At 41.5% G+C, this 59,806-nt stretch overlaps 1 protein-coding gene across 7 annotated transcripts; it reads left to right on the top strand.

Moving 5' to 3' along the window:
- The first annotated feature begins 10,965 nt into the window (after window positions 1-10,965).
- Window positions 10,966-53,250, top strand: LOC111247720 (uncharacterized). Of its 7 annotated transcripts, none has more exons than XR_015323698.1 (10): window positions 10,974-13,145; window positions 41,150-41,703; window positions 42,076-42,227; window positions 42,692-42,929; window positions 43,254-43,584; window positions 44,912-45,070; window positions 45,543-45,792; window positions 48,098-48,130; window positions 48,814-49,034; window positions 49,422-53,250. XR_015323698.1 is itself a non-coding variant. In XM_086983556.1 (9 exons), exons 2-9 carry the CDS (start codon window positions 41,542-41,544, stop codon window positions 49,513-49,515), a joined length of 1,419 nt encoding a protein of 472 aa, XP_086839682.1. In that variant the 5' UTR covers window positions 10,974-11,827; window positions 41,150-41,541; the 3' UTR covers window positions 49,516-53,250. The 7 variants fall into 7 exon arrangements, 5 of the variants coding, with proteins under 5 accessions (XP_086839684.1, XP_086839682.1, XP_086839681.1 ...); XR_015323699.1 differs by having other exon boundaries at window positions 10,975-13,145; window positions 48,672-49,034; XM_086983556.1 differs by lacking the exon at window positions 48,814-49,034 and having other exon boundaries at window positions 10,974-11,827.
- Window positions 53,251-59,806: the final 6,556 nt, after the last annotated feature.

Raw genomic sequence — 59,806 nt, 5'->3', positions numbered from 1 at the left:
GCTTCGTCTATTCTGTATTCGCATCTGCCTCACGACCACAGTATACACAAACAGCGCTCTCGTGTGCATCACTTCGCCGGCGCGTGTTTGGGTGCGCCGACTGTCTTCCTTTAACCACTCCCGTCGACTCTCGCACTGCCGCTACCGGTCGCCTCTGCTCGTGGCTCTTTTTTCGTTGCTCGTTTTCTACCCGAGCAGCTGCGTGCCTTCTTCGTTACCGTCGCCACCACGACCCCACCACTGGCAGCAGCAGCTGCTGCACCCTAGATCTTTCATTCAGCCTTTTTACCTAACGTTTACCCCGTACCCCATATTCCCGTTCACTTCGTTCGCTCGTAAAGTGTCGAAAACGTAGGTTTGGAGGTCTGCTGATGCCCGTGCATGCGACTGCTGTCCCTGCATCAGCCGCCCTCGAAACGCGCTTTTTTCTGGAAAGCAGTCGTTCAACCAAGCGAGCAAGCAGTGATGTTCCGTTTCGTAGCGCATCGTCTGACGGTACTCACATACGTTCTCTTCCAGCACAGGTTTTTTTCTGCTTTGTTCTGTCTGTCTCTTGGACGTTAGTTGACACCTCAGCGATCGCAATGCGACGCCGACTGCAGCCGCTACTGCCGTTATTGCTCCTGCACGGCTTCTTGTCCTAACGAGTGTTCTCCTAACATTTCTCCTTGCTCTTTCCTTGTCTGTACCTTTGCCTTTTTCTAATTTTAACAAATGAAACAGCGTACTATGCTATGTCTTCACTGGCGCCAATAGAGAGTATACATATCTATCTATTCAACAGCAAAAATGAAGGTATTAGGAGTCACGTCAAGCGACACAAGCAAGCGTTCCTAGCTACCCATGGTAGTCAGTGAACCCGTCTAGCGGTCCTTTTGACCGTATCATTGCGCCTTCGTTGTTCTTTTTCGTTCTTTTCCTTTTTGGAACAACTAAGCCAAAAGAAACTAAGAAGGCTGTCTCGGCAGCTTACTCGAGCAGAAGCCTACCAGAATCCTGTACTGGTAGACGAGGTCGTAGCATGTCTGGCATTGCAAGAACTGAAAGAAACTCCTTTGGCCTGTATCCTTTCTACGCGCCGTAAACGCGTATTGGCCCCAAAAACCCTTCTCCGGATAGTTCCTGGAAAAAATCTTTGTCACCATGCTCGCATGCTTTTGATCTGAGTCTGCTTGTTCCAAATCCCACACGCTTTAATCTCCCTTTTTCCGATTCCTCTTCGGCATTGGCTGCCTATATACTTCTGCCAGCTTGTAAGAGGACCCGGACCGGCCGTATTTCGCCTTCTGCTGAAGGTAAAGACAATGAACAAGGACGACTCATTCAACTTCGGCTACGGCCCCTTCTCTCACTGGATTGCCCTTAAGGGCATGAAAGAAAGCGTTGCTCATTACGCGTGTCGACCTGCTTGTGCCTTTTGCAGAAAACTGGGCAGGCGCACCAGCCTCAGTGCCACCCCTTCGAGGTAGCGGCAGCGATCCACACCACCTGAAAAGAGAAAGGAAGCGGCGTCGACCAACAGAAGAGAGTGCAACGGCAGTAGCGCAGCTCTGCTGCTTAGTGCATCGCACATCCTTCTCCTTACTTACTCAGTCCTCTGTTTCCGTTTTCCGTAGTCGCATTGAACAGCCCATCCTAATCTCGAGCTCTAAAGGGGTCTGTTCTACTAATGCGCTCTCTTACTTGCCAGTGTGCCTACGAAAGGGATGAAGAAGGGGCAGCAGCAAGACAGAGCATTGCTCCAGTCCTGATTCGCCGCCTACCACTCTCACATTGCCACTGCCGCTTCGTTTCATAGATTTCTCCATCTTTTGCTCGGCCTCTTTGCTCGCTTCTGCATGTTTTTTTCTGTGCGAGCACCATTCAAAGAGGAATACTACGGCGACGAAAAGAATGAGACCGATGGTGAAGACGATAGGGTTGACAGGCCTGCTGTGGAGTGCAGTAGCTTCAAATGGTTCTCGTGCCCGGCTGGAACGGACCTTCAATTTCGTTCCGCTACTTAAGACAATGAGGCCGCTGGCAGCTTCTACGTCCAATCCAACCCGGTTTTTCTATTCTTGATCATCGGATTTTTCTCCTTTGGCGGGACATAGGAAAGCAGGTTCGAGAAGGACTGCTGGGAAAGCAGTGATGTCTACGCGTACGATAAATTCGTATATTTCTACTGCGTTTGCTGCTGTTGCACATTGACTATCGTCCGTTCTTTTCTTGATTCTTTTCCTGCCATTAGCTATATCTTTAACTCCTTACACGCGCACATTCGCAGCCAGTCTCGATTCGATGTCTGCGGCTTTCTTTCTGACTGCGCATGGATAGATGCATACATACTGGTTTCTGTTTTGTATTTTGACGAACATTGATAATGACGATTTCGAGCAGTCTGAAGAGTAATTTCGGGTGCTGCATTTACTAGGACAGATAAAATAGTGAGACTCAAATAAGCTTCACGTGCGCCTGTAACGCTGGTAGCCACGATGCGTCTCTCGACAGAGTTAATGACCTGATGTTTCATTAGAATAACTGGGCAGCTACGAACACGGGGCTGCAGAGAACCCACGGGCTTGCTCTCAACTTTAGGTCTAACATATATTGAAAAGTAGGATACTCGAGACTTACAGACTATTGAACTATACCTTAACCCTTTTGCCATAGGTACCTGCAAGTGCCTGTGTATTCTTCCTCCTTAACTTCCAGTTTCATCTCAACCTAGGTCACTTGTGATGCTCGCCACAATAGCTTCTTCCATATTGTTTGGCCAGTCCTGCTGCCCACAGCACTTGTGTCAGCTTAACATTGGCATCGGTTCGATAATGCCAACGATCCAGTACTCAACGGTTCGCCTCACCTCGGCCTGGGAGGAGCGAACATTTCCAAATAACTGTTGGTTCATGCTCGCGTTGCCTGCCAGGACGTGGATCTAAAGTACGTGACGGGGCTCGGGCATCCAGTCATCTAAGAAGAAGATCTGGCGGCTAAGTGCAACGCCAGTGATTTTCTAAATTTCGAGGGAGATTCAGCTTAGTTCAGCTCGCCGATTAGTTAAATAAGCTTGCTTTCTCCTCAGATTTAGCAAACTCCACGCTGAACTTGTCGGCAACAAAGGAACCGACGGATAGCGGCAAGGTTAACGCTGGTTGGTTTCCAACCGTCTTCTTGGAAGCTGTCAAGAAAATCCAAGTTAGCAAACGTCTGGTGTAGTTATAGCGAAAGTTTGATTGGAACTTCGCATAGAATAGGCTCGCTTCAATGATGAATCTGACGCCAGCGGCCACTCGTTGGTTCTGCCGCGCCACCAGCGGTCCGCAACAGGTAGCTGTGTGAGGTAACGGCCTGCAGCCCTTGGTTTGGTACAGTGGGCACAAGAGCCGGTCACTTCGCTTTTTCCTATCTCTTCAGGAGTACTTCTCTCCCTTAATCCTCGCTCTCACGGCGACCCCATCTCGGTGACTGCCATTTCCAACCAGCTTAGCTGGCGGCCAACAAGAACGTACCTACGGCGCTAGAAAGGCAGTAGGAGAGGTTACGAATGCCAGCAACATGTCATGCTTACACAAAAAAAAGTAGACTGTTAAAAAAACGGGCTTCCGCGGAAGAGGTAGGAATCTGTTTGTGCTTATCCGCCATCTGGACTCCGCCTTTTAGCACAATATTTCTGGCCTGATAACACCCTTATTTGCCAGTCGAGTCTATGACGCGTCAATGGTAGCGAAAGCAGTAACGACAACAACACCAAAACCATTAGCGGCTATAGCGAAAATTCCATAGAAGCAACAGCGGTGAGAGCAGCGTCTCCACGAGGAACACGGATACGAGTGAGTATTGAGGAGAACTGAAGGCGCCACAACAAACGAATATAAACGACCTGAGGGTTACTATCACCACAGAGCCAATCGAAAGGGACTCTGAACCCAGAAAAATAACCAGTTGATTTTTTCCGACTGGTGAGCAAGCCATATCAAGGCATATTTATATGTATTTCTAAAAAAAAAAACACATCCAAATACTGAGATAGTATGGATGTATCAACAATAATAATAATCAACTATTCTTTATAAGATAGATTCACCTTAATGACGATGTTAGACATACGATGGTACCACATTAATTAGAAATGTATGTTATTACTATGGGATAGAAAAGTGGGTCATCGGCAATCTAGCTACTGAACTATCTGCGCTGTCGTAGTAGCCTGATGATCAAAGTCCTCGTTTTGCCAATCCGCGCCGGATACTGGCTCGGTTTCCTGCGAAGATTCGAAGATGGAATGTTACGTCAGATTAACTGCCACTGATTTTATATGCATGCCCAGGTCGTACGCGATTGCTGGCAACATATTATCACGATGCAGCGGTTGAATTACCTTTTGAGATGTTAGACGACAGCGAGCCAAAATGAAATAACTTTATGTGTAAAAAAAAAAAAAGAAGAAAAAATAGGACATATGCACTGCATGGGGAAATATGTAAATTTTATTTAGAATATTGTTGTCACAGATGGTGGACGTAAAAACAAAACAAAGCGGGAAGTGATGCTGCGGCCACAATGGAATATTCAGCGCCGTTGCCAGCAGTCATTTTGCTTCGTCCTGTTCCACCATTAGATGCGCTATTTCAGCGAAAGCCAGGAAATAGGAGGTTATTTCCGCCCACACTGTGCTCATAATGTTAATGTAAATAATAACAAGGTCTGCATGGCTATACGTGCAAATGTGCCATGTATATGTCTGTGGTAGTGTATATCTGTGCGTGTGTCAGCGTCGTTTATGAGCGTGCCGTCCTCACTGCCCCGCCTATTTTTCACTGTCTACATTCCGTGGGAGATTTCAAAAATTTGATCGTACGTACTTGGCATCATGAGATAAATTGAATAGTAGCCAGTCTATCCGCGTGTGTATAGTAAGTCTTGCCAACAACAATAAAAAAAAAACTTTGTTTCATATTAGCAAGCTCGTCCTCTGATCTGTGCTGTATCAGTCTGCGTTTCGTGCATTGTTTTATCCACAATCGCTTTACAGAGCTAGAAGAATGAAACGATGTTTTTGAACCCTCGAGAATATCTAAGACTGCTTTCTTCGCTGATTTTGTACGGCAAGACTGCGACGGAAACTTCAACGATTTTATGCTAGATGGAACGAGAATCCGCACTATCATACTGAATATGTTAAAACTGGTTTAGACGCCTTAAAAAAGACATTTCAGTTTGAACGACAGGAACGCTCGGGGTGTCCGCAACAAACAGACGATGACGAATTGCATTTTCCCTTGAAAAAAATACGGCCCATTCAGCTCGAAAGATTACCGCATAGATGAGAATGAGCCGCTCAGCTATTATGGATCGCGTGCAGACATTAAAAAATGACCAGAGAGAACGGAAGTTGGTTTCATCGTAAGTCGGTGAGGTTGCGAGTGACAGTCACCTCACTGTCTGTCCTTCACTACTTAATCGGCAAAAAAAAAAAAAGATATTTCTGAACAAACCTGTCACTGGGGGCGAAAAATTGATACTCTATTATAAACTTGAATACAGCTTGAGTGGTTAAGTTGTGGAAAAGCATCGAGTTCGTCACCAAAAGTGAACATTCATAAACGAAGTACTCTACATTGAGTTACTCGTATCCGGCAAACTTTCAACGCAATATTACTAACTTCCGCTCACCAGCTTAAGTCTACAAATTGACAAAGAAGCAACGTTGATTTTGTAAAAAAGGCGTAAATGCCAAGCACCGTATGTTTAAAGATTAATTGTAACGGGACAGTCAGCCTTGGCAGGAGGTCTTACCACATCCGGTTTGCAGGCATTGTACTCTCGAACGGCTCACTGTTCAGTTCTATGTGGCGTAGCCTGGTATGGACGCGATGGAGCGCGAACGGAGCCTGAAGTCCGAGGATGGCTTGTCGACTGCATCGTCTCGAAAAAGTGAAAATTTGTTTCACGCGAAGGTTATATAGGACGAAAGCTACTATTTCCATTAAAATGCGTTTCCTAAGAAGGATCTAAAAGTTACAGCATTTTATTACAGTTGAGACTGCGAGAAAATGCAAGGGAACAACGTTAACTACAAGCTGGCTCAAGAATGTAACGCTTCGGGAACGAAGTCAACTCGTAGATCGAAACCGGCGGAAAGCAGTTAAACGCCAAAGGTGGCATTATTTTATATCAAAAAGTTGTCCTCATACAGGCTCGACCAACGCTGACTCGCGTTTTATTGTAACTTTAGAGGTGAAGCGTTCGGCTGTATTTACAACAAATGGTCGAGCTGAGCAAATGGAACCACATCGTTGTCGTACACCCCCCCTAGTGAATATTATTAAATTTGAGTTTGTGATCATGATTAAATTATCAAATATGCTAGTCATTTTGTTGCTTCAGAAGTTGTTTTACTTCCTTGAGCCTCGCGCGAAGTTTTTTGAATCTCGCCGCTTCATATATATAAAATATGCTTATTTATTAATTCCTATATATTGTTATTTATCTGTGGCCAGGCAATTGATAACAATTCGTACTGACAGCTGGCATATAAAGCACAGTGTAAAAATACATATCAGATCTTTAGAGGCAAGCACCACGGGAAAACTTCGAGGCTTAGAAGAACGACTGAAACCTCGAAGTATAACAATTATTGCTAAAGCAGCGCCTATTATGCTGAGTTGTTGAGACAAAGCTCTATTGAACTTCTAATAGATCAATGGTCGTTTTTATACTTTCATTATATGTACACCACTGCTCGGCCTGCTAAGTTGCACCCGCTAATCTTTTATAGCTTCAATTGTCTGTATCAGCTACAGCAGCGCTGCTAGACGAACTTCGGTATTGTTTTTCTCACCTACGCCGTTCGGTTACGTTAAGCCGTTTTTACTTTATAACTCGTTGTAATGTTTGAATCTAGTGTTTCTTCCCCTTTTTAGCTACTGTCCTATTGGCTTGGAGTGCTTTAACTTTTTTCAACACTACGGAGGCAGTAAGGGATACGTGCTCGATTTTGTAGCTACATAACTTTAGTTGCGCGACGGCACAAGTTTCAATCAGAAAGTTGCAATAATCAAGTGTAGCTCTTCCTGCGGAAAATTAAAAGCGTGTACTTTACGATTGACTTTATCTCATGAGCTTCAATGATCAACCTTTGAGCATATTTCTTAACTAGCTTTACGTATAATTTATAGAAAATTACTCACGTACAAATAGCTAAGTTTTCCATTTTAAGTTTAAGGAGGATTGATAAACTTTCCAGTGGTCCATGTGTTTACTGTACAATTTACGCACAGTGTGATGGTTTCCGTTAATCTTCTTCTATAATCTATCCTATACAGAAGTACTGAGTAAACATACTCCATTCATTCCACCTGCCACGTACTTATTTCATACAGCGAAAGTAGAAAATTTTGACTTCATGTTAGAATTAGACTAATTTTTCCTATGAAAAAATCATTAGTCTAGGCAAACAATATCTAAGGACTATGCAGGATAACTTCTCCAGTTTTGCATCTTTGCCACCGAATAAGAACGTATGCCAGATCTAGCGCTAAGATCGGCGCAGTTTGAGATGAATCAGCCTTTACTGCAGATTTCAACAGCTCCTTGTTTAGCCTCGTTCTCCGGCGCGTTTTCGGTTTGCAAACAACGGCTCACGGTGTTTTTAATAACAAAGCGTTTATCGAATCTATGGGTTCACCCAAAGTAAGCTGCCTCCGCCGGTAAAACTTAAACGCGTAAACTTTTTGAAACTTTTAGATTTTTCCATGGCTTACTGCAGCTTATTTGGCAGGGGCCCGAGTGATGATATTCGAATAGATGGTCTCAAATTTCAAACGGTATAGAAACATCTAGAACATAAAATAAAGGTGTTCCAAAATGTCGTGCCGTTTTAAAGTGGCGTCGTCTTGCAAAATGAGATGAGTGCTTGTCACGTTTCAGATTGAACAACCTAATACGGGAATACATATACATGGATGTTTCAGGATAGACAAATGTTCGCGCAGATTATTTCAATCAATTACACCCAAAATGCCTTTTACATTCATACTAATGTCGACATTTCTTCAAGAAAGGTTTCGACTGCTATATATGCTTACTGGCGGCAACGGCGGCGACCCACCCGACAAGCAAATCGAGCCAAAGCATTCGGGCGACCCCACGTATATGGGCACGGCCTGAAAGGGCAGCAATAGCAGGGCTACAATGAAGGCAGCAAGTGAATCGACGGCTTCCCAGGGGGCCCGTCAGTGCCTGGCCGAGTCAACCGACCTTCGTTTCGCCTCTCCCTTTTACATCGTCCTAACGAAACGCCCATTCCCTCCGCTTATGGCTGCTTGCAGCCTCTCTGTATAGCTCGTTCAGGCCATCTTCGCTGCTTCCCCCATACCGCTCCCGTCGGCCTTTCAAGGCCTCGTCAACTACTGGGCTTTATCGCCAGGCAGCTAGACCAGTAGCAAGAAGGAGACTTGTCTCTCCGAATTTCCTGGCATAGAAGGCCCCATAATAAGAATGAAGGACTCAGACGTAAACAGCAACGGCAGCTGTAGCAGGGTGTCTGTATAAGGGGTAGCCAGTGTTCTCGTTCGGCAGCAATAGGACCATTGTGGTTTAAGAACCGTAGAATGTAGGCGGTCGGCAGCTTGTAGATGTACATATTTATAGTGTAAGCTGACGGTGATGGTGGTGCGAAGTCCTCCTCGAGCGCTGGAATATCGTCGCTGATGGCGATAGCAGTAGAAACTCTAGGGTTTGTTGAATCGGGCTCAGTTTGGTTGGCCTGCATCACAATGAATAAGCAAGTAAAGTGACACTGTTTCGGGGGTCAAAGATAGGAAGAAGCGGTAACGAAGAAGGGCCGGAGCCATTGCCCGAACGTCCATTACACCCTGGCGCATTATCTGGCTGCATGCTACCGTTGCTTCCGCTGCGGTTCTTTATGTTGCTTGCTTGCTTGCTTCGACTGTATCGAGAGGGTCAGCGTAGGCTGTATTGAGGCCCGTGTGTCCTTCTAGGCGCAAGATTAATTCGTACGCTATACAAATCATAGTACAATTTGGGAGGCCTATTATTGCCACAAGTCTGACGTGCACATGTTAACCTGCTTGTGGGCCATTTTCCGTGTTTGTCTGGCGGACATCCCCCCTGATTATAGCTACCTCTTACCTTGTTATTGGAACGACGTACCGTAATTAAAACTCGATAGGTCTTCTATAGAAACGACAACATGAATTTCCCTCTTAACTGTATACCTCAGAGGATCTTTGTCACATTACTTTTCCTTTTTCGAGATTCTAGATTATAGACCTTCGTCTATTCCTTAGTTTCTTTATGCCTATTCGATAAGCGGCGCTCATCAATGAGGACTGTTTCGGGTAGCACCGAAATTGACTCTTTCGACATAACCCCCTTCACCATTCATCCTAGCTGGTGAGGCCAAGTGTTCAATTTTTTTCGACTATAAGGTCTTTTCACCCAGCAACTTAAATTGAACGGATTGTTGATAGCGAATAATGGGAGAAATCCATGTATGATAGACTGCTAAGCCAGAGCAGCACAGATTTTTGTTTGCTCAGTACGAACTGTTTTTCTCCATTCATAACACGAACTGCGAGCAAATGCAAATCCTTCGTGCGAGTGAATTCGTTAAGTGATTTCGGTAACGAAAGCGAGCTTATGGGTAAACGCGCGCGTTTGAAGTGAATAAAACGCAGATGAATGTGAGCCTCTGCAAGAACTACGACACCCGTTGATCCCGATCCGTTGATTATATGATGCGTACTGGCGAAGCGTGTAACTCGTGCGGCCGCTCGTGAGCACCATTGAATGGATATAGAATAGATATTCTACATACTAGGATTTAAACGGATTAAGAGACCACATTCCGACACCTCTTCCTTATTATTTTGCTCATGCTCAATCGATAAGGGTATGCTAGGAGCGTCGGATGGTGAGTGCTACGCTATCCGGTCTACAATCTTGAAGATGTCTTCCATTGTCACAGTTGCCCGTATGTGTATGTCCCGCCTCGAATTTACATACAGGTATACAAATACATACTGTACAAGGTAATCCTAAATACATGTATGGACACGTTTTAATGAATAGGTGCACATCCATATTACCGCATAAATGACTGTCAAAAAGCAAGTGTAATAAAAAGACAAGGGGGGAAACAGCATTCGGAACGAGTATACGTAAATGATTACAGTATTAACTTAAATTAGCTTTGCACAATGGCCGTTCTTAGTGGCCACAGGCATGGGTGAATTATACGACCTCTGCGAACAAAGTACGCACTGCCACCGTTTATCTGTATATTGAATTTTCTACACGTCTTCATGCTTGTTTGTGTCTATGTGTGTAGCTGTGTGAGCAAGCTTCACTGCCGTACCTTCAGTCAGCTTCCTGTGGTGATCTGCACTGGTCTTCCTTTTCGCCTTTCTTTTATCGCATTGCCTATCCCACAGTCCATTCCATTGTATAACATCACCGCTACTGGCCTAAACTCTGGTTGAGTAGCATCGCTGCCTTATCATTTCTCTTGTCCATCGTTATTTTCTTCTTCGTTCGTCGGCCCGTCCGTCCATCCGCTCGATTGCGCTGTTATTCCTCCTTTCCTTATATTTCCTTGTTTTTCCTTTTTCTCCTCTCTCTCTAGACTAATATCGTTGTTGTTCAAGCAGATCTATCGTGATCGGCAAGCTTATTTGTTCGTTAAGAATCGTTCTGTACCTCAGCTAGCTCCCCCGACCTTCCTATTGGTCTCGTTTCTCCGGCATCGAAGTCGCCGCCATCACCACTACAGCCAACGTGGATCAGACCGTTGTCCCGACCGAACGTCTCCGGACTATCTCTCCTCCAAAACGGACCCTCGAGACGGCAACTGTAGACTCACCTTGTGGCCGTATGCCCTCTCTCTCGGATCGACCCTCATCCCTCGCCTCGCCACCAGCGACCCCGCGTTCATCCGCATCCTCTCCAGGCCCGCGACTGTTAAGGCCTTCCTGTGGGTCTCTAGTGCTTCGAGGTTTGTACTCCGAGAGCACGTTGTGTACCGATCAGCTCATAACAACGTTTGTTTCATCGGCAAAGCGAGCCAGAGCCAGTAAGCCAGTCTAATAATGTCTGCAGTCAGTTGGTGACTGACGACTTGGGTGAAGTGGGTGATAACGGCAGTGTTCGATAACGAAAGGCCGAAGTTCCTCGAAGACCAAACAAACTCTCTGGTCCAGGAGGGCCGGAGATGCGAAGAGGGCACGTGGGTGCGACGGTCATGGTGATAACGACGAGCCAACAAACAAGAAGTAGTAATAGTGATTGTAATGTGCTTTCATTAATGCTGTTGCTAATCGCTCGGCCAAATCAATAATAGGCGCATCCGCAACAGAAAGCATCTTGAGATACCGGCACTTAGTGGAAGGCCGGGGTGGTGGTAATTAAGGAAAAGTGGTCACTGATCTAGTCCTGTCATACGCTGTTCATCACACTCAACCAGTTTCGATACTCAGCATTAATAGTATTCACTTCTCAGTTAGGATATATTTGCGGTGCTTATTCGAGCTAGATAATGTGTAAAGTAACGCAATCGTGTGCTGTTAGTGACGACTAGCCCGGAATCATCTATCATTATTCTTTATAGTTATCGCTACTCTTCGTTTGTATTGTATTAATCGACTCTTACCTCTTAAACTCGAGAGTCAGCTATTCTAACAAGACTGATCGCATCGAGAGTAACAAATTGTGTTCGCCGCGTCGGATTCAGTGTTTATGTACGTGTATGGTGTTTGTTTGTATCTTTCTGTTCGGGTACGACCCGGCAATCGTTGCTTCGTGGTCTGAACTCCGTACTATGGTAAGTCGTTGACTATGCGATTGTGTTCAGGGGTGCGTGTTTTCGGACAGCTTACACAGCCCGCTCATGAATAGGCTGGTGATCGACCTTTACAACGCGGACTATTCGTTAGGTTAGTACTAGATTTAAAAGCTTCCGTGGGAGCTTGAAAAAAGGCCTGGTCACCGTCTAGTTGGCAGGCATCGAACACAAGACAATAACAACGGATTATGCACAACTCAGCTGAACCTAGATACTAAAAGCGGTCGCTGCAGCCATCTCTGAAGCTCATTGCACACGGATGGCAACGGGGACTTATGGTACACGGAGATAGGACCGGTATCGTCGTTTTTGCCGTTGCTACAGTTGCTGCTGCTGTTCTGCTGTCGCAACGCCGCTTGTGGTGATATGGTGCGAGTGTATTAAATTACTATGGCCTACCGCCTTGGCCACTACTCTGAAGCCTTAGTTGCTTTGCCGGAAGTCGTTGGGTCAGTAAGTAGCAGCAGCAGCGGCGGCGGCGGCGGCGGCGGCGGCGGCGGCGACGACGACAGCAATGACAGGAGCATGAGCGGTGGAACGCTGTGAGCGACGAGCCGTAACGATAGTTTTCTACAAGTGGGCCCAACCAACTAGCCTGATGCGGCTTGGGCTTCTTCGGCCTGCCTAGAGTCGGCCTTGCCTCCTTCGGTTAAACAGCACTGAACCTCGTCGGCTGGCTATCGAATACTAGTGGAAGCAGTAGTAGCATTGGCTACCAGTGGCCACCGGCGCGGCTGGATGGGACCAGGAGGGGACCGGAAACGAAAAGAGGATCGTTAAGTCAAGAGCCCTCTAAAGGCGAACGTGACATGGCATGCATTTATTTGCCCCCTAGGGGGCTGACTGTTATTGGTGCTGTCAAAGCAAGGGACAAAGCTAAGTTCGAGCTCAAGTAAAAAAAGAAAAAAGTGCGAAAGTGAAGGCAAGAAGGCAGAAAAAGAGAAACTTGCCATGGAACTGTATAGTTCCGTCCACTTTCTAGTTGATACTATTCCAGTGCCAATCAACGTACGGTAGAATCCATATCGAACCAACAGCAGGGGCTGCTGGAGGGAGAATATCCAATCTCAGATTTAACGATCCATGATTCCTTTACTGTATTAGATCAAAGGCGTGCTGCCAAATAAAACCACAGATGCAATAAACGACAGAAAAAAAGGAAACGACAGAGATTCGGAAAAAAAGAAAAGCCTAATTTACCATCACTGACCAGCTGAACAGTAACATGCAGTGCATCGTAGTGGGCATACTTTCATAACATAATACGTATACGTATATACGTATATATATATACAAGGTATGTCATCTAAACTGGTACTTCTTCTTATGTTTTGTTTATAAGATTGATTTTTTGTATTTGCTAAAGTTGCTATTCCTGACAATTATGGTTATTCAACACTCATCGCAACTGCAGCCTTAATTTGTGACCTAAATCGTTTACTGGTCGTTTTCGAAATGTTCCTTCTTTAATCTACGAATAACTTCAATAGCTATATATTTCTAAATATTTCTTTGTCAAATTATATTAGTAAGTGTACTCTGGGCAAAACTTCGCTCAGATACGCCACATATAAAAAATTCCAAAAGCCTTACATTTTGGGCTGATAGGAACCTAAGACTTTTAAAAATACAGCAGATTCAACGGCCAAAAAGTCTCGAGAAAATATAACTGTTAAAGCTTATTTTGATGGCCCAAGCAATAATTTATATTCTTCTCTCTAAATGGCCGCAAATTTCTGTGTAAAAAATGCAAATGTATCAAAAATGTTTTTAAGCTCTTCTAACAAATGCTTAAGCCTGATCCCTAAGAAGGACCTTCCAGTTCGACACTTAGAAATCCTCCGCAGATATTTGATCATCAAAACTAGAAACAACGAAGGCCATTAATTTGATTTCTTAATTGCTTAGCGCGAAGAGATTGGTTTATGGCTAACCTTTTTTTAGCTACCGTAAATTTGCTGCTCAGTTCCAGAACCGACCGCCTTCTTGTTGGCACCGGAAGCGGCGTATGAATATATGCCCGCTAGGACAAATAGCCCGTCAGAGCCGTACTTTGTATATAATATACAATGGCTTGCCGAAAAGAAAGTATTGTCGCAGTAGCTTTTCTGAGTAAATGACTTCGAAGTCACATATCTAAGGCAATATGAATGGCGTCTGGTTGGCCTTAATATCATTTGAAAGCCAGTAATAGTCATGCTAAGATTACCTTGCAAAGTGAAGAACCTAAAGGTAAATTAAATTTTTGAAAAAATCGTTATCTGTAAAATTTTATTACGTGTGAAGTCTGTATGGTCAAAATGCGTTATTGGAACAAACGTTTTAGAGACGATTTTATCACCTTCGTTTTGGGAATTCGATGTGAAAATTATACCTCGTGTTGATCGACTAACTGTGAAAATATTAATGAAGTTATTGCTAAACTTGAGTAGGACGAGTACGTGATAATATAGCTAAGGAACTGGAACAAAAGGTCGATGGTTGGATGCCACGTTGATTAACGTAATAAAATTTATTTGATCGTAATTCAGTCTGTGAATTCTACAGAAGCGGAATTAAATTATTGTTACAGCGGTTAAGGAAAAATTAATTACATACAGTAACAATATGGACATAGGAAGATCTGCCCTGCAAAGCTGAGGCTTACGGTGAAGATAGTCTTTGCCACAGTGGCGCTGGAAAGCGGTCATGCGTTTCGAATAGCCAACCAATAAAATGACAACGCACCGTTGACAAAAATCGGCCGGTTCTTGATTGCGGCATGATGACCAGCATGATTCTTCATTATGACAAAAATAACAGATCTTTAGCTCCTTGAGAAAAATGGAAAGGATTATAGACGGAAAACCTTAGTGCATCTGAATTTTACATCATCAGATTATCATCTTTTTCGTGTTCTGCAAAGCTTCTTTAACCGTGCTATTTTCAATAGAAAGATTCAATAATCCGCTTAGAAACCGCGGTTGTACTACAGAATTGGGATTATTATGTTACCAGAAAATGGCAGAAGATCATCGATCACAGTGGCATAGATATAGTTTAGAAATATTATTTGAGAGTATATACAATATTTACCTTGTCTTTGGCCTAAGAACGGTCAATAGCTTCTCGAAAAGCTAATACGTATATTTTGCGATGTGATATAAGCGAAACATAAACGATACTTGTAAATTGGGTGGGAAGGGGGTATAAGCGAGAAATTGGTCCAACCAGTTGGAAGCACCATCTTCCATCAGTCAACATGTGCGGTTAATCCGGACAGCGTGTGTATATATGAGAGTTACGTTTGGTGAATGGCCGTGATGATCTGAATGCTACTTAAACTTCTTTCTCTGCGTGTTTTTTTTTTCTCACACGTATCAACCCATACAGCTGTTACTCAGCCGCTTCCAACGAAGTGTCGTATCTGCGACTGCCTGCTATATGCTGAATTAGCATAATATTCCTCCGACGAGGGGCATATGAGCGGTCACTTGCTAAGACCATTCTACTGCAGAAACTTAGCGATAAGGGCTGACAAAGGGAAGTTGGCGCCGTCTCCGCTTTGGGTCGACCAGGGTCACGAATGCTTACCCGCTGGCCCGAACAGCGGCAAGAAATTCGCCATCAACTCTGGTTAACTGGGGCCATGCCAAGATGCTGGCGAGTTTGGGGAACTTATGACCTAAAACGGTTCAATGGGTAGAGTGGCGTTTTAAGTCAAGTCTGTGCTGCCTGAATCCTAATGAGATAGCGAGAGGCTTTAGGACATGTAAGTTGCTACCAGCTAGATAGCCGCCCGGGCAGGCGAGCAGGTATTGACGTGCAAAGCCCTGCATCGACCTAAACGGGACTAGGTCAGACAGAATTTTCCGTAGTTCAAGTGCCCGGCCTCTTACGTTTAGGAGACTCAATGAGCCATGAGCGTTTTCTGACCGTTCTTTCGCGATGAAGCGATCCATGTGCTTATTATTAATCGTCAAAAAGTGCACATCATAGATACTCTACTTGATCATTTTGATCTATATTGAGGAAAGCCTCTGACAATATACAGATCTGGCTTTTAATCTCAAACTTTGTATATGTGTATCTATTTTGTGGTAGACCGGATGTCGGATAGGTGAAAGGGTGCTCCGAATTTTGTCGAGTCTGTGTTCAATGATCAATGGTCGAAACGATGAGACGTACTAATTAACTCACGCTCATAGAGCTGAAGACTGTTCAAGCTAGTGCCAACTGAACATGTGTATCTTAGGGTTGCTATGTGAAAGGCAATTTCTGTAAAAATCATACAGAATGACGTATGTACATGTACGCATGTTCGTACGGTCGTATAAACACCATGTTATCGGGCCGGCTTTATTCTGCACTTCGAAAAGTACGTCTTACCACCCAACAGCCACCGGTCGTCCTAATTTCCAATGCGACACTCGTGTTTTGCCTGAGCGATATTTGGGTCGATATTATGCAGTACACGGTAACTCGCAGAGACCTATGTGTAAGCAAGATCAGATAGAATGTACCGTGAAAATCTGTCAACAAAAATGTATATTAGAATCAATTTTGTATTGAACATACCAATAGATAACAGGTTGAGTTTAAGCACAAGCTGAGTTTTTCCAAAATATCTTAATAAATTACAGACTATAGGAACACGGCAATCCATGACCTGACCAGCGAACGTGCTTGCCAACATGACTGGTTGTATTTCTGTGAGCGTACTCGTTCACATCTAAAATATGCGCTATTGTTAAATTTAATCATATGATGACGTGGATAGAGTTGATGCAGGGTCTTTCTGCATCACGAAAGTATAGACAAGACGCCATATTTTATCGCGTAAAGGCCGAGCCGTTATCCGTCCTATGATGTCCTAGACGTCGGCCGCTCCTCTCCTATTGACAGACCAAGTAAGCGTCAAACGTATTGCTGTCTTATTAAATAGTTCCTTACTCCTGTTTGAATGCTAACTTCCGATCGGATACATGGATGGTAGTTATTCAAGGAGTTCCATGTCTGCTTTTAGTCAGGCTCGTGGCAGTGTAGTTCTATTGAATCAGACGTTAACGCAGATATCAACTAACGTATCTTATTCAGAGAAAATTTGTTTATCTAATTAATTATAACCGCTTTACTCCGACTAAAGTCGGACGCATTTTTGGGGGGCTATAAAAAACGAAAGGCGGACTCAGTATGGCGGACATCACATTGTCATGTTCCGCTCATTCCGCTGGCGACAGACCAAATGAATCTTTTACGATTGGTCATACGGTGAGAATTAGCAAGTAAAAGCAGATACTACGACAAAAGGATCGATCTAAGTAAACCTAAAAGCGTGACCCTAGTAGTTTTCTAACTAATGCATTTATGTATTAGAGTATAATTTTGAACAGAAGCAGAAGACAATTATTGTTGATATGAATTGGCTTGAAGATTAACTGGAATACTCGCTGAAAGTTATTTGCTACTTACTAAAGGATTTTGACTTCGTAACTTTGTGAGCATTAAAATCGTGTAGAATATTAAAGGAAAATGTCAAATTTTCTGGAACTATTTGGCGGGTTTGCATCTTATGGACTGGTACCAATTCTTCTCTGAAGCTTAATCACAAATAATAGTTTTTTTGTTCTGTAAACTCATTATAATAACGTTCGCTGTATGGTGCTACCACTACCAGCTCCATGAAGTACTGATCGTGAAGGCATAGGTTCAGCGATACGTTGAGACTATTTCCGTACGAAGGCGATTAATCAGCGGACGTCTCTGTTCATAAAGTCGATGAGAACAGTTAAGGCATTGCAGAGTCATGAGTGGAACGCCTCCGCAGCCCCACTTTGCGCTTCTATAGAGAAGATAAATGAGAACATCTAACTTAGCTTACCCCTAGATCGCTAAGCAACGAAACATATTTATCAAATTTTTTTTGAACATATACAGGCAACTTTCAGCAGAAAAAAAAAAAGGCTGGAGTTTTTTAATACATGTCTCGAACTCGATATTTATTAAATAGATCTGTAGAAAAAAAAAATTTAATTCATCATTTCAAACTTTGATCGAAACAGTCTTTTGGAAAAAGCCCTTTTGTGCATCTACCGTCGACCTAGCTGTCTTATTTTTATTACCTTATTTGTTGTACGATTCCGTGACGCTCGTGTTATCGGCAAGATCATGTCGTAGCTTTAGCGAAGGCACCAACCAACGTAAGCTGAAATTATCAATGACTCTTTAAAATGACACGTAATCCAACGCTACTTTTCAGCTAGGTAATATTAATCGTTTCCAATAGGTATCTAGAAACTGTCCCGTTCGTTGCTGGGGTCAACTAGATAAAAAACAAAACAAAATCATACTATTGAAGCAGAGACAGATTTAATTGTTGCGAAAAGGCTAGAATCGTAAGGCCCGCTGAGTAGGTCAGCTGCAGATGAAGCTCTAAATTTTGGTTGTCATGTTCTTAGATGTACGAAGCTTACTAAGCTTAGTAAGCTTAAATGAATCGGTCAACGAGTAATGCGCTCATCGTCATAAAGCAGCTGGTTCCCGGGTGACAGGTTGGTCAAGATCCGTACAGCATCATTTTCTCTGTAATCATTTTAAGCCATTTTCATTCCAATATGTCAAGCTGTTTGCTCTGGGACGCACCTAATACTCAGTAGCGGCTGTTGGGCAGAAGAGGTCGTTCATTCAATGAGTATTAGTGAATACATCGAAGTCGAAGTGAAGGTGCCACAAAAGCAAGAACGAACCTGTGTATCTGTTTTTTAATACTGATGCACTATTTTAGTACGGGTGCATACTATGCGAAGGTAAGCTGCCGCACCATTCATTCAAAGAAGAAAATAAATATCTTGGGGGTACATTAATACAGCGGATGAACTCATTTATTTTGGGACGGGAACACTTATTCATTTTTCTGTTTTAGAGTTTTATTAAGGTCACCTATGAATCCAAAAGGTGTTTTGTAGAAGTATTTTTTAATGATATTATCCTACTTTGTTACGGTAATGATACTATCCCACGGTTACTCTTTATATGTTTCTCGATGGATGGCGTTTTAATGTCATAAATGTTAACCATTAATGGCGGACAATAGTTATATATATATATATATATATATATATATATGTATGATATTTACCCATATATTACAGGGGTATTCTGTTGCTAGCCGCTAGTTTAAGTAAACAAACCAGAGCAACGTCATTATCAATATAATTGATTATGCAAGCCTCACTGTTTAGGCTGGGCTGAGTTGCGAAAGTTGCCGAAAGCTATACCAGCTGAGAACCCAAAGCGATAAATTAGCTCACACGCTGCTTACGACCGGCCATAGTAAACATAAACAGCAGGCCACAACTTTCGATGGGAGTGCCATAGACTGAACCAGCAGAGAGTGGCTTCCAAAAGTTCATGGCTCCGCTTTACCTACGCATACAATCTCCTCCCGAGAGCAGAGGCACCTCAACGCAATTTCTTGCATATCCATTCTCATGTTCCGAAAGCTTTCGGAACATCAGTGCGAATTAACGTCGTTTTTGGCTACATACAAGCTATATCCTTCACTGAATGTACATGCCGTCCGGCAAATCTCCATTATGTTGCTTGAGTTGGGTAATTGAACTTCAACAAAACGACAGTGAAACGTGCGTATTGTGTAGCAACAGGAAACGTCGCACCGCTTTCCAGTTAATTCAGTATGTACGTTTAAACGAATTGGTTTAGAACGATACAAACACTGAGTTCGCGTCTCAATTGCCTACCACGTAAAAGTGCATAACCCGTGCCGATTCTTCGTGTCACGGTGAAAGATAAGTGAAATAAAGCCATAGCCATAAAATCTAAGTGACTCACTGTTTTAGTTTTTATGGTTTTTCTAGTCAAAATATTGTCATGGCCAATCGATATCCATTCATATTACGACGAGTTACCCGATTTGTGACTCTATATAAACAATTTCAAGAACTTTAGAAGAATTAATTAGCTATCGCTGTAAAGTATATTGTCAATTCACATCAAAAACGTTTCTCTTCAAAAACTCACACGTGTGACTTATCTATTCCGCGTTTTACGCATTCTTCCGAGGTATTCCAGTTTTCCACCACCATCACCTTATTCCGATAGCCTGTCCTCATTATAAAATAGCCTGCAGGTACAAAATGTTATCGGCATAATTGAAACATAGCTCGATACGGGATTTAAACATTTGCTACATTGGATGTATCACCTACAAGCTTTCAATTTGTTCTACCTCGATTTTCCAGTGGCCGATCGCCGTGATAGCGACGCGCCTATTCTCCTTCGTATCTACTTGTTGGTCTTTTCAGGTCCTATTCCGCTAGCGCCGTTCAGTCTCCTGTTCTGTGTCTCTTTTTCGTCCATTTCTTCCTATTAAATCCTTCGTGGAATCCGCTTTTATCCATGTTTGTTGTGAATAGTCATGGTTTCGAGTCTAACCAACATATTGAGTATCACTTTCTGCTGTCGCATTTTTACGCTTCTCTCTTATTTTGTCCCGCTGCGTCCTAAATCTCTTTCTATTTTCCCGTTTTTGGATTCCTTTTGCGGATTTCCGCAATGGACCGACCGACCGACCGACCGACCAACCAAGCATAAATGGGCGGGCTGCAGAGCCCAGTTTTTTTCTACCAGCAGTAATATTAACACCATCTCATCGCTGAGGAGCCCACTGGCAATGACGATAATTTCCGTGATTTCTGTTTCCCTGCGTTCCCTTTGGTCTGTGTCGCTCTGCTTGATCGGCTGCCAGCACCGATCGTGCCGTCAGACGACCGTTCACGGGCCTTCGCCATCGCTGGCTGCGCTGCCGTATCTCTCTGCTGCGTTTTCGACTTGTTTCAGGCCCTTCGGAATCTAACCATGAGGTCGTTTTCTCTATGCGGGGATCATCGCCAATTGAGTTTCCATCACTCCTATTTTTCTCGTTGTCGTATCTCGTTCGCACTTTCTTCGCTTCGCCGTTTTCATGGGACCACTGACTTCGGCGGGTGGGAATTACCCTAAAAGTCTGGTATACGTTTCCTACTCCTTACTTCTTTGCCTGCTCTTCATCCGCTTGTTTCTTCTCTTTGGTGCTCCTCGGCTGCCGACGGACATAGCCAACTAGGAAAACAAGGTGGAAGCCTACCAGTCTTAATAAGATTCTGAAGAAGGATCAAATGCGGGGCATCACACTCAAAGCCGCTTCCTTGAGGATAGCAATGGGAACGGGAATAGCAACTGCGTCGAAACGGACCCGACTAACATATTCCTTCAGGCGTCGATAGATAACTCTGCCACACAAAAGAACGGAAGTAGCCAGCGTTGTGCCACTTACAATTCACTCGTGTCGTACTTGTCTGTGGCTTTATGTATCTGGTCTCACGCCATAAACTACCTTATATCTAGATCCTTGGCAGGAATCAGGGCTCAATTGTGCGTCAACTGGAAGTTATATGTACGAAAGCTATACAGAAATAAGGAGTATTTCAAACAGATTGTAAGGATATGAACTTGCGAAGACAAAATGCACTGCGTACATCTTATTTTTATTCAAGTGGTAGTATAAAAATTCGCAATCAAATGTTAAGGATACTAGGCCTAATACTCTTTTTAAGCCCTTTGCAATTACTTCTAGCATCCCGTACTGAAAGGGAATAATTGTGGCTAAATTTTTGAAGTTTTTTGTGGGAAAAAGTTTCGGTTTGGCGCAACAAGGAAGTTACATTTTCGGTTGACTTTAGGGTCTTTAATGGCGGTTATCTTTGAGGGCAAGAGTAACAACCTTTATGTGTCTGCTACGAACTTATTGAATAGGAACTTCACTTCTTTAATACGTACCGTTCAATGAAGTCAAATGTGCCGCTCAAAATTGACACATTATGAGTCGTCGATTGCATGATCATATATTTTACCGCAACTACAGCGCTACAGTAGAACATTGACTGTTACGGGCTTCAATAGTTTTCTTTCATTATGCATCAGTAGCCAGGTTTTATTCTTCGGCCACAGTGTCACCTCAGTCTGATTGATTGACATAAACTAATAAACTCAAGAGTTGATCAGTAAACCTTGCGAACAGCAAGCGCCTCAAGGCAACGGGTCGGATCGTCTCACCGAATTAACCAGGGAAATATTTATCTTAAGCAAGTAGAAGATGGTTTTCTTACTACGATGAAGTACAATCATAGCTAACATGTAGCGTTGAACGTAGAATAACGAGGTACCATCATACGTCACCTTTCTTTCTGGAAAAAAAACCCTATATCGGCAAGTGATATAACGATGAAGATGACAAATCTGTAAATAAGTAATAACTAACAATAATCAATAAATAGGAAATATAAACTAAACAAACCTGTTAGCATTGAACGTCTTTCGATGAAAAGGATAGTCAATCTAGCAAGGAAAAACAAACGAATTTTGATGGGCATAGTTGGCTGAACTCTTCTAAAAGGACCTATCCTATCATACAATGATATAGAACGGCCACACTATCTATGCATTCTACGCATGACTGGCATGATCAATGTTTCTTCATTCGAAGTATATTGTTGTGTCTACGATGACGCATGCTTACGTAGTCTATAGTCGTTTTCTGTAGGTTTGCTTTCTCGTAGCAACAGCGGCAAAACGTAGCGAAAATGAACTTCCCTTTATTAAGTAGGAGCGCCTTTGTACTGAAGTGCCTAGTAGATTCGCACTTATATACCGGCTGATCGCAGAGGAGGTAGTCAACAACAGATATACGAGAGATGAACAAGGCACGCCATACCAGGCTCGTCTGCCTATATTCGTGCATATAGCTGCGCAGCCTTTTATGAAGACATAAGAGGTTCGCCTGTCGCCTAAACTGTTTATGTTCGTCGCCTAACTTCGATTCCAGTTCGTTACTTCCGTGTAAGTGGGTAACGACCTACGCCGGTTACCTTAACGGATGATCTCTACATATCCTAGCTATTGCATTGCTTAAAGTAAATCGAAGTTGACCACATACAAGATCCAGCATATTCGAGCATCGCTCAAAATATATGGAAAAAGCGGTTGTTTGGCAAAAATGTTTAGCGTCTTTGCGTGCCTTTATTATCCGCATTAACCTTATGGTCGTAGCCGCCTTGTTATATTCCATTTCATAATGCGCACGAGGTTTGTATCAGATCAGAAGTTTGGTAATAACTTTCAACAAAAACAACGATGGTACTTAGTTGTCGTCATCAGTATTATAGAATCACATGGTAAATGAAAGTACTTGGAGTGAGAAATTTACGTTTGAAATCACGATAATAACCATTAAACAGATAACTTATTATAATGATATGCAAGGCGGGGCGATATACCCCTTATATACTCCAGAATGCTTGCAACTCCAAAATAGACCTTTCCTAATTAACAATAGAATTCTGCTGTAATTTGCATCCAGCGCTTCATTTCGAATTTGCACGTGCGTTCAAGGTTGTCTGGCCAACTTTTGTACACGTTGTTAGTATAAAATTGACCTAGCTAAGGCTTAGCCTGAAAACAACTTGCTCCGTAGAGTGAAGTGGCACTGGTAAGCATACCTCTTTTGGTTAACGAAGGTGAAGCTCTACACTGCTTCTTATCAACAGGCGGCCTCTTCGCTATTTTCAGCGAATGTATGGAGTTCTTCAGCCTTGTACGGGCAAACAGAGACATCGATGTTTCACTGCACACGAGGTGCTGTGCAGCCGAGGTCGACACGCACCTAAGACAGCTTGACAGAAGCTGTCCTCGACATCACCTATTCGAAGGGGGAAATGTTTCGGCAAAATACGACGAGTAAGATCACTTGAGCTTAATATGACAGCGATCTCGATTAGGCTTAGAACGCCATGATTGAGCCCGTTTCGTTGCTGTCAACCCCAAGAGTAGGTCTACACTAGGTCGATATGCGAAATACCTATAGCAGAAACTCGTAACATCCAGTGGAGTAAGCGGCTTCTGAAAACGCGCACTCAAAGATCATAACGATTGGATCTTGAAAGCTGTATGATGGTGTATTGCTGGTATCACCTACTGATTATGGAGATCGCTAGTTATGTGCGGAACACCTACTATAATAATCGTGTTCCTTAGGTAATCACCCGGTGGACCATATTCATCATAACGCTGAAGACGCACGATGATAGCTGTTCCAACACATTTCCGCTAAAACACTCCACGATGTTGCAACTCACAATTGTCTTGGCAGGCTTCTCACTCACAAACCACTGTGGTCATGAAAAGCAGCTGTGAGCGCTTTGTCGCAAGGTCACAAGCTTTGCTCAGGAAAACAATACTAAGATCTTCACTGTCGGCAGATTCAACTTACAACAACAACAACAACAACGACGAGCCACAACTTGCACTTTACCATTTCCCCTAGGTAACCGAATGTCAAAGAAACAAAAGACTGCTCGAATAATTGAACTCTCTTATTCTGTAGAACTATGGAATTGCCTGTACTATCCCTAACTCATTTAATAATTAAATAGATATGGGAGGTAGCTTCATATAGATGACGTTAATATTGTGTAGCAGGTTCCTCTACCTACATAAACGCGTTGTAATTCTTTTGGCAAGGCAAAATAAGGTAAACGTAACAGACGTTTATTAATATCGAATTCGGCGTCATTTGCAAAAGCTTCTGTCAGATCTTATTACAAGTTTTGCATGCTCCGTTTTTCTAATGAATCGTATTCTCATTGTAACAGGCCTGGCACGGATAACTGATTGTATATAGAAGGTCAACAATCACTGAAATAATGCTGGTAGGTAATAGGTTAAAGTAAAAAACGGACCGCTTTACTAGAAGAGAACGAAGAATAAGCTATAAAACGTCATAAATTTGATCATAAGCCCGTTCAGAGTGGGAGTCGCTTTGAAGGTCGCTTGTCAGAACCGTGCCTTCGTAACCCCCTAACGTGGGAAGTAGCGGACTCAAATAGAGGAAAAACTGAGGCATGTAGTGATGTGCCACTTGTGGCATGCATATTTATCTGCATTTACTTAACTGTGACGGCAGACCTTTTTTTCTACAGCAACAGAGATGCAATAATGCAAAGTCGTACGAAGGCATGCCTGGGGAAGTAATGGTCGGAGAATTTAACCTAGTGATTTCACTTTTGGAAGTTATTTAAACTTATGCTCGTTTATTTCTATGCACTTCGGATGTGGCGTCAGCATTCCGCTCAGTAGTGTAACTTCGAAAGGGCTCTCGTGAAGTGGTTTACCTAGGACCAAGAACTGGCAATGGTTCCCGCAGTAGATGAACTCGTCTGTCCACAACATACCGTTACTGTAGCTTCGAAACCTTTTTTGACCAACTTTCTCGTAGGACGGAGAAAATTTATATCCTCCACGTGTGTGTAAGCGCGATAAAAACCATGATTCATATCGTGAAAACAAAAAAAACGAGGGTGAAAAGAGGCATTTCTTAACTGTGTATTTATTCAACTGCAGTTAAATCAGGCATAAAGTACATTTTCCACTTAGTATGCAGGCCATCTGTTAATTAACATCTGCATGATTAATTACTCGAGGACGAAGTACTGAATACTGACGCTATCCCCATACACGGACTAAAATGGTTCGTGGTCAATTACAGTCCCACTAACAAAGTCCATTACGACGAAACCACTGATTCGAGCTGCCATCAAATTTAGAATGATAAAGCGAAATGCTATTATCAGTATGGTTAAGTTCTATCACCTGAAAAACTTACAATACGAGAATTTATCAGAGGATGGGCAATAAGTATTGAACCTTTCCTAGGAACATGGTTACGGGGCAAAGAGAAAAAAAAGCAGTTTGAACAGACTTTCGAAAAAGTACGTCTACAACTTAACAGTAGAAGAAGCAGCAGCTTGGTTCAATCATCTAGCCGTAGTAATGTCAATGCGTGGCTTCCATCATAAGCTATCTGCTACGAAATTTTTGAAAGCCAAATAAAACGTGTATCTCTAACTGACGTGAAAAACGATGTGATGGACAGCACGCTTCTTGACGTCGCCACGTAATCTCACTAAAGGACCTAGCATCTCAACGATGCGAAAAGCATACAATTGCTACATTGTACAGAATATTGTATGTAACGGCCTCTGTGATCTACCTGATAAAAATAAATGGATTCCACTGAACTGAATAATGCATAAATATATATATACTGCGGCTAATCAGCAAGTGGCGCGAGAATTTTTTCGGGCATTTACTTATTAAATATGCCATGTCTTCATATGAGTTGTTTCGTCGAACACAGTCCATATTTTTTTCGTGTCGCCATGTTTAAAGACAGAACGAAGTCATAAATACAAGCCACAGATGATATCGGTATATTCTTGGTAGATAAGAACCTGCTGTGATAGTTATGGCACGTTGCCTCAGTCGGATTCGCGAGTATTATGTAAAGAAATACGTAAACAAACCATCAAGAACCATACCTAATATGTCGACGGTTTTGATCATGCAAAATCTGTGAATAATCGACTTCACAATGCTGCCAGCATTGAAGATTATTAAATCCATTCTTTTTACAAACGCTTGTTAATCTACCCATCTCGACGATACAACTTCAACTATATGTCTGTTTCACCTCAACAGCTGTAAGCGTATTCTTCCGAAATAGTAGGCCTATTTTTACCCTATGTTCCCCTCTTGTTTTGGATATACAATTTTCTAGATTATGGACCGTAAAAAAATTAGAAATGATTCAGAGTGCTCAAACTGCAGGTAGTTTTAGCTGTACGATTTTATTTATAAAATAAGACAAGTATACAGTTTATTATGACACCTTGCTACATTTGGTGAACAAGCTTACATAGTAATAGGAAACATAGTAATTATTACCGGAGCGACGGAATGGGTAGGTATCAGTGATCTACATTTAACATGTGGTTATCTGTGAACCTTTGAGCAGCGTGCGTACTTTTACTCTTCTCACTTATTATTCATTCAAAACTAGATTTTATGGTACCGCGAGCACTGTTTATAATTGAAGGGGCACTGTTGCGATAAAGGGTCTTAACCCTTACAAAAAAACAGACTTTTGTATTCAAGATCAAGCTCTCTATTGAAACAAATTTCATGTTAGAATTGAAATATATATAAGAGAAACATCCACTGCACTGACGTTGTCTACCTCAAGGACACGGCCAGATCGATCAAATCTACTCTCTCTATAGAGACAAAACAGCAAAGAGACACGTGTCGTTGACACTATTGAGGAAGCTGATATTGTCGCGATTTGATCCTTCATGGGGAACCGGAGAAAATTTTTTTGAGCAAACGACATAAGCCTATTTACTTGTAACGCAATCATCGTCAAGGCCTATTGGAGTTGTATATTTGAGTGATACGCAAAGGAACACCTCGGTGTGACTAATGTAAGTAAGCAAAAGCAGTGTGTCAACCACGACATCTGTCGACCGTGACGAATAGTCCACAAAAAGGACACGGTTAACTTAATCAACAGACCGTTTACACCTTCATAGCTAGCATTCACCTGATTGATAAGTAAATCGCATTATATTAAAACAAGTAGGAGCTCGCATGAAGCTTTAAAGGCATGAAGGCCATGTTGAAAATCTAACCTACTATTTGGGGGGTAAAAATTTTCAGCAAGATGAATGTACATGCATTGCGATTATCTTATCTGGACTTGAAGTTAACGAATCAAAATCCTTGAACAACTCTAAATTTGCACTAAGCACAAATATATACTTGATATGAGCGATTACTGAAATGGACGTTATACGAACGCATACTTTTATTTGTTCTGCCATTATAACAGTGACCCATTTCTGCATCGAATCGTAACTGGGGTCAGATATAGGTCCTCTGCCATAATCGCAGGTACCTTCATCACTGTCTGGACAATATATATATATATAGATAAACAATTTGACATCAAGGGTTTCAGGCTCTGCTCTTTCATTAGCCTCGTACACATCCATTCGCCCGGACCCAAACACGTCTCATATGAATCAGTAAGTTATAAACGCATTGTGATATCACACAACTAATTATCGGTGGACGCTATATCTAACTTTCACTCGTTCCATTCCAATACCGCGTGTTGTTTGTCTAATAGCTGATAATCTTCGAAAAGTTAAACAGATGGGAAGGTACGAAAAAAACGCAAGATGTCTTAAGAGATCCCTTCACAAAGGCGGGTCGCAATAATATGGTATAGCTTTTGCAATTGCTCTCAGCTTCTGTGAAATCATACAGCGCGTGCCAGTGAAGGATCGTAACAGCCTCTCTTTTCATCTGGGAATTGTCATTTTTGAGCGATCCATGTTTGTGGTCGGATGTTACACGCCCGCAGGGATTTTCCCTCCGAGGCTTCGTCTCGCACGTCTGCTGCTGGGTTCCTGGTGCCTAACAGTATTTTAGCCAACGCTGCTTCATTCAACGTGTATGCAATATTCCAGGAGAATGGTGACTGTCTTCTTTTTTAGCTTTTTGATGACACACGACAGCTCAGAACCGTTTCTTTCACCGGCAATGCCTTCCTGACCCGCCTGGTTCCCGTCTGACATCATGGCAAAGATACAGACGTTAGTGCGACACGTACATTATTGAGCGCCCGTGTATGTATATGGAAGATTTTGTGAAGGGAGAGAATTAGGCGCGCTTTGATTTACCACTCCTAACCGTATGCTCTACAACAGTGTGTGGGCCACTTACGTTTCCACTGCACTCTTTAAGGCTAACATGGCTATATGCGCTAATATTAAGCGTTACGCCATATGCCAGCATGCTGACGGTGCAGATATGTACATCGTTAAGTTTAGCTCAGTCAGGTATGTAGCAGGTAACATGGGAAATGCTCTATCGAAGGTTACTGATTGTGAATGTGTTTGCGCTCATAAGAGGTATTGCGTAAAGAAGTCGAACTGATTTACAGAGGTGGGACAAAGCCGTTTCGTCGAAAGCCATCACGGAAAAGCCTTAGAGTAATGAGACGATATATTTAACGATAACATATTCAATCTGTGCAAGTGAGCTTTCTTAAGCGAAGCTAAGAATCCCGCAGATGGGTACTTTTTGCTAACAGTCTGTGTGGTTGGGAACTCTAGACGATGTTTGCGAGGGGCCTCCCGTTTCAGTAATAAACTGCTTTGCTTATCAGGTCCGCTCTATTGGCCTTCTCTGTAACGCTCAAAAATTAGACAATTTTATTTTCTATATGAGTTAATGAATCACAATCTAGTAGACGATAGAATAGTACCATACACATCGTGCCTCATAACATAGCAGTGTTATTACGTCTGTCAATTATATGCTGTTTTCGATCAATTTTTATAAAGCGATCGTTAGCGATCATCGAATCCTTGTCGGAGTAGGACCATTTCGACTCAGCAGGTTCTATTACTTCTAAAAGTTATACTTGCTATATGCAAGAATGTGCGCCTTAATATAACATAACAATTGCACACATTAATAGTATAATACATACAGAATGGATGTCTACAAAAAAGCGAAAAAAGGAAAAAAGTCTAATTTTGGCTATCTAGTTGCCCGCGCATTTGTTACTTGATGGGACTTCTCTGCTGCGACAAGCTTCGTCAACGCTCAATGTTCTGCCTGGCTCACTTTACCAGGAGACTAAATTGGCTCGAGTAACTATCCCTCGATATTTTCATTTTGAGGGGATGTTCGAGTATTAAGCTGCTATATAGAGTGACGTGACGTAAGGTAAAACTAAGAAAATTATTGCTTCTAATAATTCCTATTTATAGTAACATAAGTTTGTTATGAATGCTAAATGGAGCACGGGCTGCTGTTAAGATATCAAAGTAGGGCACACTTTTGATAGCGTCAGCGGGGCAGGGGGTGCGGGGGTGCACTTCATAAACGTCACCACGAAGCAGCATTGGCTGCCCTATGAAAAATGAGACGGAGGCAAGCAGTCGTTCTTTCGGAAAGGGCTTGCAGTAAAAGGGCTGAAGGAACTGGAAAGATGCTACCGGCTACCTGCTCATATTCCATGGACGGGCAGAATATTCTTGTTGACGTCTGTGTTGAGACTGTGTTGACGTCTGCTAAGGTTTGCGTCAACTGCTGGTAAATAGGTTCGGCCTAACCTATCAACCTGACGAGCAAGTACACCTTGCATGGTTTCTCTCATGCGGAAAAGTACGTAGGTATAGGTTCATATGTGAATGGTGCTAGAACTCGACCGCCCGATTTCTCGACATTTAGCCGTAAAAGAAATAGAATAAAAATAATTCTACTCAGAGTTAAACTAATAATATGATATAGATAGCTCTAGATGAATGGATTGGAGGATGGTAAGTATTCGCAAGAAACCCGCGTTATTTGAATGTTTTTGGTGTTGACAAAATTTTATAAGCCAAATAGCAGCGAGATGGGACTGCGAAGGCAACTACATTTAGGGTAAGGCAACGTTCTGTTAAATGGCCCCCTATTATAATTACAGCTTCGTAGAGTCGTGGATTAGAAACGTGCCGTGTTTGAAAATTCTTAACAACACACTTTGTGCTAATGTCTCCTTTTTTTGTTACTGTTCGGTCGTCCGCAGTAGGTTGTCCGTCGAGACGAACAAGGCCATACGGTCGATATTTTTAAGGCCGTTTTCCTTCAATACGCGCAAGTGTTCCGATAGATTGAACCTTCACAGAAATTTCATACTGTCATCGCCTGGACTCTTCAAGGTTCTCCCAATATTATAATAATATAATAAGGTATTCCCAATATTTCCCAACTGCGAATAATATATATTCGCAGTTGACCAAAATATAGTAACTAGGGCAAAAAGGTTCAGTTCATAGTTTAATCTGAGGGACATTTCGACGGGACCCAAAAGAGATCGAATAGAAACAAAGGTAAAACCACCGTAAGCCTGCTTTCGCTACAAGCGTAGATGTCTATTCTGGAATAGTTAGAAACTAGTTAGAAATTATCTGGATCGGTTAAATGTTATCTGAATGAAGAAGCCTCTCTGTTTTTTTCACAGTTGCCAGCATTATGAGCGTTTGTTTGAGTGTTCAATGAATGAACCGGATCATCCATCAGAAACGAATCGGAATCTTGGAACAATCATGAGAGTGTTTACTTCATTTGGTTGTGGTGAATCAAGATGATGATAAATATTTACTGCACAAGAAAACGACAGCTCATTGATAAACTGCCTCTAATTGGCATAGTTGGTTTTTACCAATAGAAAAATTGCAAAACCACATTATTTCGCATTCGAGCTTAGAGCATAGGACAACATATAATCAACCTTACAGCTACAAAAGAGGGCATAATTTTTGGTAAAATATTTGACTAATACTATGAGTAACGCACTACTTTTGCTATAAAAAAAAAAAAAAAAAAAAAAAAAAAGCTGAATCAGTATAATAAAAGATATTTGAATACGCCCTGATCGATCGAAATAAAAACGCAAAGTGAATAATATGGACGCTATCAACGAGTACTATTACAGCTGCTATCTACTTTTTCATTAATTTTCATTGGTTTCTACCGAAACAATATGTTATTTTTTTATACGATCTATGTTCTTTTGCTGTGAATTAACCCCAGTATATTAAAATCTCTTACAATTAACAAGGGCCGCATACATTTGCACAGGCATCAATGGGAAGGGAATGAATCTGAGTATCGATGCCACATAGTTTGCTCATTTTGATGGATTTTCAATACTTTTACATATCGATTTATTTTCTAGCCGGCCTGCTTCTTCGTGCTCTGTCTTCTTTTTGATATCTATAATCCATCGCTAGGCATTTTTGAAGCAGAATATATCATTGAAAAAAATATATAATTACATGAGTGAGCCGCTAGATGCTTTCCTGGATCATTTTCGTTTTTATTGACCATTCTTTTCATTGATTTAAATTCGATTAGATATCTTTTTTTTGTCTTGACGGATATATATGTCTGTGCACTTTTCTGATGTACGCCTCTGCCCCTTCCCTCCATAACAACAAAACACCCTGTCACTGTAACTACGGCGACAATTTTTTTCTTTGTTTATTTTTCCTTTACCTCAGCAGATCGATGTTTGCCTTTTACAGTCTATGTCGCGGATTTTTTCTCCCGTAGTTTTCTCCAGATTGTAGGTGTTTAGGTTGCTCGCTTTATAATGTGGCTCACTAGTAATTAGAGCATGAAATTTATTATGCAATAAGCAGAGGGTAGCAAAGCACGAATCATAAAGGGAGCAAAAAAGCGAGAAACTGAAAGGAAAAACAAAAAAAAAAAGCAACGCTATACTAGCTCGACTCTTCTTCCAGTTCTCTTTGCTGTTCGGACTCTGGCTGACGTTCGCCTTGTTCTATTCTTCTAAATCGATTCGAGGTGAGCTTTGGGCCTGAATTAGACGAAGGCAATTTTTCCCTCTCTCCATCTTTTCTTTTTGCTCGAACAGCGCTCCCACCGTCGTCCCGCAACCGACGCCTTTACTGCTGCTACTTCCGATACGGCACCGCGCTCCCTACCCTACTTGTCGGCGCCGTTCATTTAACGTGGAAATCGATTCAGCAGCTGCTAGACCGCGTCGGCCTTGTTCCTTTTTACGGCGAACACAGTGGCGTAACGCGGCGACAGGACCGGCAAGAGAGGCCGGCTGAAGCAGCTTCGACCATGCAAAAGCCACGGTCACGTGGCTGTACAGGAGGCGACGACCACCGCGCAGTTTGCGAGCATTCTCCTTCCAGGTAAAAGCGAAAAAGATAGAGAAAAAATGCGAGAGCCTTCCGTAGTTTTCTGTCTCTCTTCTCGACGGTCTAGCAACCTATAACGTTACAGACGCTGAGCTCTGCCATTTCCACCGGTCGACTACCGCCCGTTCTATCAACGGACGAAACGACCGAATGTGAATAGCATTCGGAAGACATCGCTTCGAATAGCGAAGCCCAGCGAAACTCTCATTGAAAGGCGTCTGTGAACGTCAAGCCCCCCACCCCCCTCCCCCAGCTAAGAGTCGTAAGTAGATGAAGGCGGCTGTAGTTCTGAGGGGCAAACTAGGACGATCGGGAAAAGAGTGTTGGGGGCATAGGTTAGGGCATTTGCGGTAGCACGAGGCAACCTGGGTGTATTGGTTAGACGAGGCTAGCGAGGACACAGCATAAGACGCCCGCTCACTATTGAGTTTTTGAATTTAAGCGAACGACCGTGCGACCACGACGGCGGCGGCACTCGTAATAGGCGAGACTCAGGAGGAAAATCATTGGGATACTAACGGCAAGTGACCTAAAATACGTCGAAACGTTATTATGTTGGGAATCGAAAGGGGGCAAAAAGGATAAGAGGAGTAAGGATAAGAGACTGAAGAAAGAATCGGAGGGAACTCGGCGAGGAATGCTTGTTTGAATTGGCTTTTTCAATTTTTAAGAACGGCGAAGACAGCCGCTGCTGTGGCGTCAAATATAACAAACGAATAACTGTAGAAACAAAAGAAATAGGTTCCCAGTGGTGCCAGTTTCTGTGCGCGGATGTGAGTGCGTTCAGATTTGTGGCAGAACGAAGAAAGACTTTTCATTCCTCTGACTGTGTAATATATAGAAATATAAACGCAAGTGAAAGTTCGATGCAACTGCTATCGTATACATAAGCTCATATATGTCATGAAGAGATTGAACACAAAGCAATTCAACAGTCCATATCTGAATTGTAGCGTCTCTATTAAGTTGCGTTGGCAGTATTATGCAATGAAGCTGCTCAAGAAAGCCAGTGATTATTCCCACAGCTCTTTGCGTGTGACAGATTTCCTATAAAAGTCTATTGAGTCTCTCAGGACACAGTTGACATGAAGATATTCTATAAAAGCGGATATTTAGCAACAAATACATTGAACACATTGTAGGACCTGAACATTTCTCCTCTAGACGATTATGAACCTAAGTCCTGGTTATACCGAAACAATACGAATAGCGGTCTTTCACAAAAGTCAAGAAAGGATTAATTGTCAATTGGTTAAATGTCGAATAAATACCTTCCATTGGGCAAGCACTTAAACGCAAATCCACCAACAAGCGCCGATAATAATTCGAAATAGGAGACTGTGGGCCTAACTAATTATCTAACCTAATTAATCCGCATTTAACCTTCCTTCTTTTGACCCTTCCGTAAACTCGCAGAAAACAGGGATGGATAATTCTTATAGCGAACAAAACTTCAAACTCAAAAACGAACAGAACGTGTGTAATATGGAATGGAAGTTAAGCAGGCTGAGAAAGGATTTGATAAGCCTGTTAAAAGCACTCGATGGGTAGCCACTAACCAATATTCGCCTAGTTCCCCTATTTCGATTTTCGTGTGGCTTTGGCAGATTTACAAGAAAAGATCAGTGACTCGGCTAGCTGTTATTGACAATACGCCTCAGTAACCAAAACACTATATAGCTCCAATATCATCATATTATCGGACCAGATTGTCAGCCGAGGAAAGGTTGTAGTTTTTAGGAAGCTTAATGTTGCCAAATCAATCTCTCAGCCGATCGATCGTGTAGTAAACAAAGTCGTCTGACCACGTTAACGGGTCTTCTGTTAACTCTTGTGCGTCTTGGAGCGCCAATTGTAAGCCCATATAAAAAGTAATTTTGTTTATAATCATGTCGTTTGCCTAGAGATCCGTTAGGTGTAACCGCTTGATGCTCCCTAGTTAAATAGCTATGAAAGATAATGACCTAATATATTAGACTGTTTAAAGCGAATTCGGCGAAATTAGAAATTAAACAGCTACATGCCGTTAGCAGACGCAATTCATCGTGTAAATCTTCAGTCTTTCAGAAACTTGTGTATGTAAAGCTGGTTGAACTTATTCCAGAAATACTGAGTTCAGCAGAAAAAGCGCGTTTTAATCTCGAAATTAACGCTAAGTGGTCAAAGTTTTCATTTTTTTAGAAGCAATGGCACTGTGGGAATCCATTGAAGATTAGTGAATACCTTAAGCAAGGAGGCCTTAAGCGAAGGCATGAGAGTACACGGGTGGTGAAATGTTCCAGGGACGGAAATTGGTATGTATAGGACGGGTAAAAAGGTGGTCAAATGTCAGGACCCGATGGATAAGAACCTAACGCTTTTTCACAAAAGCAGAATTTGTAGTTCAGAACTGGTATTTTAGTTATTATTAAATACTAAAAATACAGAAACTAAGTAAAAATGGGTCTCTCGGGAACCGACTTCAGGCGAAATGAAAATGCGCGGTCGCCATAGAGTGGGACATAGCTCAATCTCTACTGCCACTTGGAGGCGTGACAGCGGTGTCGCCCTGAAGAGGAACCAAATTTGGTGACATTGTCAAGCAGATTTTGACGAAAGGTGATAATGGTACTTAAATGAATATCGTTTAGTACTAAGAGATGCTCGTCGAAAATGAAACGATACGCAGCGTTGGCTATAGCTGTTTGCCCTCCCAATCTAGGCTCGTGTATTTGCGGAATTTTCCATTCTTGAAAAAGAGCAACTGGTAGGCAAGTATGCCCCACTACTTACTAATTTACTGCGAGAAGCCATAGATAATGAGCTTACACATGAGAACGCGAGCGGTAGATATGTGGCTGCCCAGAACCTGTCAGGGCACTAGGATAAGTCTGTAAAAAATAAACAACAATATAAAAGGGCATGCATCCATCACGCAATAAACATGTTGTGGAGTTTGGGCAAAATGGGCATGGCAACTTACGGCCTACTCTAAAAGATGGCCGAAATCCAGTTTCGATGAAACAAGTAATTGTAGCTAAATCGATTAGTACACTTAAATAAAAGCTGAGGGGAGCTAAAAAGGACTAACTAGATCAAACGTGTTCTTATTTTTCTTAAAAATGGTAGCATTCAAAGCAGCTGCTTGTCCAAAAGCATGCTACATAAATCTAAAGGAGCGGAGGTAGGAGAAGGCACCGCCAACAAATAAAAGCTGCCTCCGAAACGAAAACAGGCCAAATCGAATTGGACATACTTTGCAGGAAAATTTAGGGGCGACCTCTATACTCATGTCCCAACGGTTTTGGTTTATAACGTCTCGATCGATGGACCCTCGGTTACCGTTGTACCATTACTGCTACCATGCTGTACCAAAAGAGGCAATAGCTTTTTGATTGATTTAGGTAAACAAGCACACATATTTTCCAGTGCCTTGAAGTTTGTTTCTCCTAAATATGTGTGCAAAATATATCTTGCTAATCTTAAAAATGGGACTGTTATCGACAATTTTCAGCTAGAAAACAGGTTAGCGTTGTAGGGACAAGAACAAGAGAGAAAATGGCGAGTTTCTATGTCATCTGCGTCAATGGAAATGCTGAGTGCTGCGTTGGACTAGGTTTAAATCCAGGTATAGACAGACCCTGTTTCGTACTGAGAGCCAATCGTCTGACCAAATACCTAACGGCGATACCGGACGTCAAACTCAAAACGTAGAAAGTGCTATCGTAGACTATGTGACGTTGTTGTTCGAATACTTCAACCGGAACACGATTTTAGCCTGTCTCTAAAAATTAGCTTTACAGAGTGAAGTTATCGATTCAACATGTATTCGAGCTATTTACTGCATGCAGCATTAGTCATCACGAATATGTTGAAGCAATTATGTCGTTCATGTTTACAGTGAGTAGCTTCACATTCGAGCTAGATGCGGCCTTTCCATTGAGTAATGTCGTTTTCTAATTTGTTGTTATGTTAGCATTATGTGCGTCGGCCCTAAATATACGGCTGTGATTGTTACTGAAATATTCATATAGTCAGTTGTGTTCAACACATATGAGGGATCACATGGTGTAGTACGACATGTTGCCAATTGTAACGTGAAGACATACGGATTAGTCAATAAGTTTCTATTCTATACCCAATAAATCGAGGCCAATTTACGGACCAGCCTTATGCCCTTCGAATTTTACCCATCTTAAACAAACCTAAGGGAGCCAACCGAATGCTGCCGCTAAGGCAGGGTCGTCGCTTCGCCCAACTTGCAATATATGGTCATTGCTATAAGCGTCAACTTGTCAATAGCAGTGAGTCAAGTTTAAATCAATTAACGGTAGATCACAGACTCGATCGCCTAGAAGTTGAGGCTTATCCTTACATAGAAGAATATCGTTGCAGCTAGTTTTTACGGTTAGGCCAATTTGCTCGCTATGCTTCTATTGAATTCGAGTTAATCATGTTCCTTTATAATCGACATCTTTATCAGTTGCGATATTGAAGAAGGTTGGCCACGCTGAGCCGTTGTATACTGAACGCAGAAGGTAAATTTTCATTGTCCTTAAATCAATCTACTAGGAAGTAGCTAACTTTCAGCTCCACTATGTATGCTGTATCATCATCGTCCAAATGGTTGAACAGCTGTACTCGTAACGACCGGAGATTACAAGGAAATCTAAGGCATAGAATTATATAGAACGTTTGCAAAATACACCGGCCTCCTCGGTGGCCTCTAAAAATCGAGAGCGAAATCTCTCAAAACACGGACAAACTAATACATTCCAGTACCGGGAAACGTATAGGTCACATCCACCATCAGTTACGAGGCGATTCTGAGGCCAATTTACCTACCGGTGAAAAAGTCTTTGAGAGAACGCCACCGGCCACAGGTTGCTCTGTGATTGCGGATTGCTACAGACGAGAATCTCCAGAGGATTTCAGGTTAAGTTAAAGGTAACGTAATAGTTTATTCTGTGTCGATCGCTCACAGAAAGCAACGACAAGCAAAAGCTCGTTCCATTCAAGCAAGTCTACTTGACAGCTGACCGCTTAACTTTTTCGATGATTCTTTAGCTAAATATGTTGATTTCTTTGATAACGGGCGTAGACGAGTTCCGGGTTGGAAGTCTTTGATCGAAATTAATGTGGAGTATTATTTTATGTAATGACAAATGAAGCCGATTTCTGATGCGACCAACGCACCGCGACACAAAACGAGACATGAAGTGGAATCCTGTTTTTTTACAAATGTTGAGGCTGTTAATTACTAGATGTTGCCAGTTGTACGTACAGTCGTCCTAGCGAAGTGTACCTGAATAGGAAATACGAAGCAAAATCAACTATGGACTAGACCCACACTTTAATCGCCTTAGTTCTATTAAGCTCTTTGTGCATATAGAAGTATCTCTTATTATATCTGTAGACTTTTCTTTTGTTTTAATGTGTCTTCTAGGAGGCTTTTCGCGCGGCACTTGAGACAGCCTAAGAAGAGGTATAAATAATTCTGGTGGGACAATCCGCGCCCCACCATTCAGTCTTGTTACATTTTGTTCTTAATGAGTCTCCTTTGTACCTGCCTGGCCCGCTGTAATCCTATGACTCCCTCTCTTCTATTTTAAGCGAATGTTTTCATTCTGAGAACCTTTAAAGGTGAAAAGGTACTGCGAGGTTGATCGTTCCTGTGATCCTTCGTTGGCACACGCGCTTTGAGTGGCTGTAATTCTCCGATGGTTTAAAATTCAATTAAAGCAAGCGATTCGCCTTTGCTAACAGATCATTATGCCAAACTCGAAATGGGTTACGCTCGAGGTACGACCGTAGAAAGAACTGATCTTGGTTACGGAATTTTGCAGCATCCGGTCAACAATTCATGAACGAGAGGAGCTGACTTCCCTTATTCGGCATAACGCTGTATTGTGATACAATACAGCGTTATGCCAAAGGTTTATCCTCTCAATGGGCAAAGTGTATCTATTCGTTCTACTTAAGCTGCCTAGTTTAGAACTCGGGATTCATACGTGAACCCCTTTATCTTTAATGTGAAACCATTATCTTTTCAACTAACAAAAGTCAAGTTAATTACTGAAAGACTGAATTCCATCTAGAAGTCGATATTTATATAAGGGCTCGAGAATTTTCTAGAATTATGTCAAGCAGGCATTGCTTAATCGAAAAGGTATCTGCGTTCTACATGAGCTACCTTTTACTTTATTACAAGCCGGTCGAATACACCTAGGAGCCACTCTATATTGCGACGTTCCTCACGACGCTGCTCCCCTATAGTGTAGTATTTCGCAAGTATAAGGAACTAATGTCACTGCCAGTAGACACAGTAGGTTAGTAAGGTAATGACGCGTTTGTCTATTTAACTCAGTGACACATGGTAGAAGAAATCAAACTGGACGTGGCCACTTCGCTCGTTCCACCCTCGTTGTTAGAAGAAGCCAGTCGTCAGAAGTAACGTTTACTAGGATCGCAGCTAACGTAGAGCTTAGCAATTATTTGGCGCCCGAAGCTGCCCGTGGATATATTTGATTCAGCGCTAAAAGCGGTCAGCCGTTAAAAGTAATACTGGGATTTAATAACCTTATTATCTCATTTATGTGTGAGCACCAACAGAACTGCATAATTACTGAATTTCTAATAGTTTTATTAACATCTTGGTTATTTTATTGCAGATAAATATAATTGCAAACGAACTAAAAGTTTGAATTCATATTCTCAGATATACGGCGAGGAAACGTTTGAAGTGTTCACGCTAGAGGCAACGTTTGGCTGGCGTATGTACGTAGTCTCGCATGCGGTATGGTGGTCAATGAGGGGTTTGCAGCAGTCAGTGTGGAACATCGTTCATTATTCAACCAATTGACATATTCGTATACATCCCTTTTCGACGAGAATGGTTCGTTTTGTGTTAGTAGTACCTATATTAGCTGATGATCCATAAAGGCTCACATTCGTTGTCGACAATTCGACCTATCTTGGTTTTGAGGCATGCATTATCTCAGATTTGCAAAGCCCATAACAAGCCTAAGAAATAGACACACATCACAAAACGCGTAGGACAAAAAAGCCGATGTTCTCCTTGCTGTTTATGGACATAAGCAAGCCCATTGACAAAACTGCCAAATTCGGTTTACTGCGGAACCTATAGCAGAAGTTTTCCGAAGAACACATTTGCTGACTCCGAGAGAACCGAATTACTTCGAAAATTACTACCGATTACGTTATTGCTCAACCGTCTAAGTGAAAATTCTTTCGGATTTTTAGCTCTTCAATTACTCTGCACAACAAAGGTTAAGTCCAAAGATGCTAGAGTATGTCGTTCCTTATGTTCAAATGTAAATGATTCTAACTTGACTGATCCCACAAAGATTCGATCAGTATATCAGCTTCGAACCTATATGCCATTAACTTTCATAGGTTAACTATTATAAGGGCCTATGGTTCCTACCAGATCCTTCTTACACACAGTCCTTTCTCACATAGCTTTATAATATTAAGTTTGATTAGATGCCATGCTAATTAAAAAGTAGAACTGTCCATTTAAATCATATTGTCAATATTGATCATACAGTTAATTTGTATATATAAGTTTAGCTTTTCTGTACTATAAACTTAAACAAGAATGATAAAAACAATGATACAGATGCAAACTAGATGGGGAAAAAGAGCTCACATACATTTTTGTTGTTGATTTATATAGTTACCATGCATTTATATGTTTGAAGTTGTTGCGTAAAGCAGTTATTGTAATTAGATATTTCTTAGCGCTAGCGTATTACTGTGAATTTTATCTATATACAGTTTGTATTTACTATTTATTCTTCATTTGTGCTAATAAAAAGAAGATGGAAGTCTCAATATATTATTGATGAAGCATCAGTGGTGCTAAATAATATGAGTATACAAATGACAAACTCACTAAGTTTAAAGATGAAACATTCTCTAAATATAAACGTTAAATAAATTGCTCTTGAAGTTGAACTAGCATCTATACGACTGTTCCTGTATTGTGAGCGCCTCCATAATAGTTGTTATTAAAGTTAAAAGCAACTGTCGTTTCAATCACGTTAGAATTGATAATTACATTTATCCGTAAAAGGGAGAAACTCTACGTACTCGATTGCGAACAAGTATAGTAAAACGTTTTACAGATTCTAACGCGGCCAACATGGGGTTTTTGTTTTGGGGGTATTTAAAGAAATGAATACCTCCAGGAGGGAAATCATAACATCATATAACATATGCCCATTATCACGATGCCATCGAGCCAGCCAATCTTGCCTTTACAACCAGCGACTATAACCAGCCAAAAGATATGTACACTTCTGCATATTATTCAAGCTTCGCCAGAACCTTAGAAGAAATTTATTATTTTGTTTCTAATTAGGTTGGTCGTTGGCAAATAAAAGTTGAGTATTGATAAGCGGCATAGGTGAAGTTCACACTTATAAAGCACACACGCATTGTGTACGAGATTTATAAATAAATATTTTCAATGAATTTGTCGAAAATTGCTTTCCGCATGCTGCCTTATGAGAAATGGGTCTTGCCTTTATTATGTCCTGTCTTATGTGTATGCGCACGTACTGCAGTAAGGTTTATCACAGAATTTATGTTTAGTCTAATGCTCTTTTCTCCTTATCGTTTTTTCTCCCAGAAACCCTCGCGGTGATGTCCGAGTGGGCTGCGCGTCTGGGCGGGTGATCGCGGTCTGATCACCGGACCCCAAATCCGGTGGTCGTTCCCGATCGCGCCTCCGCCCTGGATCATCCCAACGAACGTTAACTTGTTGTCACTATCATTGAAGAATTTCCGCCAACCCGACGACCACCCAGGTGTGGAGACCCCAAAGCCGCCGCAGGGCCAGCGGAGTACCTTTGCCCCGGGCTAGGTGCCACGGGGAATTAGGCCCATACTTACCTGCTTGGACAGCACGGACACAGCGGTTGGTGGCGTTGTTGGCGTCGTGGTCGCTCAGAAGAGGACAGCGCCGGCAGCAGGAGCTGCGGCGGAGACCACGTGGAAGCGCTTGGCAAGCCCCTGGGCAGCATGGCCGGCAGTGGTGCAGTGCTTGCCCCATACGTGCACATAAATGCCAGTAATATAACATCACATTTACATGGCGTTCGCTCCACAACGACCACTCCCACGACACCGGCCACTATCACATTACATCACTACACTCATCAGGTAATCGACAAGGAGGGTAAGGTAATAAACCATCTCGTATGATTCCAAACATCTATCCATCCAAACACTAGATCCCATACTTTTGCTTCTCGTTTTTCCTGTTAGAGCAACCGTCCATGTATAATCCCATATTCAGGTCTTACTTGAATAATTTAATTTATGCAGTCATGTCGACCTATTTCTATTGAAAACGACCGTTCAAAAAAGTGCTGTCCTTGCCATTGTGTATCTGAAGTCATGAGGATTCATTTTACAGTGAGTTTTTAAACACGCCAGGCCCTTCCCGAGCTTCAATGAACCTGATTACTTTTCGATTAGCGGAAGAGATACTACTTATTCCTAACAAGGACATGCAAAAGGACACAGGGAGAAAAAAGTTCCTTTTTATTTCAGTTGGCTTCACAACATCGGCCTCGAGCAGGCTCGGGATCATGTCACCCAGCACAGACTTCAGAAGCCATCGTTCTCTTCACTATCGCATTTCTCGGAGTTAGCGCCAACCTTTTCCTAATGTCGCTCATTCTGACTAAAAAAAGCCTGCGAAGGTTCGTTCGTAACCCACATACATTTTGGTTCTCATAGTGTTGTAATAGACAGATTTCTCACACTCTTGGTGAAAACATTATCATTGAGGATAGCAGAAACAATAATCATATGATTAAAATACATTCAAAATCGAATTTCAGATGCAAACAATTAACTAAATTCGGAACAAGCAAATAAAAAGTGCCTAATTAATTGTAAAACGGGGAACTGAAAAAAGCAATCTGATTAATTTATATACAGCTAATGTTCTAAATCTATAATATATTGTTGATGTAAACCCACACAACGCTCCTCAGTGATACATTCTCCAATGGATCTCTGTTCCCGTATATTATTTATATTAAAGTGAGCTTTGTTAATTTTTTTTAATTATCTCAATTCAATCCGATGTAAACACGGTTACGCTACTAATACTATGATACTTCAATATCGTTAAATTAATTCAAGATTTATTCATCTCCAGATGGTCTCAGGGCCTGTTGTTTCATCAGGGTTTCGTTGACTGTGTACGGGCGCTCTTGCTTGTTCCAATGGGCCTATCCGTATTGTTGTGCCAACGGTTACCTCCGTGCGCCCTGATTGAGACCTGTTTCCTACTTCTAGTTACTGTGTCGACGGTCAATCTGCTTGTGGCCGTCCTTAACGATGTGCCATTGCTACCTGATCAGGACACGCCAAACTCGGTCATCGATTCCAGCCAGGTAAGCAGCACTGCCGTTTGAACAAACGCACGTATTTGGTAATAATATATTCTAGTTTCTCTTGGAAGTTAATATATTTCTCTGACAGCATATCTTATCCCTGTTACCTGTACATAGTACTTACTCCAATCAGATTTTTGCTTGTTCGTCTGAATCGCCTTTTTGTTATCGATCTGCGGTAACAATTAAGAAAAATAAATATATTAATAACCAACGAACGTTGTTTACATTTTGTGTATCGTGCCATATAAACTGGGAGTATTTAGTTTCGCTTAAACATATATAGACCTGTTTATATTTCTACTTTTGTATTCAATACTTTAGGTACTGTTAGAAAGTCCTCAGTGCATCATGTTTGGACTATGCATCATCTGGTTTGCGGCATTTACGGTCAATCTCGGGCCGACATTTCTATCTGGTGCACTCTATCAGAACCGCGACCCTGCTTTGCATGGACTCGACGTCTGTCCTATAGTTTATGGGCCTGTACGGCACTATGTGCTTAACATCCTCTGGATCGGTGTGAACCTTCTATGCGTGGGTCTGATGGGGGTTCATCTTCGAAAACTGTTCAAAGACCTGCATAAGGCGAGGGGCAACGTTGATAGCCTGCGCATCGCCAGCCTCGTCACGACGGTCATCTCTATGAGAACTGGTGAGCTTTGTGCAAGCGAAACACATAGACAAAAATAAACTGTTATATGTAGTGAGACAAAATCTAAGCATATGTTGTTTACATAAGTCGTTGTAAAGATGCCGCGGGCCCTTGAGTTAAAGATAAGTCAAGTTCACTATGTAATCAACCCTCTGCAATCGCTACGTCCTTAGTTTAGGGAGAAGCATTCGCTAATATCAGAACGGTCCTTGTAGTTACTGAGGTTAGGGCAGCCCCCAGTCCATAGGAACATCAGGTTGAGCACACCCTTTTTAATACGCAGTCCTGCGCAAATCACTATTTTATATTTATAGTTCTCCTACTTTATAGTTCCACAGGTGTGATTAAGTAGTGAAAGACGGCCTGGTACCCATGGCTAATGCACATCTCCTTGAGTGCGCTGCCATAATAATAACCGTTTGGCCATCGCTGCTTGGAATTTTAGCGTTAGCAAATAGTTGTTATGGCATATTGTTACCTCGCCGTGTTATAGGTCTATTGGAGAAAACTCAAATGAGTCCAGCACGAAACAAAGACCGGATGGAACCAAATATGTTATATCAAAGCCGACACTTCGCAGTCTGAGCTTGGCCTTCGTCGTGCTCGACAAGACACTAAAGTAGGCTTAATCAGGCCTTTTGAATGACCCTTATAGTGCCACTGCTCGCCTCAGATCCAGGGCGGTTCAGTAAACAAAAGGTAACGCCTTAAAGTCGGACGTGAGTTAACAAGTGCTGTGATTAAATAAAAGGGAGCCAATTATAGTTTCCCGCTCAACATATTCGATGTACATTGCCCAGCAACCTTTAGCAAAATACGGGATTTTTCGTTTTTCTGAAGTGCTATTAGGAGACATTGGGGTTGCTCCCTGAAGTTGCGTTTGGTGTTGAAGGATAGCCTGTAAAGCCTTTTTTCCAGGTGTCAAATGCATAGCACTTCTCTAAGCTTCCCATAAAACGGCCGGATGCATACGACTAAAAAAAGTTCATCTGGTGCTTACAAGGCATTATCTTCGGTTTCCTACATAGGTCTGCGTTTGTCTATCCGACGATCACTAACCGCTTATCTACCTATAATATAGATGAAGTACAAGAGTGAACATAGCGTATGGCAGAGTTAAGTAAATTTCACTAGTAACAAACGGTCTCTACTCTAGCTGGATCTCCGTTCGAATCTAACGTCTGGCCATTCTCTCTGTCTTTTGTTCGTAACAAATGACGCTATTTCCACGTTGCCGTCGTTACAACCATCATCGCCACTGCCACTTCCTTTTCGACCAACGCGCACTTTCCGCTATCGTTATCGTGTCGTTAAACTCGGCCCATAGATAACGTCGAACAATGCAGTAGTAGCAGTGACTCGGTGCAGAATTACATTGGGCGACTAGAACGCGAAGGCATCCGACGTGTGAAGATGTTTGTCATTATGCTCATCGCGTATATTGTATTCTGGGGCCCGTTATTCTCTGTAACACTGCTCCAGCCGGGTAGGTTTGCTGATATACCGCTATTGATGATGATAACAGGCACTGACACGGGACCGTTAGACGATAGGTACACGCTGCCCCTGTAAATAGTTGTTTATTTGCTATTTTCGTTTGTTTCGCTTATTGCCTTCATCCCCTTCTTTCCGACTCTGCTTTGCTCCCTGTACACAGGCACAGACCACTGTGAATGTACACATACATACCTATGTGTACAGTGATGGGCAGCGGTCAGTGATACTAACCGCGCAGACAGACTCGAGGTAACATTTGTGACCATATATACGATTTACGTAGCGTAGACGCAGTGGTTCGTAGGTAATACAGAAACAATGGCAGAGTAACGATAACAATATTAACGATTTGTTTTTTGTGTCCCTATCCCCTGATGTCGTTTCTGTCGTATTGTCTGATCGACGGTGACGGTGCGGCGGCGGCGGCGACGGCGACGGCGACGGCGGCGTCACGATCGTAGTAAACATTGCGGGGTTATCGTCAAATAATCTGTGGTATCAAATCAGTCTGCACGTGGCATTCGTTCACTCATTTGTCAATCCGACGTTGTTGCTAAGTTTGCATGGCGAACTACGCTCGGCCGCCTCAGGCTCGTGCCACACCAGTCACCCGGCCGAGTCACAGGAAGACTCGGACTATATCGGCTCAACGCAGTTGCCGCCCTACGGCGATATGGAGCCCGACCCTATTCGGGCAAAAGCGAGCTACTTGTGAGTTTGTTGCTTTTCTTATCTAATTAGAGTACAATATAAATATTATTATATCGAATCATTCAGATAGAAAGCACGGGTAACTTTACATCGGCAATGTGTATACTTGTATATGCTCGTATCTTATGACTGAACTATACCCCTCTGATATAAATGATCGCTTATTTTACTGCTACATTTCCTCACCGTACATCGAGATAGCAGAACAGTTTGACGTGCTCTCGTAACTACGCAGTGCAGTCGATCTATAGTCTGACACAATAGGCGAGGAAGTATGCCAATGGGAAACCTTGGCACATATAAAACGTACTCACGGCCAACTGTGTTATTAATGCTTGTTGTTTCTATCATGAACGTGTGTACGATATTATCATGGTAGAGAAGAATGGCCAGCGCCTCTTTTCCTGGGGCTGAAATTGTTTAATTTTCTGAAAAGTCCGTTGTCTTGTCCTCTCCCAATCTAATATGTGAAGTAAGCCCGTGCTACTTCTGCATTAATACCGACGCTAGCATCGCGACTCCCTTAATATAGGCACCGGGGACAAGTGTCTTTGGCCAGCCAGTCTACCTGTTTTGTGCCTTCATGTAGTACGTGGTCAGAGCTCGTTCGTTCTGTTTAGTGACGTAAAACGGAAGCTTGCTTTTGGTTACTATACTACTCGTATGCTTGAAAACTCTTGAGCACCTTTGAAATTAAATCGTGCAGAGAAATAAAATTTTCGAAGGTAGAAGCCATAGCCCTGCAACCAGCTTTACTTTGCACTCGCTAACTTGGCCAGCTGGATGTTACTATCAGAAGACAAGTTGCGACTATTATACACAATTATCATTAACCAGACGCGTGCATAGCCTTCGACGTGCACACGTGCCGAAATAATACGTTCCTTGGTGGCAATTATGGTGCAGACAAGACAGGATCCATGAATTGCTTGCTGCTAGTTTAACACGAGCAAGGAAGATGAAGTAAGAAGCCATAAATATGAAGTCTCAGTAGTGAAACACGAGTACGGCCCATGACAATAACGGGTAACGTAAATATATATGGGGAATATTTGCGGGCCGAATTAGAAGGGAAATCGCAAAGCAAACATTTTTTTATCTAACAAATACCTTAAGTTAGTAAGAAGCACTAGTGATGGCGTGGTGGATAGTATACTTAACTGCTAAATTTGAGAACCCGTGCTGGTCTAGGTTGGAATCTGAGCGCAGACATTTTTCGTTTTCAGATGGGAACCAGCCTATATGCTTAAATGAAATTAATCATTTGTAGACGTATGAATCAAAGCTCCTGCAGTTTTAACGCTTGAAGATGAGACTTTGTGTTCACACGCTAGTACGTAAAAATATGACATGTAACGCATCTAACAATGTAACGACTCTTGAGGAGTCTTGTTTACTTAACATTACTTTCTTACATTTTCTAGGTTTGTTTAGGTGATAGCAATAAAAGCATAACTTTATATTTTAAGGTGGTCTGTTGCATCCTTTGAAAATATCCGTAGTGAGTGTCCTTACAGTTGTCACTGTCGTGATATCTTATGCCTCTATAAGCCTATCTGGGGCGCGCTAACCTAATCTAGCTGACCAAGGAGCCATGAGTCACCGATCTAGCGAGCGCTTTAGTGGTTCACAAATTACTATCTCACCAGATCCTCTCAGTAGAGGTTACAGGGACATAACGGTTGCAGCCCTCCCTAGATCTGCTTATCCGACCGCGAAAATGAGACTGCAGGCTCGCAGAAATTTCTGTTTCGTTAATCACTTAGTGCAGCACAGTTGTATCGAAAGTATGATACTATATTGGGGATGAATTGGCATACACTCTGCATAAGGGCTATATGATTTTCAAGCGGTCAAATAGAAATCCATGAAAGTTTGCCGATCTACTCGATTGTTCGAACGGATACTCAATACATCGCAAAAAAGTATCATTGCTCTACACAGAACAAAGTGACAGTCTAAAAGTTCTGAATATGTGTCCATGGAAAAGGTAAACACTTCAATAGGGTAAGAGTTACAGAGGCTGCTAATTTGGAGGAAGCTTCAGATACGCCCGTCAAGATCCGTCCTGGAAATCTTCAAAAGAATAATAGTAGCTAAATCCGAAAACCCACTCACATTCAATCAAAGTGCGGCAATCAACTCAACATCGCGCAGGTGCACGTTACGCATATAGCCCTACCGTGGGCCATATGGAGTATGCTACTCGCTTGCTACCTCGGAGTCATAAACGAAGTATGATTAAGTTAGAGACAAGCGACAAAGCACTAGTGACCTCATATCTTTACCCTATAATTCATTACAGATTGTCGGCGATGACCAATGGAGATATTGCTTCGTAAGTATTTTTCAAAAATTCGTAATCTACTAGTATTAATGACTGTAATGAGGTAGGTACTGTAGCAGCATGAGTGCTAAAAAAGATAATGGAAAGTGCATGTTTTTATTGCATTGATGTAGCACGATAAGCATGAATGATTTTGACTACGTCACTGATTCTAACCCTGCTAAGTGTACTGCAGGAATAAAAACTGCAGAAAAAAAAAGTTACAAAATTCCTATTCACAATCATGAGTACATGGTATTATATAATTTACTTTTTTTCATCGAAACATTTTGATTTTTGTGGTCTATTATGGGTATGCGTGAGAAACAGAAAGCAATAAGTTGTTGGGCACGATACGGCCACAGAAACTTTACGACTTGGGCAACTGTTTAACGTTCCTAACGCCCTTCACTTCATTATCAATACTTGGATTTATTTATTTAATGTCTACAAGTAGTTTCATGTTTTACTTAGTAAGCTAGCGGATGAGAGATGCACTCTTATGTGCTCTACACGCCAAAATACACTGCATCTATTTCTTTTGTGATCATAGTAAAACGACCCTGTGACAGCTCGACGAGGGTGGGGTTCTGGGTCAAACTACCGCCCTCGATCTCGATGATTGCTTGACCCTACCACACCATCCTATCACGACGATACCCCAGCAGCAGCAGCAACAGTCATCTCATTTACAGACGTCGGCGTCGACGTTGTCGAGTGATGTAGGCATTATTACGACGTCGGACATTGTTCAGGGAAATGGTACTGTCCTCTCGTGGTCCGGCCAGATTCAGCCTCTCTCTGACCAGCAGCTGGTGATTCCCAATAGTACGACTAGATCAATGGGCAAGATGCTGTCGTTATCGCAAATGTTGCCAATACCCGACATTAATCAGTTTCACCTCAACGCCATTTGGTTAGTTGTTTAACAATATAAATTGATACCTCATGAGCATTAGATAATACAGGCGATGCTGGAATTTACTGGATTCGACTAACCCGTACGCATTTACGTCTGTGTTCCTTTCTACGTTGCGAAGACTGTCGAATTTCTTTTTTAAATTACACATATTGTAGAAGTAGAAACTTCACAAGATAAAGGTCGAACAAATGATTCGCCTTCTAACTGTGCAATTTTTACAACGGAAACTTTCACAGCAAAAATAGTTATATGTTGTGTAGCACATTGTTCCGACAGTTGTACGGTCCTATTGGTCCGATACGATCTCATTGTTGGTACGTCTTTGTGTTACGTGCATGTGTACGAGGTGGAATATTTACACATTTTCGTACGTTTTTTCAGTGATGTCGATGTGTTTGAAATGGCTGCGAACGTAGCGGCTAGCGATCCGAGCTTCAGCAATCCGCCGACGAGCCAGCCGGACTCAATATGCTGATTAATGATGATGAGATCGGAGCGCGAGCAACGCATGCATGTTATTGGCCTTTATCGACGGGGACAGAGATAAAGAGCGGGAGAAATTGTAACAACGACATATTACGGCGTTGCAATACGGAAGCCCAGAGATTTGCAATGGTTCAGTGGTTTAATAACATGCGGTAAGGACACGATCAGTCGCTTAGTCGGTCAGTATTCTTCGTTAACAGTATTCAGCTAACAGTATCCTTATTGTGATGAGACGACGTCGCAATAGAACGAACCGATCGACTCAAGCGCGTACGATGTGCTTATGTGCGTTCTGAGCCCTGATAAGGACACGTCCGTTTGAAGGTGTGCTGTTCGTTCCTCTGCATGCCGAAAACTGGGGCAAAAACCCGAAGTGAATTGAGGCCAGGGTCCGGACTGATGGCTTTCGACTGCGGATAAGCAGGAAAAAAACAATTGTTTATTCCTCGCTACATCGTTCGCTGATTTTCATTGATCTCTCAGTGTGGTTCGTTTAAATTTGTCAAAATTGGCCCACATTAAATAAGCTAATACGGGGGTCGCAACGAACAAGAATCTCTTCATATGTTAATGACTCTTGAAGGGGCAAATGGAGCAATCCAGATCTAAATTGTCGTTGTAATTCATCTGATAATAACTTTTAGTATTAATAAATCAAGAGACAAGAAGTGGCCGAAGCTGTCAAGAAACGAAAAGTGTATACGAAAGTTGAACGTAAAATCGGTAATGACAGCCGCAGTCGAAGCTGTAACAATGACTGGTTTGTTGACTAGCAGCTGATGCCATATAACAATGATAATACGCATACAAGCTAATAAGAAAGATGTCGAAAAAAAAAATACGGAGACAGTGAAGAAAAACTACAGACAGTGATGTACCGAGTCTGTACGGAGGTAGAAATATACTTGAATCCTGTTGTGTTTTAGCATTACTACCATTTTAATACAATAGTTACTTGAAATGTTATGATGATCTACTCTGCTCATATAGATGTCATTCTGCTTTTTTGCTCAACGATATTTGTTTATAGATGTGCGTTTTTCTATACATCGTGTATCAAATGAACCTTTTGGTGTTAACACCCATACGCGGTCACGCACACACAAATCAGACCAGCAGCGATAGCAAATGTTATCAGCTAAATAGCAATACATGTAGTAAACCATCAATCATAACGCTCGTGACAGCTTTTCCATAAACATACCTTCATCAAGTTTGATTTGTTCTTATTATTGTTGTACAAATGGCCAATCAAAGCGGTTCACGTATTCTAAATTTCTCTCTACGGTACCATAGTCATCTTATCGTGCTCTTTCTGAACCGCTATCCACTCGACAGCCGAAAAACGAACTAAGTTGTTACCATTTCTTTATTATATTGAAGACGCCACCCCATCGTCAGTACTATTATTAATGTAATTAGCTTGTTCGTATCTATTTTGCCATGCGTACGTTTGTCACTGTACCATTATATTATGTCGCCGTCGTATGTCGCATTGTTCCGTAGCGTGTTAGCACGCTCAAACTGAACGCCCCTCAGGCAGCATGCTGAGGTCCCCTAGGTGGGTTTCTCTTATCTTAAGGGTCAGAGAAGCCCCAGAGGTGGCCCACTCCTTAAGGGACCAGCTCCGTATCTGGAGCTCCCTTATTCAGATAAAGCCGTAGTAGACCAGGAGAAAGAAAGAATAGAAAAACAAAAAGCCAAGCAAACAGAGACAGAGAGGGAGAGAGGGAAAGGGAGAGAAGGAGCCAAAGAGCTGAAAGTAACGACAAAGTGTAAAACGATGGTCGGAGGTGATCTCGTAAATATTTACTATTACTGCAGATGCACATTGAATGTCGTTCTCCTTTCTCCAAGAGTGACACCGAGCCAGCCATATTTTTCTATTCTTATGCCATACTTTTGAAACAAAATATATTAATAGATATTTGAAAAAGGAGCCTGGCGCTTAATGATATATATACATACATATATATATATAGCAGACGACGACGTAAGTGTTGTATTGAGGCTGGTTGACACAGATAAATAATTAACAGATGGTAATGTTTTCTTTAACAAGGTCTTCCCTTTTGTACATATCTGTACATAGCTGCAACTGTATAAAAATCACGGTGAAGCCAAAAAGAAGAGAACAGAACAATTATAAATAAAGATGAAAAACATTATAGACTATAAACATACAAATCAAAATGAAAGTCACTATTAAAAAAATTGTATAAAGTGTGTATAGCGTGTAAAAATACTGGAACGGCTAAAAATTCGAGAGTTATAATAATAGTACACAATTAAGAGATATACTATAAAACGATGCAAAAAATAATGATATAACAATTATTATTATCACAAAATGAAAGTAATCACACTAAGAACAGTCACAAACACCTAGATAGTGTCATTATCGTATACGTAACATGTGACAAGACAAGAGCAATGATGATACAAAATACAAACGGCGAGATTCTCTACCTGAAATAGCTTGAGCGAAGAGACGATGATACAGATCTTGCTCTGTGCCCGCCAGAGCGAGTGAATGTAATCGGAGTTTATCTGAACTCGGCCTGGTGGCATCTCCGTTTATGCTAGTGTTATACGCCACGTTCTGTATGGCCAGCGCGTGTAGGTCATACATAGGGGAAACTTGAAACGCAGACAACGTGAAAAATTGTCCTGATATCGATGGAGCGATAAGATGCCTAACACACCGTCGATTGACAGGAGAACGAAATCGTGAAACCGTGTATTCTCACCGATATTCTGCGACGTAACGTCTGCTCGTGCTGCCGTTTTTTTTTTTTGTTTATTCGACTAAATACGTTGTCTTTTGTTGGCTTCTAGGAGCTATGCACCACGTGCTGTTAAATGCATACATCTAATTCGCTCATTAATTCGACTAAGCTGCAGTGTTTAATTGTACGCTGGTTTCTACGCAGACGTGGCTCCGTTTATAGAATTCATCTATGAAGTGATCTGAACCTACCATCAACACCACACGATCGATAGCATATAATTGTAGTATAGAATTGAATACCCGCTGAATACGTGAGCAGTCCGATAGTCCATATAGTAAATACAGACGAAACCCGATGTACCTGAATAAATTAAGTCGCACCTAATACCGAGCCAGCTCCTATGAGACAACGCTGAAGCTGCGAAACTCTCACATGATCACAAATAATATACGCCAAGAAGATTTGATTTTGTCTTTTACACCACAACGCGCATTGTACACGGTCTTCACCTAATATCTATTAAATTTGAAGCCAGACAGGGAGCTCTTCATAGACGAAGAAGAGTTTATCTTTTATATTAGTAATGTCGATAGAAATGGTCCAGCCACGATAACCTGCCTACCTCCGTATAATGACTGCGCGTAATCCTAAATTAATTGTCGAATTGATACTGTAAATGACCGTACCAGGTTCTGTAATATAACAAGTGACGCAGATAACGCAAAGGGCGATGACTTATTACGAGATAATGCCGTGAGAAGATGGAACAAAAACAAGAACTTGAACGAAAACGAGAGGTAATTAGGAGGGAAAAACACAGACCAGGAAAGAAGACATTGAGAATTGGTGGTTATGGGGCTTCGTAAACGAGTTACGAGAATTATCTGTATATGATAGAGATATATAGATAGGGAGAAAATGGCAGTGAAAGATAATAAGTTAAAAAAGGGCGTCGACGTTTCAATAAATAATCATTAAGTAACATATTTGTACGTCAAAGGTTTTCATTTTCCGTTCTATTAATATATTATGTGTGCTTGTTCCTAGCCACGCATGCAATGACAAAATGAGAATAGTTCGAAAGCAGAAGATCTCTGAGTGATACGGATAACATTTCCGTTTGTTAAGAAAATCCTACGAGCATCAATACTTTTTATTAATTTACGAATGAAACTTAGATCAGGCTAAGCATAAAATAGGTCAACAGGCGAGCCTTCTATACATCTCGATTAAATACAATGATACCGAAAAACGCAATTTCCGATCGCTCAACTAATGCTTTATAATGATTGTTCAGTCTTTTACTATCACCGATGACTATAATACATGAAACCTAAGTACAATATACCTTCGCGTTATAATATTTTGGCTAGCTTACTAAGCGGCTCATGCGCAAGTATTCACACCGATATCATAGTTACCCAAATTTTATATATATAGGTACATTCGGTGTCAACACCAAACATGCTGAAGAGGGCGACGATCGTGGCAAACCGAAAACTCACCATGTGACAATGCTGCCCTTATATGCCGAATGAAGGGCAAACGAAAACTGTTTTTCCAAAAGCGAAAACCTCTACAATAGTTGCATACTAAAATTCCTTTCGTAAGATTCTGTGAGAGGGCATACGCTTGCCTTTGCAAGTCGAACGAGCAACCTAAAGGTGAAAACATCGGTTTTTGCAAGGTGATTTTTTCAGTGGAAAACTTATATTAGTTGAAGAATTGACACCGAACCTTAATAAAAGGAAAACAAGTAAATCGCAACCTAAATGATATTCAATCAAAACGGAGCTCTTTCGAAATAACTTTGCGGACCTCACTGGCCCTTGGCCATGTGTGATATAAGTTAAGTTTAGATTGTAATAAGTTCAGAACTAATAAACACGGTATTGGGCTGGTTTCGGGCGTTTGACATTACAAAATGCTACATATTTGTGCATTCAGTATTTTGGGAAGATATTACGAAGAGCATTATATATCAACTAGTTTATGCTCGCCTATGAAAGTACATTACGAGGCTTCATAATTGCGTCAAGAGAGACATATATCAAATAAAATTAGCTACTGATTATAGTTGGACGTAAGTAAATTTTCGCAACCAAACAACATGGATGATGAAGCTTCATGACTCTGCATACAGCAAGCTAAAGCAACGTAAATATATTTAAATCATGGCGGTTACATTATTATTCTGAATCAGCTAAGGTCTATGAAGGCTGAAGGCCGCTTCGTGCATTCTGTGAGTACTTAATATTACTTTATTATAAATGTGAGAATTAAGCAAGTTTAAATCCTTAGACCGCCCTTTACCCAGTACCTAGCTGAAATATTTCCAATTTTTATTTTGTTCTAGCTCGCTTGACTTCCGTCACGGACATCAGGAACTATTTAGGGTTGAACTATGACTATACCCAGGACTCGTGGCTAGTGGGCCTCGCAAGACTTTCCCACCATCATCCAGAATTTATTGGACATTGTCCTTCTTAGGAGTTCACGTCATGCGTTCAGAGATAGACGGCGCCTGGCGGGTCCTTTCTTAATATGCGCATTTCAGGCCAGATGCGTGAGATCCTTCAGAGCGTAGTATGAGCTGAACTACAAAATCACTCCGAGTGCTGACTGGGCTTTGAATTTGGCGCTGTTCGGTCTTCCAAATCGATCAACATCAAATGCAACTAATTTATCACGATGACTTCTGAACCTCTGTCTGCCAAACGAGTAATAAAATGTTCGTCATCCACATACACTATATTGTCTAGAAATTCACTAGCTCCAAACATTTATCTGTAGACTAGCAATGAATGAGGATCTACTTATTAAGAAAGACTTTTTACATCTTTCCTGCTTTGTCACTAATATTCACTTGTACAACAGAAGGCCGGCAGAATTTGACCGTTCACAAATCGTCGTACACAATGTATTGTCTCAAGCTCGCGTTTAAACCTATAGGTAAGATAAATTGCATGAGGGATGCCTTTCGATTTAATGGAGAAGCAGATGAAGAAAAGCGTCACTGTTATATAGCTGGAGGCAAAGGAAATACATTCGGGTAATGAATATGAAAGCAAATTGTTTCTTAGAGAGAAAATACGCAACACAGAATAGCCGTTCTGTGCTTGGACAAAGCTAACTACTAGTGAATCCAAGTTGATCGATTTGAATCGTGCGTATATCATGCTTAAACAAATCTATTTTTAAACAAATCTATCCATCAATATTGATCTGCCTGATGACTCGCTTTATGCGGGAACGAGACATGGCAAATAAGCCCACAGGCGAACAAAACAAAAAAAGTAATCAACTCTGTACCTTAATTATTATGAAAATTTTGCACAGGCACAAGATTTCTATATCTGTCCTTAGCTAGTTGGCCTAGATCATGCGCTTCATCGTATTCAATCGATTCAAAGAAAGAACTGTATTTAATATGCACGTTACGGCAATATATCCCTTGCTGGTAACGGACTTATCCAAGAGTAAAATATCTGCACTGTGTAAGAACAGGTCCAATAATGTCATCTGAAATGTCTAATATAAAGCTGAAGGTCCTCAAGTGGAACTAGAATAAGGATAAAACGTTGCAGACAAAACCACTATTATTTAATCGCGGGGCCGGCGCCCAACTTTTTGCCTTTTTTGCTAACTTAGAAAGCAAATTGTTCCCGCTTATAGAATGAGAGTACCCGCTGACGTTTATAGGCTGCCTTCACTGTGTACGTGTATATATATATATATATATATGTGGCTATTTCAGACTGCTTAAAACACATACCTTATTATTAAAACCGTCAAGAAACTTGACTACTGGCCGCCTTTGGTTTATAAACTATAGTATACTGATAGTACTATTAATGCCAATAAAATTTTATCCTGTCCGCAAAAGTAAAGCGTTACAAATTACACGTGTATTCAGAGTCCACAGAGCTTTGCTCAATTCAGTCTTCTAACGGATCTATTTCATACCATTAAAGGGTACTATATGTATGCTACCCAGTGGCCAGGCTGAATTCTTTGGAAGAACTCATCTTTATGGATTTGAGAGAGAAGTTTTGTCTGTTAAACAAAGAAATAGCCAGGAACTCAAGCTATTATATATATATGTATATTAGATAGCTAGTACACGTCTTAAAGATTACAGCTATAACTTACGCATCCTATGAGGATATGCACTCGCAGGTCACATTTAGTTGCTTAACAAACGTAAATGCAATTTTGCAAATAAGAGCCTACAAATAGCCGGATTCATTAGTAAGGCAAGAGCTCAGTAGCTGAGTGTAGAGGGCTTCACGAGGGCAAGTGGCAAATATATATTTTTTTAATTTATTTATTATATCCATAAAAGTGGGACACGAGGGCCGTTCCCCGTGCAACGATAACAGTTATGTCTCCTCCAACTGTAATGCGCCGCGCGTTTTCCTGCTTTCCATTACAACATATTATACGTTATATAGTGCCTCATAATAGCTTTGCTAAAGCTGATGTTCTATTGATTTGTTTGATGTTATCAGCGGTGGTAGGATGTTTGCATCGTTGTAAACACTGAGTGGTATTCAAAGTGGTGCTAGTATCTTTTTCCTCTAGGTTTCCTTATGGACCGTGGAATATGGGTACTTGACGTATTGGTGTTTCACTAGATTAGATCGGTCAAGGTCTGAACGCTGTATTCTATTACCATGTTATAAGGTAGCAAATAAAATTCAGCCAATTGGCTCCACACGAAGCGAGGTGTCTCTTCGGCCGGATTCGAACTTTAAGCGCTTTTGTGCATGAAGCATTAAACTTGTCGGTATAAAAGAAAAATACTTTTACCATCATTGTCTGTGCTAGTCAAAGATGTACCTACATCTGCGTATGGTGAAATGGGTTTTTTGACTGTACTTGTGAAATCTCTATACCTGAATTTGGCAATGCCAAGTCACCTTGAAGGGTCATGTACATTTTATATTGAAACAAACAGAATACTAGAATGAAGTGGTGACCTTTTTTTACTAGCAAAATTCATTGTAGACCTTTTTTATAATAAAAAGATATATGTTACTGAAGACGATTCTTTCAACCGTAAGTCCAATACTAGATTATTGTATTTATTTGATTAGAGAGAAAAGCAGTACGATTTATATATATATATATATATATATCTATACATGTTGTGGCGCGTCGTGGGGGATCGAAAAGTAAAACCAGTCGGCAATTGACACATTCGGTATAAAGAAGAAAGCTGTAGGGAAATGCTTCTAATTATTCCGTGAATGTAATGATCGTATCTCATTATCGTCGTGACGATAAGTGGCGCTATGATAATTTATCCATTTTCTTCAATTAGTATGTGTAATGTGATAATAAGCCTATCTGGCTCTAACAGTTTCAATTAGCAGGCTATGGCCTATAGTTGAGCGTGTTATAATAATGAATCAATAATGGATTCTGTTTGAGAGGCCATACGGACAACTCTTAAAATACTTTGGGGACGTACAAAATGTTCTTATGGTTCTATAGTCTCTCTGTCCTGGACTGAATCATTTAGTGTAAACTCATTAAGCTCTTTTATAAACAAGGTCAAGACGTAAGTACTGAGTATTTTTCAAAGTTTCTGAACACAGAAAAATAACAAAAAATGGCAAATATACTCCCGCAGCGGAAGCTGTTTATAGGGCCTGAACACTATAGTACACGCACACAGTACTTCAAGCGATGCATCAGTTGAAATAGCGAAATATTTTTCTAAGGCTTGTAAAGAGGTTGAGTCAAAAAATCCGTACTTGTTTTGTAGAATTTTTTTGAAAAAAAAAAGGTCGGTTTCTTTAAGGCTCTCAAATGCACGAAGTAATCGCACGTGTCAATAAAACTCTCTCTGTGTTAACTATTTACGATAGGCTACATTCTCACAGGGTTCTGAGTAAGTAGCGGATCATTGGACAAAGCATACGGAGACAGCAAGATACGATATAATGAGCTTATTTGCGATAAAATAAATGGTTTATGACAACGAGCCTATTTTATAGTATGCCTATACTGAAAGCAAGCAGAACGATAGTAAAAAAGAAACAATGCGCCTATTACGCTGTGTTTTATACATATTATAGTTATACTGAAATCTTAATTGGGGGGACGCTTCGTAAGAAATCAATGTGCTTCTGTTCTATATAAACGTACTGACGCATTGATGAGGAAGCGTCTTACACACCACCTAATACGTACATCGAAAGTGTACTTGTGTACGTGCCCCCTATCGTATCTGTTCTAAGCGTAAACTCACTGAACCTATTTACGATATGGTATCGCATATTCAACGATGTAAAAATATCTAATAATAATAATAAGAGTACGTCATGTTAACTGATTACCACCCTCTTGCACGTATCAAAAACATCATGGTGAAACCTTCTGTAGTGCATCTTATATAGGGCCGTTAATCGTTCAGCCATGAATCTAAAGCAAACAAATACAATCCTCGTCATAAATTGGTACTAAGACGAAGTAATAAGCTATCAAAAAAAAAAGTGTTTAGTCGGTCCTGGTCATTTACGCAACAGTTAGTGGTATTAGATGGACAAACTAACAGTATTCGTGATGACGCATAAATACGTTGAATGGCTTAGTAAATTGCTAGTAACCTGCACCTGATTTGGGAAGCGATTTTCGAAAAAGTCGAAATAACACTGTAGCTATCACCATTAAGCGAGCATGTTTAACTTCGTGAAACCTTTTTTTCTTCAACTTGACAAGTATACGAAATAGTCACGAGGAGGTTTGCCACCTATGTGTTTACACAGAGGGTGCGTAAATATCATTACGACGCCAGAAACTCGCTATTCAGAACAGCAAGCCCCCCTATTTCCCGTAAGGTAAAAAAAAGCAAAAGCAATTACATTTGTCTAAAGATAACATACTAATCGTAGAATAATTTGGTACTTCCTTGCTAGAATTTTGCAAGCATCGAATTCTGATTGAAAGGGCCTTTCGGCGACAATTACTCTGTCCTTGTATATTTTACAGAAATGTTACCTGTTTAATTTCTTTCCCATTTTCTTTTATGGAGGCGCCGTTAATGATCTGGCGATACGAGCTTGACAGATGCATCGTGACTTACGCGTCGAGATATATAAGTGCAAGAGCTCAATGTCGTTTTATATATTGTATAATTTTCATAAAGGGCGCTTCGCGCCATATCTTGTGCCAGACAACCGCATTAGGCTGTCGCGTAAGGTCAAGATTTATTTTCGGCAACGCCCCGCTTATATATGCAGTACGTTCGTTTTTGTCATGCATAATTTCTCAGTCCTGCGCAGCTCACCTAACCCTACGGGTTCATTTCTTTATAACCACTTAAAGGATGGGAACAAAACGATAGTCTACCGATACAAGCAATATTTCCATATACTCGAGGGTAATAAACTACATGGTACGTTTTTAGGCATTTCGTGTTTTCCAAGATGGAATAGACATCATGTATACAAAGTGTAGGAGTATTGCGTGTGAGGATGCGTGGTTTGAGTCGTGTTGCTTGTACAACTAATTGGAATTCCACAATAAGCATGTTATATA

The sequence above is a fragment of the Varroa destructor genome, unplaced genomic scaffold, assembly GCF_002443255.2.
Source record: "Varroa destructor unplaced genomic scaffold, Vdes_3.0 BEIS01000003.1, whole genome shotgun sequence".
In the NCBI taxonomy this organism is placed as follows: domain Eukaryota; kingdom Metazoa; phylum Arthropoda; class Arachnida; order Mesostigmata; family Varroidae; genus Varroa; species Varroa destructor.
Note: the sequence above shows the minus strand (reverse complement) of the source record. Positions and strands in the feature narration are given on the sequence as shown.

Excerpts from the sequence above, each read along its gene's own strand:
- LOC111247720 (XM_086983556.1), top strand. The coding sequence starts at position 41,542 with ATGGCCGGCAGTGGTGCAGTGCTTGCCCCATACGTGCACATAAATGCC. Across the intron at positions 42,228-42,691 it reads ACTAAAAAAAGCCTGCGAAG|ATGGTCTCAGGGCCTGTTGT; the intron begins GTTCGTTCGTAA and ends ATTCATCTCCAG. Across the intron at positions 45,793-48,097 it reads CGGGCAAAAGCGAGCTACTT|ATTGTCGGCGATGACCAATG; the intron begins GTGAGTTTGTTG and ends AATTCATTACAG.